A 60,948-nucleotide genomic window follows, 5' to 3' on the forward strand; every position below is an offset into this window, starting at 1 on the left:
ACCAATCATGGTTCCTCTTCAAGGCATTCTCCATCAGATTGGTCTGGAGGCTGGAGCGGCGTCCCGCTAGAGGACTTAGCGCTCCGTGTTCTCTCCTCTGGTCGGTCCTGCTACTGAACTTCACAGGCCTTCACGCAGCGAGCCACTGCCAGGCCGAGCCGCTGAAAACAGCTTTTAGCCATTTTGAAAGCGCACTGTGAGAAATGCTGAAGAACACGATAGCAGCGCGTCTGAGGAGGCGGTATTTGCCCTGCTTGTGAAAGAGGAAGGCCCCCAGCCTCGCGCCAGCCGGCGCTGAAGAGAGGGCCTCCTGCCTCTTTAAATCTAAACCGCCGCCCCCGCCGCCCCCCCCCGTTCTTAGTAACCTCATTACACCAGCGTGTGTGATGTGTGTCTGGGGACGTACTCTGTTAAAGTGTTTCGTATTTATTTTTAAACACGAGCGGCATGTTTCTCAAGAACGCAGCCATCCCCCTCATCAGCTGTATAATCGATTCACACGACAACAGCAGAGTCCGATCGGAGGACCGCTGTTCAAACCCACCGAGGGGCTGGCGAAGGTTAGCTGTGCTGCGGCGCACTGAGCGTCCTGCAGAGGAAGAGCAGCCGCCATGGCGTGACTGCGATGCGCTGCGACAGTTGACCTATTAGGGGGCTGACTCACCCCGCGTTCGCTCCACCACTAAAACGCTCACTTAGCCATCAGCGCGTGGGGGGGGCAGCACCGCTCCTACAGGAGGACACGCACAGCGGTGCGAGATACACACATCCGTACCGCACAATCACACACACACACACACCCGTGCACGCCACGTACATACATACAAGCACGCACACACGCAAACACACACACACACACAGGCGCACACAAAAAACGCGTGAGCATTCACGCACACACACACACACACACACACAAGTGCACACACACACACAAGTTTCACCACAGAGATACAAACACACAGCCTCAACTGCCTTTTGGTTTGCTGCTGATAACAGACAAACTCAATCAGGCTAGCCTGGAGGCCGCAGCTCAGAATAACAGGCTGGCTCCGGCGTTCACATGGCCTCGTGGTGCGGGGGAATTCACGGATTAGTGCAGATTGTACTCAAGTTAGGTTTGAATAATCAAATAATAAGGTCGCTGAGCGTGGTTTCTCTTGGTTGAGCTGCATGGACACACTGTCTGACGTTTTGGGGGGGGGGGGGGGGGGGGGGGGGACATTGGGAGGAAGGAGAGGACTCTCTGGTTGGGAGGAAGGAGAGGACGGAGAGGAAGGAGAGGAAGGAGAGGACTCTCTGGTTGGGAGGAAGGAGAGGAAGGAGAGGAAGGAGAGGAAGGAGAGGACTTTCTGTTGGGAAGGCAGGAGAGGACTCTCTGGGAGGAAGGAGAGCACTCTCTGGTTGGGAAGAAGGAGAGAGGAAGGAGAGGACTCTCTGGTTGGGAGGAAGGAGAGAGGAAGGAGAGGACTCTCTGGCAGGAAGGAGAGCACTCTCTGGTTGGGAGGAAGGAGAGGTCACTCTGGTGGGGAGGAGGAAGGAGAGGACTCTCTGGTGGGGAGGGAGGGGAGAGGAAGGAGAGGACTCTTTGGGAGGAAGGAGATGACTCTCTGGTTAGGAGGGGGCCAGAGAGAAGCTCAGCTCCAGCGAGTATCTCTCCAACGAGGAGTAAGAGAAGAGAACGAGGAGCAAAACATTAGAACAAGAGACGAGGACTCTCAGATCACAGGAACATAAAAAAGATGAAGAAAAGCTCAGAGCAAGCAGGGGGGATAGAAAGAGATGCAAGAGAGAGAGAGACGGGGTGGGGGTTTATCTGCTGCAGATCAGCGCCAGAGATAAGGGCTACAGGCAAGGCGTCCCTGTTTAGCCCCGTTTGAGGCTTCCTGTCATCATCATTAGGGCCGGTCCTTAGATGGCTGCGGCAGAAGCACCGCAGCCCTCTGCTCAGATAACCAGCGAGGGGGAGATAAGCCCGGGCAGGACCGTTGGTAACGAGCAGCGCGGCTGCAGCCGGCCTCACGCGAGGTCGACTGCAGCTCTGTGGTGGAGCCCAGCAGTGGACCACACTTGTCTACGTTAAACCGTTAGAACGTTCTTCTTCTCTTTCAACCAAACCGTTAGAATGTTTAAGCCTGGAGGAAAACCCTTGCTGCAGACAACGTTTAAGATGGAGTCACGCTCGAATGAGAAAAGACCTCCGATCCATATAGTGATAAAGAGAGGAAGCGCGTCGACGTGTTCTCATGTGTTCACCGACGAGGCCCTGCGGCGCCGACCGCTCCGCTCAAACCCTAAACGCTTGCGACAGCGTATAAACATCACTCTGGGACGCTATAGAAATAGCAAACCAGGCCAGGCGATGCCTGCGCATCCCCACTGAGGCTCTAGCAGTGGAGCACCGGGCTAACCAGTCAGGGTGCGTCGCTGTTAGCATCACAGAGTGCTTGGGTGTGTGTTTGCTGTTAGCAACACAAGAGCGATTGGGTGTGTGTGTGTGTGTGTGTGTGTTTGCTGTTAGAATTACAAGGAGCGATTGGGTGAGTGCATATGTGTGTGTTTGCTGTTAGCATTACACAAAGTGCTTGGAGGGGTGTGTGTGTGTATGTGTACATGTGTGTTTGTGTGAGCATCACGGGGAGCAATGGGGTGTGTGTTAGAGGAGAGGGGGGGTGCTTCTGACTCAGGCTGGCCGAGCGGCTGACAGTAAGCGCCTGTGACACTTCTCTGCCGCGGGAGTCCCAGGCGCTAGTGTATTGTGACAGAGTGCAACCTTTAAAGGCCAGCCACTGATGAACAACAGCTCCCAGATCAGACGGCCGGCCTGCTACCGCCCTCCACTTCTCATGCATGGCAACCGCCGCAGAAACAAACACGCTGTCGTCTGATGCTCTTTATCCTCCTACCGGCCGTGTTCGGGCCTGCCTCGGGGCCTGTGAAGCCTAACGTAAAGGCCCCATAAGTTGGAAGTGGCATTTAAAAAAGGCTGCTTTGAATCACTCACTAATGGGTTTTATATACAAACGGCTGATTTGTACACAATCACCATTTATATTGCGTATTATGATCAATTACAAGACCTCTTAATCTACGGCCTTTTGTGGTTTGGCTCCATGAGCCGCTGGCAGTGACTGTAAGACCAGTGTTCCCTGTGCTGAGATATAGAGCTTATGCTGCCATCTACTGACCATGTTTGATTGAAGCAGTTTTGAAGTGATAGAGAGAGTGATGGGCGATGCCATAGAACCAGAATTAAAGCAATAATGCACGCAAATATACAAAAGGATTGGTTTGACTAGAAACGTAAATACTTCCTTGCTTGATGGCAGGAGTATATCACAAGAAAGAATGAAATAATAAAAAAGAAAGAAATATGTGCTTTGGTTGCTTAGTTTGTACATCTCCCTGAAAGGTCACGGTAGGATGAGGAGATACAGAGTGAGTGAGTGAGTGAGTGAGTGAGTGAGTGAGTGGGTGAGTGAGTGAGTGAGTGAGTGAGTGAGTGAGTGAGTGAGTGAGTGAGTGAGTGAGTGAGTGAGTGAGTGAGTGAGTGAGTGAGTGAGTGAGTGTATGTGTACCTCTCGTAGATGCTCTTCAGAGAGACCTGGTCCGAGACGCCGTCGGTCTCCTCCAGGAACAGGATGATCCAGGACGTCCTGTAGGGCCACTCCTCCGTCAAGTTGATCCACGACGCCAGCCGGTCCCAGTTAAAGATGATCTGATTGGCCCTCAGCAGACGACCTACCAGGGACAGAGTAGAGGATTGGCTCTTGTGGGAACAACGATGAGGTAGGCCTCAAGCTGCAGCCCTACACTCTAATGTGTTTGTGTATGGGATGGATGCATGTATTCTACTAGTAGCGTTAAGTAATTTGCTCTAATCACCTCGTATCTTAAATACTTAAGAAGGGTTTGTGGAGTATTGTGTGTACTTTGGTGTAAAAACTTCGTAAACACAAATCAGACAATGTCTTTGAGCGATTACTGCGTCGGTAAGTCAGTGACTTCATGCCTGCTGCTGCCTGTGACAGCAGCACGGCCAGGGGCGTTACCTGATCGCGACCACGCTAGGCAATGGCCCCTAGCTACTGGTGAAGGTACCTTCCATTAACGACAAACTAAGACGTTGTAGAACATATGCTGTTGGAGCGAGTGCAAGTTCTTCTGTAAACTCCTAGACCTCGTCGAAATGAGAAACTTTCACAGAACGTTAAACAGAACGTTAAAGTAAAGAAGATGTACACTTCTTAAACACGCGCGTTGTTGGGAGCAGCGTGCCACATAAATGGCGACTGGTTTACTTCCAGTACGAATCAGGTATAAAAACCCTCAAAGTCCCCCTGGGTGGAGGTGGACCATCAGAGCCCATCTGGGTGGCGGTGGACCCCTCAGAGTCCATCTGGGTGGAGGTGGCCCCCTCAGAGTCCCCCTGAGGGGAAGTGGAACCTCAGTGTACCCCTGGGGGGAGGTGGAACCTCAGTGTATCCCTGGGGGGAGGTGGAAGCTCAGTGTACCCCTGGGGGGAGGTGGAACCTCAGTGTACCCCTGGATGGAGGATGAACCTCAGTGTACCCCTGGGTGGAGGTGGACGGGGAGGAGTGGGTGTAGCAGCGGTGCGTTACCCGTGACGGAGACGATGTTGAGCAGCCTCCTCATGGTCTGGGGGCTGATGTCGCTGAACCAGTCCTCGGTCACCAGCAGCTTGGTGAGGTCGAAGGACATCTGGCGCGTCAGCGTGCGCTGCATCTGACGCCGCCGGTACGTGTCCTGGGGAACCGAGGGCTCAATGTCACACTGCTGATATCAATATGGATTATTGATCATTAATAATCAGCTCATATCTTTTAGAGCCTGAACTCAGGGTTCAGGTCCCAGGAGGCTAGATGATATACAGTACATTTGAACCTATATAAGGAGTCTTTATGTATTCCAGCTCTATATTTTCCATTTCAGTGAGAAATGTCTATATTTTGGCAGTGAGGAGGACCGAGATGTTTCCCCTCCCTCTACGGACTGAGATGTTCCCATCGGGGCCATGAGGCAGAGTCTGGGTGTGAGTCTGGGTCTGGCTCCAGGCTCGTGACTCCGGTCTTGTGACCTCTCTGCTGCAGTGAGTCAGACCTGGAGAGGTGCACCGTGCAGAAGATATAGCAGACCACTAACACACACATGCTCATCACTGCCAGTAATTAGCAGGCTTTGAGTGAGAGGGGGTGAAACGACAGCATGTTGTTCTCTGATTAAAGGGGGTATGGTGGGGCGGGGAGTACACAAACAAACAAGACTGCGAGAGGGGGAGAGCGGGTCGGGGGGGGGGGGGGGGGGGGTGATGGCAGCAGAGACACTTAGGCCCCCGCCAGCAGCCCCTGGTGCCAGTGTTTTGTCACCAGACCCACCGCTGCTAAGCCCAGTCATTAGGCTGGGCCGCCGCAGCAGGGAGATAAACAGCCATTACATCAATTACCCCCGCTCTCAGGCCGCACAGCCAGGAACTCCCCGCCACCTCCCTTTATTACCCTGTCTCTCTCCCTCTCTCTCAACCCATCACTCTCTCAACCCGTCTCTCTCACACCCCGTCTCTCTCCCCCTCGCTCCATCACACCCTGTCTCTCTCGGATCTTGTCTCTCACAACCTGTCTCTCGCACACACTCCGTCTCTCCCACACCCCATCTCTCTCCCTCTCTCTCACACCCTGCCTCTCTTCCGCCACCCCTCCCTCACACCCTGTCTCTCTCTCACACACCCTGTATCTCTCTCACACCCTGTCTCTCTCCCTCTCTCTCCTTCTCTCTCTCTGACACCCCGTCTCTCTTTCCCTCACTCTCTCGCCGTCTCCCTCTCTCTTTTCACACCCTGCATATCTCTCCGTCGCCCTATCTTTCACCCTGTGTCTCTCTCTCCCCCTGTCTGTATATCTTGGGGTGTATGAGAAGGTTATACGGGGTCAGAAGAGTTCTCCTCCCTTGCTTTGTCTGCAGCCCTCCTCACTACAGGGCTGAAGTGATCAACAGGCTGCTGAAATCAGTGTTTTCTATTTAGCTAGCGTGCGACGCGCCGAGATAGCTAGGGTGGGGTTGGAAGAGCTTACCCATTCCATGTCATGTAGCGCTATGTTTTGTCCAGTAATTTATGACCAGCATTGTGTTTGCTGTTGTTCATCGGTAATGCCCCTGAGAGTCTCCCTGGAGGTCATGCTGTGTTTACGAGTGTCTCCTCTGTTCTGCGGGTGAGTGTATATCATAAGGTCTAAATACGGGGAGGAAGAGAAAGGCTTTGTGTGTTTTCATTTACTCTGCGGTTTAAGGCGTTCTTGCTGCCAAACTTGGCCTGGTCTGTGATGCTGCTCTGGGACAGCTTCCGGTCCATGTCCTCCATCAACCCTGGAGACGAGGAAGAGAACGGGTAGAGTCCCAGAAGTAGAGAACGGAGGAAAACACAAGGTCAGCAATAATTCTGTTACTACCAAAGCAAATGGTATATGAAGTCTTGTTGTTACATGTGCTTAAGTGTGTCTGTCTGTCTGTCTGTCTGTCTGTCGGTGTCGATGTGTCTGTGTGTCTGTGTGTCTGTCTGTGTGTCTGTCTGTCTGTGTCGATGTGTGTGTCTGTCTGTGTGTGTGTTTTTCGGTCGGTGTGTGTGTCTGTGTCTGTGCTTAAATATATGTGTGCTTAAGTGTGTGTGTGTGTCCGTGTGTGCATCGGTGTCGGTGTGTTTCTGTTGGCGTGCGTGCGTGTCTGCGTGTTGAAGTGCACGTGTGTGTGTGTGTGTGTGTGTGTGTGTGTGTGTGTGTGTGTGTGTGTGTGTGTGTGTGTGTGTGTGTGTGTGTGTGTGTGTGTGGTCTCCCCCCCGTACCCTCAGCCGGCACCACGTCTCCGTTGGTGGGCGTGGCCATGCAGAGCTTCTTGGCGGAGCTCAGCCCCCGGCTGTTCAGGAAGACGGGCAGGTGGACGATGTTCCTCATGTAGTCGTGGCCGTTGATGTTGGAGTCCCGCAGGACGCTGTTCAGGTTCTGGTTGATGGCCTTGATGATGATGTGGGGGTCGCTGGCGAAGATGGAGATGAAGGGGCCCTTGGAGAACAGGACCCGCACCTGGGGGAGAGAGGGGGAGAAGGAGAGAGAAAGAGAGATGAAGGAGAAAGAGCACTGGTCACCATCTTGGAATCAACTGCGATGGCAATCAGACTGATCATACGTGAACGTTGTGACTGCTGTAGAACAACACCGGTTTCATCAACCATCGTTTTGAAAGTTTGATGTCAAGCAGCCTTACACACCCTTAACTGATCCAACCATGGGTCACTTCAGCCTCTAGCACCCATCCCTCTCATAATGCTAAGTATTATTTTTAAGTGCCAGGACGTACAACACACAACAGTTGCGTACATTAAGTGCCAACGGTTGCACGCTCAGGGAGGGGGGATTTCCACTGCGCTCTGTAAACACAACAACAAGCTCAGACCAAGCGGGATCCATGGCCTCGCTTATGAATGGAGATAACTGAGATGCTACGGTATCTTTGGATTAACACATAAAAACACTCATAATTTCGTTCTAATGATTTGATAGAATTTTACTTTAGAGACAGCCCGAGGGGCTCCCAGCGGCCTGCAGCAACAACTTTAAGAGTACTGATAGCAGCAGCTCACAATGAGAGGGTGGTTTGAGTTGGAGTGGAGGCCCTCAGACAGGGGAGGCTTTCATGAGGAGAAGCGCGAGGTGCTTTCCGGTAAGAGCAGATTCGATTAGTGTGCAGGACGCTGCCCCCACCGCTGGATTTACTCCAGCAAATAACAACATTTGCCAGAGGGAAATTCCATCCCAGCAGCTTTTAGAGGGGATCTGAACTGGTAGGGGGCCGGTTGGGCCCGCTGTGAAGACACTCTAGGGAGGGGGCCCCTCTAGGAGCCTGCCTGACCTGGGGAAGCGGCCCCTGTAGAAGCCTTTCTGAGCTGGGGAGGGGGCCCCTGTTGGACCCTGTCTGAGCTGGGGAGGGGTGCCCGGTAGGACACTGTCTGAGCTTTGGAGGGGTGCACGGTAGGAGCCAGACTGAGTTCGAGATGGGGGCCCTGTAGGAGCCTGTCTTAGGCTCCGGCTCTATTTCAGGCATTGAAATATATTATATAAAAATATTTGTTTGGAAAGCCTAATGATCATTCAAAGCATTCATAGCCAGCTATGAATTGGGGCGAGCACTGCTAAATATTGAACAACAATACAGATCAAAATGCTGGTTGTAGTTAGGATTGGCTTGGCTTCAGACGATCCTCATTCCAGCAGAGCGCAGCCTGGAGACTGGCCAATCAGGGATCAATTTATGCTTTTAAGTCCATGATTTTCTCTCGGATATTGAATGATGTCTTCATTATATTTTAAATGCCGGTTGGTCCAATTTGATCAGGGTTATTTTTTATTTTGATGATTTTGGTTGTGTTTTTTCAGTGTTTGGGCTCTTGGCCAGGCCCTTACTGTAAGAGAGGATATGTTCTCAATTGTCTTCTTTAAGATCGGTTGAACTGAAAAAGAAATGTCCTAAAATAACACACAAGACAAGATGTCCGCTGACCGTGTCCAGCATCTGCAGCACGCGGTCCTGCTCGCAGGCGTCCAGCCCGTCGATGATCACCGCCATGCGCGTCTGGTTCTCCGTGAAGCCGTCGATGGTCTTGGCCATCTTGGACATCAGCTCCACCTCCTGCTTGAGAACCTAGAGGGGGAGAATTTGTTTACGGAAGCAAGTGGTAAACAGCTCCTCCTCATAACCCCTCTCCCGTGCTCCCCCTCTCATGTGTCTCCCCCTCTCCTCTCCCATGTCTCCCCCTCTCATGTGTCTCCCCCTCTCCTCTCCCGTGTCTCCCCCTCTCATGTGTCTCCCCCTCTCCTCTCCCATGTCTCCCCCTCTCATGTGTCTCCCCCTCTCCTCTCCCGTGTCTCCCCCTCTCATGTGTCTCCCCCTCTCCTCTCCCATGTCTCCCCCTCTCATGTGTCTCCCCCTCTCCTCTCCTGTGTCTCCCCCTCTCCTGTGTCTCCCCCTCTCCTCTCCTGTGTCTCCCCCTCTCCTCTCCCGTGTCTCCCCCTCTCCCATGGTTCCCCCTCTCCCGTGTCTCCCCCTCTCCCGTGGTTTCCCCTCTCCCGTGTCTCCCTCTCTCCTGTGTCTCCCTCTCCCGTGTCTCCCCCTCTCGTGTCTCCCCCTCTCCCGTGTCTCCCCCTCCCCCCTGGTTCCCCCTCTCCCGGTCTCCCTCTCCCGTGTCTCCCCCTCTCCCGTGTCTCCCCCTCTCCTGTGTCTCCCTCTCCCGTGTCTCCCCCTCTCATGTCTCCCCCTCTCCCGTGTCTCCCCCTCTCCCCTGGTTCCCCCTCTCCCGGTCTCCCTCTCCCGTGTCTCCCCCTCTCCCGTGTCTCCCCCTCTCCTGTGTCTCCCTCTCCCGTGACTCCCCCTCTCGTGTCTCCCCCTCTCCTGTGTCTCCCCCTCTCCCATGGTTCCCCCTCTCCCATGGTTCCCCCTCTCCCGTGGTTCCCCCTCTCCTGGGTTCCCCCTGGGGCTCCCCCTCTCCCTTGGTACCTTCATGAAGCCTTCGCTCTTGAGCGCATTCAGGTTGTTGGCGGCGCGGTGCAGCCTCTTCCTCTGGGAGTTGAGGACCGAGTCGGCCACCTGCCACCAGGTCCTGACGTTGAGCAGCAGGGCAAGGCCCACCACGCTGGCCATGCCGATCAGCACCGCGTTCACCGTCAGGTTCGGCGGGTCCACCTGAGGGTCAGCAGCCAATCACAGCGGGTCAAGACGCAGTCGTACCGAGAGTCCAGAGCTGGGACATATTCCACTGGGAACCACAGACAGCAGTAAATCTGCTGATCATCGATCCGATAAAAGTCTCAAACTCTGATCTGAGCACATGGAGAGAATGGAGGAGAGGGGATGTGTAGTATGGGGGTCTTAAGAAGTTATAATATGATTAAATTCAACTGGACAAACCACGTCATCTCTTAGGCAATATGAGGCAAGTATTACACATGCAGCTCGAAAACAAAAACACCCCTAATAGGATTTAGGAGTGAGTGATTCAACCTCTCATTGGGAATGCAGCCCAACACTCTTTAAAGATGTATACTACTCTCACTGTGCCGTCTTCCCCTCGCTATAACCCGCTCCTCCTCCTCCTCCACCTCCTCCTCCACCTCCTCTTCCTCTTCCTCCTCCTCTTCCTCAGGGGGACCTACCTTGAAGATGGCAAGCAGGGCGAGGCCGGTGAGCAGACAGCCCAGCGCCACGACGAACAGCACGAAGGACGGCACGCAGCACGTCTTCTTCCACTTCTTACCTGGGGAGGAGAAGAAGGTGACAGGAATACACAGAATAGGTGGCAGCGCCAGAAGCCTTTTCTTAGAGGATTAAGGGCGGCAGGTCCATTTGAGTGTGAGTTGAAGGCATTAGGATAAGCTAAGGATGCAGTGAAAGAGGCGTGATCCTACTCAAGCACACGTCGTGTCAACATTTATGTAGTAAATGTAATGCACACGTTTGGTACTTTTCGGCTAAATGTGGGCGACGCAGCAGCAAACAAGGCGTGTCGTAGCTAGTAACACACACACTGAGTTACACCATAAGTGCATGTGGACTGTGTGTTGGGGTGGAGGGTCAGGATGAGTCTCACCTTGGATGTCATCGTTCTTGAAGACCCTGAAGAGCCTGGTGGCCATGAAGCCAAACTCCCGCTCGCAGGCGTCAGAGAGGGTGGCGACCATCTCCGCCATGGAGGTCTCCCCCCCCACGCTGGACAGCCGGTTGTAGTCGGTGAAGAGGAACCTGTTGGCGTGGCGACACACAGACGATGGGGTCAGAGGCCCGGTTTCAGGGGTGAGAGGTGGGGGCATTATCAGGGTCTAACCCGAAGCCAATCCCCCCAGGGCTGTCGAGTGAACTCGTGACAAAAATGTTCCTATTGATCCTACTCTGGATGATGTATTTAATTAATATAGATAAAAAGAGATATAGATTGGAGAGAGAAGTTTAGTTTATTAATGCAATAAATAATAATAATGTCAATCTTAAATATGGACTTCCTTAAATCAAATCGTTGCGCTAGTGTGTTTTTGCATAGCATAGTGTGTGAGTGCGTGCGTGCGTGAGTGCCAAGTGTGTGTGCGTGCGTGAGTGTGTGTGTGCGTGTGTGTGTGTGTGAGGGTCCTCACCTGACGGGCAGGGCGCGGGTGGTCTGCTCTGGCAGCTCGGGCGGGTTGACGAACATGAGTTTGAGCAACAGCTCCAGGTAACCCACCTGGCGGGCAAGCCGCGTGCTGATCACCCACGCCCAGTTCCAGCTCTCGCCCTCGCGCCGGCCCCCGAAGAATACCAGCACTGCAGGGGGCAGGGGGACGATCAGCACATCACTCACACAGTGACAGATGAGGTCATCGTGACAGATGAGGTCATCACATTACAGATGAGGTCATCATTACAGATACGGCAACCAATTAGAGTCAAGTCAGTCAACTGCAGGTGAGGCGGTCGCCTGTGATTGGCCGCTGCGCTACTTGACGGTGTTCGGGTTCAGCTCTCATGGTCTCATGTTCTATTGTTGCGTTATGCTGCCCTCTAGTGGGCACAGCATGACTGACTAAAATTAAAATTGCCGTCATAGTTATTTTCCATTCCATCATTGTGAACCTGCACATTTTTATGCCCATTTTAAGATTGTATATCAACATTGTTCTACGTTTTACTATTTTAATAAGCATTATTATAGGCATAATCGGAGGAATTTCGTTGTTCCTATCCGGTATCGGAACAACTCTACCAGAGACACCGCCCGCGGAGCCACACCCCTCCGGCTCACCGAAGAAGATGTAGAGCAGGGCAAGGAGGCTGAGGGAGACGGCGATGGCGAGCTTTGGGTCCCCCGTGAATCCCAGGACCAGCGCCACGGAGCCGCACAGCAGGAGGGTGAGGAAGACCACCAGCCAGGAGAACTGGAACAGGGGCTCGATCTGCTGCCCCGCAAACGTCTTCATCTCGTCTGGGGGGCCAGGGACATGGGGAGGGAAGGGGCTTTAGTGCATATGCATTCATCTTCAAGTCATCTTACTACTACGCTTACTACTCTGACATGATATCATACAGGATCTCTCAAATAAATGCTTAACCAATTATTTTATATCGATAGATACACACACACACACACACACACACACACACACACATACTTCTTCTTTTGCTTTTTTATCAATTATCAATTAAATGTGTTTTTATTATTATCTTTTCCCGGTAGTAAGGAGGAACTATGAACACTGCCCATTGGACCACCCTCTCTGGAACAACCCTCCCATCCCCGGCTGGGACCGGCCTGAGTCTCTCTCTCACCCTCCAGCTTCTTGAGCAGGAAGGACTTGCCGCTGCCCCACTGGGCGTACAGCCCCACACAGATGGGCGGCTGCATGGTGGGCTCGCTCAGAATGTCCGCCAGGGCGCTGCTGTACAGGTCGTAGCCCAGCATGTCCCCGTCCGACTCAGATGGGGACAGGTGCTCTGGAAGGGGGGTGGGAGAGGGGGAGGGAGGGAGGAGGGGGAAGAATGGAGGGGGAGGGAAGGAGGGGGAAGGATGGAGGAGGTGAGGGAGAGGGGGAGGGAGAGGGAGGGATGGAAGAGGGATGAAGGAGGGGGGGGAGAGAGGAGGGGGAGGGGGAGGGTCAGGGGGAGAGGAGGACGAATGAGGGGGAGGAAGGAAGGAGGGGTTAAGAAAAAAGAAGTGTAGAAGATAAGAGAGGTAGAGAGAGAGAGCATGGTGGATGGGACGAAATGAAGGAGGAACAGATGCACAGGGAAGGCAAGGACAAGATCAGTTAAGAAACAAGCACCATAACTTCTTCTCATTCCAAATGTTTCAGAGGCCCTCTGCTCTTACTGGCTCCGAAGATCTGCGTGAGGATGCTCTTCTGGTGAGTGCAGTCGATGTTGTAGGGCGTCTCCCCGGCCTTGTTGGGCCGGTACAGCAGGCGGCCATCTTTAGGGTTCCTCAGCAGCAACTCGGCAAGCTTACGGCTACGCCCCCTGATGGCGATGTGAAGGGGCGTGTCTCCTTTCTGTAGAACACACAGAACCAAAGGCAATAGAAGAGACGGTGAACTGATATTGAACATGCAAAGCATCCTTAGGTGTTTTGCACTTATATTCCAACTATTTTCACCTTTAACCTATCACAATTTTGTTCTTTTTTAACATTAAAAAGCCAAGTATAAAAAACAATTTGATACAATGATAGAACAAAATCAGAAATTTGTAGTTCATAATCCAATACGTTACGTAAAAGAAAAATTGAGACCCAGATGGAGGCATGTCATGCTATAGTCAGAACCCACCACACTCATATCTTTACTACAGTAGTCATCAGAAAAGTGAGGGTATTCGGAGGACTACCTTGTCCACCGCGGACACCTTGGCCCCCTTATCCAGCAGCAGCTCCACCACCTCAATGTTCCTCATCTTGGTGGCTTTGATGAGGGGAGTCTCTGCCTCCTGGGACACACACACACACACACACACACACACACACAGTGAGTGTATAGCTGGCTTTAGCTGCTTACATCCAAGTCACTTAATGTGTTTATTTTATTCTTGCCTAAAGGAGGATGAGGAGGAATGAAGAGTGTTGTGTGTTTCCCAGGGGATTACCTTAGTGCAGCTCTCTGTGTCTGGGTTACACTGCAGGATGTCTCTGACCATGGTGGCGTTGCCTTTCTCCACCGCCCAGTAGAGGGCGGTCTTCCCATCCTGGGAGGAGATGGAAGACGGTTCGACATTAAGACCAATGATGACACAGTACAACAAGGGCCCATAGAAAATATCTGGCTACCAATGGGTTCATCTTGTTAGAATACATTTTAAAAAAACAAGGTACATTAAAAAGGTAGAAAAATACTTAATTATAATAATAAAAACTCTATAGATAAAATTGCGTTAGGCTCGTAGCATAATTGCTAAGTCATATTTTGAGGTTTATCTTTTATTTACCGTAAAAGAAGCCTAAGTCAAATAGATGACTTATGCAGATAGAGATTATGGAATGTAAAAAACATTCAAATTGGCTTAGGATATAGCCAATAAGGCAAAGTGAATCAGCAGCATTAGGAGGGTAGAGTTAGGTTAGATAGTTAACGATGGTTAACTATCTAACCTTTTTGCATAACCACCCAGCAGCGGCGCTGAGTGATATCTGAGGTGCACTATGTGACACATGGGAGGGATCAGGACATAGAGCTGGTTGACTGGTAACCGGGAGGTTGCTAGTTTGATCCCCGGCTCCTCCTAGCGTCGAGTGTCCCTGAGCAAGACACGGCGCTGTGTGAATGTGTATGTGTGCATGAATGGTTGTATTTGAGCCAATATTTGAAGCGCTTTGAGTGCCCATTGTTTCGAAAGGTTTATTTTGCAGGGCTGAATGCAGTGGCGCTAGCCGTCCACCGGGGGCGGCACACCACTGGGGCACGCATGCATCCTTATTTTAACATTTGATTTATTGTTTAAAAAGAAGAAAGTGTGAACCCAGGAGGAAAGGTCAGAGACATAGTGACATTGATACTGGGAGCAGTGCTGGTGTGTGATACAACCAAGCTCCCAGTCTCCATCCCAGTGGACTCAGATCTAGCAGGGCGGGGTCAGGACTCACCTGGCCGCGGACGTCGATGTCGGCGTATTTGTTCAGCAGGGCTCGGACGATCTCGACATGGCCTCCTCTGACAGCTCCGATCAGCATGGTCTCCCCACTCTGGAGGCAAGGACAGAGAGGACACGTTACACCCAGTTAGACACCCACATCCCATTTTAAGAGGTCTGATATTAGACTCAGTGATGGATTGTTGCTAGGGGGTCTGATATTAGACTCAGTGTTGTGGTCTCACATCCCATTTAAAGGTTATGGTTAAGAGGTCTGATATTAGACTCAGTGTTGTGCTCTCAAATCCCATTTAAAGGTTAAGGTTAAGGGGTCTGATATTAGACTCAGTGTTGGGTCTCCCACATCCCATTTAAAGCTTGTTAAGGGTTAAGTGTGGGGTCGTTGTTGAGGGGTCTCACCCGGTCTGGGATGTTGACGTAGGTGCCTGCGTCTAGCAGGTCTTGGACGATGCCGGTGTGGCCTTCCTTGGCTGCGATGGCGAGGGCCGTGTTGCCGTCCTTGTCCGTCATGTTGACATTGGGGTTCCTCTTCAGTAGCTCCTTCACCACGTCCGTGAAGCCCCCCTTCACGCCCACGATCAGCGCCGTCATGGAGTTCTGAGGAGACCGCAGGGCGGTTACAGCCTGTAGTAAGCTTCACTAGAAACTATCTGTTCATAACATCTTAGCATTTAACTATGTTTCACTGGTGCAGATGTTTTAGAAGTCAACAGAAAATGAGGGTGAGGCTGGACCCTCTCATAGCAAACAGAAGTTCATGTGTCATTTTTTAATGCATGCCTATGGTTTTTATGGAAGGAAATGGATGCTTAACTAAACAGTAGGTACCAAAAATACAGATCAGTGAGTACGCTCTGAACGAGCAGCAGAGACTGAACAGACCACATGATGGGGAACAACATACCGCCCCCTCCTGGTCCACATCCGCTCCGTTGGCCAGCAGGTGCATGACGCTGTCGTAGTGGCCCTTCCTGGCCGCCCATATCAGGGGGGTGGTGCCGTACTGAGGAGAGGACCAGAGGGAGTCATCCACAGGACACAGGCCTGGCTCATGGTTTCACTTCAACAGGTCTATCCAGATCCTTAATAGAACAATTAAGATAAACCAAAAACAGGCCCTTATGGGTCCTTATAAAGGTGGAGGGTGAGGTACCTTATCTGTCCTCATGAAGGTGGAGTGTGAGGTACCTTATGGGTCCTCATAAAGGTGGAGTGTGAGGTACCTTATGGGGCCTCATAAAGGTGGAGTGTGAGGTACCTTACGGGGCCTCATAAAGGCTGAGTGTGAGGTACCTTACGGGGCCTCATAAAGGCTGAGTGTGAGGTACCTTATGGGACCTCATAAAGGTGGAGTGTGAGGTACCTTATGGGTCCTCATAAAGGTGGAGTGTGAGGTACCTTATGGGACCTCATAAAGGTGGAGTGTGAGGTACCTTATGGGTCCTCATAAAGGTGGGGTGTGAGGTACCTTATGGGACCTCATAAAGGTGGAGTGTGAGGTACCTTATGGGTCCTCATAAAGGTGGGGTGTGAGGTACCTTATGGGACCTCATAAAGGTGGAGTGTGAGGTACCTTATGGGTCCTCATAAAGGTGGGGTGTGAGGTACCTTATGGGACCTCATAAAGGTGGAGTGTGAGGTACCTTACGGGGCCTCATAAAGGCTGAGTGTGAGGTACCTTACGGGGCCTCATAAAGGCTGAGTGTGAGGTACCTTATGGGGCCTCATAAAGGCTGAGTGTGAGGTACCTTATGGGGCCTCATAAAGGTGGAGTGTGAGGTACCTTATGGGGCCTCATAAAGGTGGAGTGTGAGGTACCTTACGGGGCCTCATAAAGGCTGAGTGTGAGGTACCTTATGGGGCCTCATAAAGGTGGAGTGTGAGGTACCTTGTCAGAGCAGTTGACCTTGGCCCCGTGCTGCAGCAGGAGATGGACGATCTCCCCGTGGCCGCGCCCGGCCGCCCAGATGATGGGGTACACACTGTACTGTGGGACAGAAGACAGACTCACTACCTAGCAGTAACCAGGGCCTAGCTGTAAACATCGTAAGTCCTGTCCCGGCTAGAGCCATTTACCATCGAGCAAACACTTTTCCAACAGATTAATGCATGTCCTAAAGGCTGGGGTAAGGTCCAGTACCTGGCCTGTGATGTTGGGGTTGGCTCCTTTATCCAGCAGCATCTGGGCCACGGGGGTGCGGCCCTTATAGGCGGCCCACATCAGAGCGCTCCATCCCCCCTGTGAACACAAAGCAGTCTCATGACGATGATGTGGAACATTTGGTTTAGGGGTTAAAGTACGTGCACTACAGGATCACATTTCCTTTTCTAGGCATTTTTCCATGAACTGCAAGGTAGTTGCAATATTAATTTTAATGAATGACGTATAAATGAATGATGAAATGTGATCTTCAATACAAGCGCTGAATAAGTTCATAAAATCAAACAAGAGAACACTATGACAACAGAGAACGGCGTTTCACACTTATCCAGGGTTCAGGCAGGTGAGTTATCAGCAAATAGGGAGGCAGGAAAAACTGTAGCAAGTGTGTATTTATGGTGGATGTGAAACCTTTTCCAGTGAGCCAGCCGCTGTTGCGGCCCAAAGTGGTTGGGCTGTAATCTGTCATTACAGGGCTGCAGGCTTTGAGTCACGCCCCCTACAGCGCCAGGGATCAAGAGCCTTACTCAGCTCCTCTATCAGGGACTGAGCCGCTGACTCACAATCATGCGAGCTACTCACATGAAAACATGTCCTCCAATGGACAGTAGGGTCAGATATACATGGTTTATTCTTCGCTTGAATGCCATCCGAGCTCAATTGAATGGTCATTAAAGTGATGTGCACTTTAATGGCCCCTCACGTGTGTCTCCAACTCACAACCCTCAACACACATCATACAAATATATTACATGGGTACATATGCTCAACAACACTCATGCTTCATGGATAATAGTCCTTATTGTACTGAAAGCGATATATTGTAGTTTCTCTAACTTCAGACTAATGTAAGAAAGTCGCTTTGGATAAAAGCGTTTGCTAAATGCCCTAAATGTAAATGTAACTGTAATAGTCCAGTGACTAAAGAGACGTGTACATGTATGCCGGAGCTTAGTATTTGGGCTGATCTGTAGTGCTCCGTAGCTCCCTGTGATGCCGGGCCATCCGGAGTTCATTTAATGGGATTACGAGCAGAGAGAGCATCCGCAGGAAGGTAATGTCATCCTGCGGCCGTCTCTAGACTAATGGATATGGCCTCAGCCCAACGAGGACAGAGACCTTTACAGGCAACAGGAACTACCCTCTAGTAATAAGCCAGAAGTATGACAAGCAAGAATAAAGTAGCACAAAGCATGCCCTCCTGTGCTGCTGTTTTGTGAAAATGTTAAAATTATTTTTTGTAAAGCTTAACCTTTCGTAAAACGATTGCGCAAACATGCCGTGTTTCTGTGAAGTTAGCTTTTATAAACTAAAGTTCAAAACAAAACTTTAAAGAGTGTTTGGTCTTTAAACCCCTCAGCGTCTCCCTAGCCTCCGGCAAGCAGCAATCCTCCTGGTACTCTCCCTAGCCTCATCGTCTCCCTAGCACCCAGCCAGCAGCGATCCTCCTGGTACTCTCCCTAGCCTCAGCGTCTCCCTAGCACCCAGCCAGCAGCGATCCTCCTGGTACTCTCCCTAGCCTCAGCGTCTCCCTAGCACCCAGGCAGCAGCAATCCTCCTGGTACTCTCCCTAGCCTCATCGTCTCCCTAGCACCCAGCCAGCAGCAGTATTCCTGGTACTCCCTGGTCCAGGAGGACAGGAGGACTCTTACCATGTCTCTGTGCTCCAGGTTGGCATTGTTCTCCAGTAGCTCATTCACCACTTCCAGGTGGCCTTCTCTGGCCGCCGAGATGAGTGCCGTCCAGCAGTCCTGCACAGAGCCAGCGGTCAGAGGCGAGTACCCCCACACACACACACACACACACACACACACACACACACACACACACACACACACACACACACACACACACACACACACACACACACACACACACACACACACACACTCAATCGCAGCATGGAAGGTGGGGGGGGGGGGGTTAGGGAGCAGGGTCCGGAGGTACGGAGGCGAACCGACTGTACCTACCAGCTGGTCATACCAGAGACTCATGGAAGCGAGAGCTACTACAAGGATCCGGGGAAAACCAAAAGAGAGAAGGCGCTCCGGTCGTCTCTCTCTCAGGAGTCGAGCGTGTGTGCTAGTGTGCCGTGCTGCGAGGGTGAGTGTGTAATAGCAGAGGTAAGGACTGATGACTGGAAGCTGTGGGGTGTTGGCCGGTGAGTGGATGCTGTCATTTACTTGGGGAAGCAAAGGTTAGAGCGCGCAGAGGGCTGTCATTACGGCTCGTAATGGTTGTGTACCGAGCCACAGTGTTGTGAGGTCCAGGGTGAAAGGTCAAGGCCAAAAGGTCACATGTTGTCATGTGGGGGGGGGGGTCAAGTGAATATTAATTAAAAAATTCAAATCCTTGGAAGTATACACAATCCCACAGTGTGTGTGTGTGTGTGTGTGTGTGTGTGTGTGTGTGTGTGTGTGTGTGTGTGTTACCACATCATCCAGGTTAACATTGGCCCCCCTCCTTATGAGCTCCTGCACGATCTCCAGGCTCCCCTGCTCTGCTGCCACCATCAGGGGAGTCTGGCCGTTCTGGAGGGAGGGACAGAGAGACAGAGAGAGAGAGAGAGAGAGAGAGAGACAGAGAGAGAGACAGAGAGAGACAGAGAGAGACAGAGAGACAGAGCGAGAGAGAGAGAGAGAGACAGACAGACAGAGAGACAGAGAGAGACAGAGAGACAGAGAGACAGAGAGAGAGAGAGAGAGAGAGACAGAGAGACAGAGAGAGACAGAGAGACAGAGAGACAGAGCGAGAGAGAGAGAGAGAGACAGACAGACAGAGAGACAGAGAGAGACAGAGAGACAGAGAGACAGAGAGAGAGAGAGAGAGAGAGAGAGAGAGAGAGAGACAGAGAGACAGAGAGAGACAGAGAGACAGAGAGACAGAGAGACAGAGAGAGAGAGAGAGACAGACAGACAGACAGACAGACAGACAGACAGACAGACAGACAGACAGACAGACAGACAGACAGACAGACAGACAGAGAGGAGAAAAGGGGACAGAGATAGTCAATAATAAAAGACAGGCAATAATTAAATGAATACAATAAATAACATCATCATTCTTAATTATGAACTTCCTTAAAATCCACTCATTGCGCTATAGTCAACAATAATAATGATACAATACAAACACTTTTAAAAGTATTATGAGGAATAGACCAAGCCCTTTGTAGGCATGTATAAGATAAGAAAGAAATCCTGTGACAACCTGTAGAAAAACATGGTACAGACTATATGTTCCAATCAATAATGAATATATAGATTGATAACTACTAATACTGCATTATTTATCATTCAGTAGTACATTTACACTTTGAGGAACAATTTACTTAAACAGCTCCAGCCCCCCAACGCTAGTGAGCTAGACGACCACACACAATATGTTCAAATCAATACTGAATATATCCATCAATAACTACTATTACTGCATTATTTATGATTTACACGCCTTGTTCATACTTTGAGGAACATCATGTAACTTGTTACTGACAGCTCCAGCCCCCCTCAGGGGCCCCCCTCTGCAGCCCCCTCCAGCAGCCCCCTGCACTTTGTAAGGTAGAGTGGCTCGACGTGTAACCGCAAGGTTGCTGGTTCGATCCCCGGCTCCTGAGTGTCGAGGTGTCCCTGAGCAAGACACCTCACCCTGACTGCCCCTGACGAGCTGGCTGTCCCCTTGCGTGGTTGACACCGCCGTCGGTGTGTGTGTGTGTAAGTCGCTATAAAAGCGTCTGCTACATGTCGTCAATGTGTACTCACATCGCTGCGGCCGTCCACCTCCTTGAACTTGTCCAGGTGGGCCTTGATGGCGGCCAGGTTCTCCTCCTCCACGTGGCTGAAGAGGCTCTGGATCGCCAGCGTGGTCATCTTGATGGAGGTGGTGGTGTCCATTGCTAACCGCTAACCACGGGCGTGGCACCGCTGGGAGGGGACAGATGATGGGGACTGATAAGCATGCTCCACCCACACGTGTGTGTGTGTGTGTGTGTGCGTGCGTGTGTGTACGCGCGTGCGTGCACACACAGTAAAGACCATGGTAGCATTTGCCACACACACACAGTAGGCCATGGTAGCATGCACCACACACACACACACACACACACACACACACACACACACACACACACACACACACACACACACACACACACACACACAGTCTCTTATGACTGATTGAAGGGTAGGACGGAACGCTCTCTACCTGGCGTTGTCCTGCACAACGACATTATGAGGATTTGGTTTTTAAACCAAATTTTACTGTGTTTAGAAAATGTGCTAGTCTAGTATTTCCATATAGAAGTCTGTATTAATATCGTCTTCAGACTACACATAAAGCTATGACACATTTCTCCCAACCAATATAAGTAAAAATAATGTAGCTAAATACAGCACAACGAGTATGATCTTTTTGAGGAATTTAAGTTTATCTACTTAGAAATTCTTCTTGGTTACTACATTCTTTGTTTTCTACCTTAGCCTACTTTCAGCGGATTAATGATTGTTTAAACACCAGGAATTGAGATCCATCGCAGCAGAATAAGCAAAAGGCAGTGACACGTTTAAACCTTCAGTCTGAAGAATGTAGGCTGATCCTTAAAGCATTATACAACTCTTCCATGTAGCCTATGATGAGCCACGAGCAACTCAGCCTTAATAGAACAAAAGGTTTGGAGCTCTCCTTCTGATGTTAACTCTGATTAGGTGCTTGTTACTGGGATGTGGTGGCCAGTAACGAGGTGCCCAGCTCTCCTAGCTTCTCCCTCTGGCTGCTCAGGCTAAAAATAAGACCTCGACTTCTCAAATGACTTCAAGAAGCGAGGGCAGTCACAATGTTTGGATTTATAAAGGTCAATAAACATCCACATATGATACATAATACGTGTGCTCAGCTGTCTATCAAGAGAAAATAACTAACTTAGTTTGTAATTTAACCTAAAGTAGACTTAAAGTAGACTGCAAACTGGCTCTAGATCAGAAAGATCTAGACGCTGTCTTCTGAGCACTCAGCCAGAACCATATTCTGCCATCTTTGCATTCTGATCCCCTTCCAGGCACAGTTCAGATTTCACACACTGACATTGACCATGAGAGCCCAGGAGATAAACGTCAATCCTCTTAAGCCGAGCTGCATTAATGGCTTAATGGGCCGAATTAACCGGATCGTTTAACCACGACTCCGGGAAGCCATGGGAAGCAGAGAATACACAGGCCTACAGAAGTACTCAGTGTCGCAGCCTTAAGGAATCCAATGGGCCTTCAAGGCTGATGAGGCTCCACAGGTCTGGTTAATAGGTGTGTTGCCAACAAGCTGATGGTTATCATCACATACAGTGACAAAGGAAACTCAGCCCACACAGATGGATTGCCATGTTCTCTTGCCTTAGGTTTTCTTGAACTTCTTAGCAGAGGTATGTTTATTGATCTGAGGAACAGAACCCGACCCTAACTTTGGAGATCAACCGTCAAATCAGTTTGTCGTTTTTGTTAAAAATGTATACTACTTGTACGTATTTGTGCATCTATAAATGTATTGTTTCAGTTTGTAATATTTCAGTATCATTGCAGCTTGCAGTTAATTTGTTTGTGATCTTCACCAGTGTGTCCAGATATCAACAAATGGTCTCCAGTCTTGCCACCCGTGCTTGTGGCTTATCTGTTGAGCTCGCTGACCACAGCAATTATTAGGTTTTAGTACATAATGGAAGCAGGAACAGCAGGCCATCTGATACGGCTTCTGTGCTTTGTCTGAGGTACAGACAATCAATAAAAAGGTCATTAATCTTTCATAAAGCATGTCTTCTCCATCATGTCCTGCCTACAGCCTACTGCCCACATCCTGGATGAAAAAAACTGGCAATTCATGATAGTCATCATGGCGCCATGTAATGCTCAAGCACTTAAATATTCACCATATGAACATATACGAGCGGTAATGCAAAGAGCCAAGTCAATACAAATTTCAAAAGAAGGTGTGGCTGACAGGAGACAGGTCCATCAATTCATTAAAGCTGTTCAATCAACTTAAGTTCCTCTGTGGAACAGAATTAAATATTTAATCAAACATAATGTGCTTCATGTAAATACAAACAGGGCTACAACCACAGATTGGTTTGTGATTGGCAACACTGGGACACACAGAAAGAGAATCCTTTGTTTACAAAAGAGACAGGACACACCCTCCTGAACTCAGCACAGGGATTTCAAGAACCAAACACAAATTAAAACACGAATCTGGGAGAAATCAGTAATACCCCAAAATAAAATATAAATTGCTAAAGTGAGAGCAATGAGACACAAACTTACCACTAATCCACAATATCTGAGACAAATCTATAGAAAAACAACTAAGCCAACAGGAAGCAACGACCAAAATGCTGCGAAAAAATATAAAGAGCTTACCTATATTCTAGCTCAAGTTGCTTTCGCTTTTAAAAACGGTAAACGGTCTCCCCTCTGTATCCCTGCTCGGTCAGTGATGATCAGAAGCACCAGACCAACCTCAGCATCCCCCCTTTGACGAGCCTCTGAATGTTAATGAGGGGATGGGCTTCACTCTACACCCCTTCGCTCTCACACACAATAGACACGCAACACACACACAATAGACAAGCAACACACGCGAACAGAGTAGCGTCTACCGCACTGACCGGGCATAGACGGAGGAAGATGAAACTGCAGATGCGATTTCTATACTTAACTTTTTAGAATCTATTTATACAGTGATTATTTTATATCCAAACGATCAACATGTGATTCATGTCTATCTCCTGTCGTCAGAGAAGCTACCTGGCCCCCTGGCGCTAAGAAGTCGAGATACACCCTCAAAAAGAGTGTCCTCTTTAGCATTCACTACGCAGATCTTCAGTCATCTGCTGCATGGACCAGGAACATTGAGGTGGAAACATCTGATCAGACCAGACAACATTTAGGTGGAAACATCAGACCAGACCTCACTGAGTGTGTAACATCAGAGCAGACCTCATGGATTGTGCAACATCAGACCAGACCTCAATGAGTGTTTAACTTCAAACCAGACCACATTTAGTGCGTAACATATCGGGTCATGTGATTGGAAACATCTAAATGAGAACTTTGGTCACAAGATCCTACTTCTCACTAGCTACAACACGAAATGATATTTTGCATGCCAGGCCTGGTGTTGCGTTACAGATGGGTGGACAGATAAAACCACCTAACTAACACACATTAAAACTGTTTAACTCGTGCGCACTGATGTTACTAACGTTACAGGATGTGTGTGAAAGACAACCCGCTGATAATATATTATAGTATAGTAAATATATTATAGTCTAAAGTGCGGGTATTTATGTGTGAGAGACAAGTGTGACAAGACATGGCTGAAGTTTATCTTGTGCCCACTGTTGATATTAAATCAAATGTTTTAGAGAGAAGAACACGATCAGGCAGAGGGGTCGTGACGTCACCAGGAAGCAACAGCTTGACGCTAGCCCCGTTAGCTCCCTAGCGGAGCTATCATGCTAGTTAGCCCGCCTGCTCTAGCTATTAAAGTTGTTGGTAATAATAAAAAGTGAACTACCTTTCAGAGGAAAAACGACCTGCGCGCCAAGGTTAATCGGCTGAAGTGGTTGGTCGTGTCGCTCTGTGGCGGAATAACCGGGTTAAGGTGGAGATAATGGTGGCTTTTCAGCTCATATTGGAGGCTACTAGTGTGTTTACTTGAACTATTTTTCTCCCCAGCTACTGCAGTCAACCGGTAACTCCGCCCAGCTACTACAGTGAACCGGTAACTCCGCCCAGCTACTACAGTGAATCGGTCACTCTGCCCCTGAGGTCTTTGGGGCTCCCCAGAAGGTCTGCTGGGGCTCCTCAGGGGCCTGCGTCCCAAGCTCAAATACTATTTGGCCCCCCAGATCATTTCAGAAATGTAAATTAGAGTATCTATATATATCAAGGCTAATTTGTCTTTTTGTGGAATACAAAGATGACTTAAAATAACTTCTATTCTATTTCCATTGTAAGCGCTAAGGAGGAAATGTTACTAAACAGTTGTTATCGTATACATTACAACACCAACTGAACTAAAAAACAGAAAGTGCATTAGCCACGAAACGTAACCTGGTTGCCAACCCCGGCTCTGTCTCTTCCGGCTGTTTCTGCCTAAGTGGCTCAATTATATTAGGAACTTATGTTTTATTGCCTAAGGAATGAACAGCCAATATTTTTACGTTTTAATATATTTGAGGTTATTCTTATATTTATATTTACCTCAAATATATTATATCTATATATGTGTAATATATATATTATTATATTAATATATATGCATATATATATGTCCTTCACCAATGAGTGGATGAGATTATGTTTGACTACGTTGTATTCGTAGGTCTACCATACCTGATAACATCTGTAACGTTTGACCAAAATGCACGAGACAGCAGGCAATATCAGTAAATAGAGGGTCCAGAAATACGAGGTATGAAGAGCGGTGAGAACTGTGGGAATCTTCCAGGGCAGACGCCTCCGTTGTTGATCTGAATCCGAGCCTGTGACCTTGACCTGCTCCTGACCGGAGGTAGGATGTGGGTCAGGGTAAGGTTTCCCGTTATCTACCATCTGTTCAGTGCTGAATAGGGGTTGGTCTGCAAGCCTTTGAATCCCATAATTCCACAACTAACAAGGAAAAGTCAAATGGGTATCTAACATTGTAAAATGTATAATATGGATTTGATTTAATATTACCATTGCTTTATTGTTTATAACATTTTTTGATCTAATTTAGTTTTGTTTTTCTTTACATTTATTTATTATTCAACTTTGGTTTTATTTTGTGCAATCATTTCAGCCTGAAAATGTTTAAACTTAGCCTTGTCCACATCTATAAGATCTGTCTATCTTCATAATCTGCTTACAACACACCGGTAACAACCGTTCACAAACCACAAAAGCACTGAGCAACGACATCGCAAACAACCTCACCCTGTCACTTCCAAATGACACCATTTAAGGCTAGTGAGAGGATGAAAGGCGAACACCACAGAGAGGAGAGTTAAAGTAGCAGAGATATGTGGATGAGCATCACAACAGACCCTATGAAGGCCTTAAGAACAACAAAGACACACGCAGACAAAAGTTTTTATATTAGTGTTGAAAAATAATTTCTCTTTAGTCACATAAATTCGATTTGTTTTTATACGAGCTGCAATACAAATCTTTCCACAATCTTCTTTTGACACAAAAATACAATTGGGTTACCCAACATACGTGTACATGGAAACACAGGCACACGCCCACCCACGCAGAACACGCGCGCCACGCAGGATTTGGCACTAGAGACATATGGAACGGTGTGCAGTGATCTGCTGGTTGGTCGCCATGCAGTGCAGTACTTGCTATGTTGGAAGAAGACGTCCCTTTTCCTTTAGTTGGGTCACACATTACCTACCGAGGCTCTGGCTACAAATATAGTGTACTGTAAACCACATTAACATTTACAAATCACACAGGCACACACACGCACAAACACACTTATGGCAGGACTATGCAAGGTTATTGAGGGTGCGAGGGGATAAAGAGGCCCCCCCACACCAAATCAAATGATAGCCAAGCAGTCTGTTTTTTATAGAAATTGCACACATTTAAAACGCAGGGGATTTTGTGCTTGAAAACTCAACATGTGCATTAACACATAAAACGCGGGAAATTAAATATTGGTAAAATTACAGAACATAAGCACACAAATTATTTTTTAACTGATTGACTTGTTAGAGAATATCACAAGATTAGGAACCAATGAAAAAATTGCTGAAAGAAGCCTTACTTGAACATTAAAGACACACTTGGAGACCAAAGTAGTGAACACAACTACCAAATCATATTCTCCCAATATTGAATAATATTATCCCTGTTACATTAATCAATTGAAATTTTCTTGAAATAAACAGAGCATTAATATTTATATTGGTTTTGTCGTCAATCCAATTCACTAATGACAATTATTGCTACTGGACATATCATATTATTGTGAAGTATGCAATGGTAAATACCCAATGACCTTTGAACTCTAGACCTTTTGTTTATGATAGAGTAGACAAACCAACTTAAACCAACTATTAGACTATTATATAGTCATTTAACATAGGGAATGGTTTTGATACTGATTATCCTTTTCATTGGCAAAGATTTAACATAGTCAATAGGAATCATCAGAAGAATCATATATATATATATCTTTTTTTTGTAAATTACAGAAAACCCTGTGTCATAAATCTATAAAGCAAATACATTAACATTACATTTATGGATGATTTAATAAATATACTTTGTCCAACAAATCTGTAATTAATCAAATTATCTCTGTGTTTTCATTTAGACGGGCCAAAACTCTGGGGCGTTATTGGCCGTGTTGAAAAGGCATTTGATCCCAGAAACGTGTTTCAATCCATATCTCTAGTATAAAAAGGTTCATATACAGTGTAAAGTGTGCCCACTGGACACAGAAAGACAAAACAGAAGGAAAGAAATATAAGGCCGGTTACAAATTGGCAGCTGACCATAAAATTGTATTTTTTTTTCTATTTGTTGGAGGCTTCTTGCATCAGACCAAACCCATCACACACACACACACACACACACACACACACACACACACACACCAAGGCCTCTATTCTCTAGACGCGCCCCGCAGGGTGAATGCAGCTCAGTGCGTGCAGGGTGAGGTTTTCAGTATCCTACCACTTCACCAGTTGAGTTCACCGAGGGTTTAAGGCCACTTGGAAGTCAGGTCAACATTCCCTGCATCATTTCCACTAAGTGTATGCAACCATTAATTATGACTTATAATTATGAACCGCTAGAATCACTCACACATTGTCTCTCTCCATCCCCACGCCTTGCATACATTCTTCCACTGCCCCCAATACTCAAAATAAAAAAAATACAACTAAATATTCCAGTCATTCTTTGCTACTTTGGGAACCTAAGGTGGCTGTCCGTCTGTTCTGTTCCAAGAGTCTGAAGTCTGTTCACTTGTATTTGGTTCTTTGTCCCGGGTGTTGGGACTGGGCCACTCTGCCAGTGAGCTCACTGATCCTTCCTTAAGTCCAGCTCCGCTCTCCTTCTGGCTCTGCAGGAGGAGGGTCGGGGCGGTCGGCCCTCCAGCTCCCCCCCCCCCGTAGAGCTCATGTGTCCTTCTTGTTGCAGTTGTTGTCCGTGGCGGCGTGGGGGTTGTTCTGGTGCACCTCCTCCCCCTCGGCGCCTCCTTCCAGCACAGCCTGCTGCCCCTGCTGCTGCGTGTCTCTGGGCCGCCTGGCCCGCACTGGGAGGACCAGCACCAGCGCCAGACACAGCAGGTGGATGCAGTAGCTCCAGGAGCTGGGGAAACACAACCAGACGGGGCCGTTGGGAGTTGTAGTTCATGGGCTGAAAGCGAAGGGTGGTACTTTGATAGCCTTGTCCGTTGTTACAACTGACGTAAAGATGCATTTAGGTTTAAAATAGTAGAAGAGGAGATAGCCATCCAATTAACATACATCACGTTCAGAATATCTTTTTGTAACTACTGTTGTAATCAAACTGCTGTTATTCACACATCAGGAATAAGGGATACTGGCCAACATTGGGAGGCTAACTTCTGGTACGACGCCTCTTTGATGAGACCGCTTTATGTCCTCTCTCCAGAAGCTGATTCCAACGCCACCCACTCCTCCAGATGTTCCGGACAGCTGATGGCTCTTTTACATCTCCCTGGCTAAGCGCCCGCCCCCCCACCCGGTTAAGCTCCTGTCAAGGTGGCTCACCGTCTGATCCGAGGAACAGCAGGGTAAGAGAAACACTTCTCACTCCTAACTCCCTCCGGCTCTGTTCCTATGAGGGGGGGTTGCTAGGCCTACTTCATGTTAGTAAAGTGCTTTAAGCATCATTCCCTGAAGTACGAGTGCCTCTTCTAGGGGGGCAGGATGTCAGGAGGGAGAGCGGGTTGTCTGAGGAACGAGAGGTTGATGGTGCGATCCCTAGCTCCTTTTAGCAAGAATAGCCAACAATGATCTTCACAGCATGAGAGCCCCGGTCTGTACTGAGGTTGAGACACACACACACACAACCCGCCTGTACCTGTAGAACTGCAGCGAGGGTCCCACGGCCAGCAGGACGAAGGGCACCACCGTGTAGCTGATGGCCACCTGAGTCCCCGCCCACGTGATGACGTCATAGACACGCCTCCGCAGGTCAGAGGTCTGGAAGTGAGGTCGGACGTTGTGCCTCAGCTGGGAAGGGAAGAGGAAGAGAGGCATCGTTATTACATCTTAATCATTGTGTGAATATATTACACATAATAGATCATAAATATGATCACATGATGCTTTTAATGCCTTCAAAGAGGTTTTCCCAGTTTTTTTTTGGGCTGACCCACGCCAACTTCTTGATACTTTGTGAGTACTGTCACCATGTAACTATGAGTGTTAAAATAAGTAATGTTGTCTATAAAATGCACCACACACCGTAGCGTTATAATATAGGTGTTCGTAGGGCTGGGCGATTAATCAAATTTCGAACTCGATTTCGATTTTAGCGTTAAACGATCAAAAAACTAATATAATCGATTTTTTGATTTCTCTTTTTTTTTTTATGTTTTATAGAAAGTGTAAAAAAGCTGGATACATATCTTTACATTATTTTAGATTAGAACATTTTGTGTATTTTTTTAAGGCGAAAATTCAAAGTTCTCAGTTACAAAGTGTTTTTGAGAGAGACATTCTGAATAAATACATCATGTTTTCCAACTCAAAAATAATCGTTTGAATAATCCTGATTTCAATTGACCAAAATAATCGTGATTATGATGTTTTCCACAATCAAGCAGCCCTAGGTGTTTGAATAGTTTGAAAGTTCGAAAAGAAAATGTGGTTTTGGGTTTAATGGCTCTTTAAGAATGACTTCAGAGGCAGACGGGCTGTATATCTGTGTCTTTCCACGGTAACACGGCACATTGAGCCTTCCTCCCCCCGCTGTGATATAATTAAAGACTCACTGCACGCGCCGCCATCGTCATGGCGATGCCGCTGAGGAAGGTCAGGTAGTACCCGGGGTACACCCCATGCCAGATGGCCGACAGCAGGAAGGTGGCGGCCGTGGGATTGAGGGGACAACGCTCGTAGCACACCCTGTAGACGGGACGGTATGGGTGACGGGAGAGGAGAGGAGAGGAGAGGAGGGGAGGGGAGGGGAGGGGAGGAGGGGAGGGGAGGGGAGGGGAGGGGAGGGGAGGAGAGAGGAAGGGAGAGGGGAGGAGAGAAGGGGAGGGGAGGGGAGGGGAGGGGAGGAGAGGAGAGGAGGGGAGGAGAGAGGAAGGGAGAGGGGAGGAGAGAAGGGGAGGGGAGAGGAGGGGAAAGGAGAGGAGAGGAGAGGAGAGGAGAGGAAGGGAGAGGAGAGGAGGGGATGGGAGAGGAGAGGAGGGTAGAGGAGAGGAGGGGAGAGGGGAGGAAGGGAGAGGGGAGTAGAGGAGAGGAGAGGAGAGGAGAGGAGAGGAAGGGACGGGAGGAGAGAGGAGAGGATGGGAGAAGGGACAGGGACGGAACAGATCACAATCTATTATAAGTATTGCTCAATAATCACCACAGCAGTCGGTGCTACAAACCAATGTATACCCAATAAGTTCTTTACGCCCATAACCCTTAACCCTTAACCCTTAAACCTTAAACCTTACCTCTTCAGCCAAAGGGCCGTCTGGATGTTCCAATTGTCGATGAACATCTTGAAGCTGGTGGCGAACTGAAAGGACAAGCATCAGGATGATGTTAGACTCAGAGTCAGACTGAGAACGAGGGCTCAATCATCAGAGCATGGCGTCAGGGCGCAGCACAGTGCCCCCTACCTCGATCTCCAGGATGTTGAGGTTGGAGACGCGGTCCCAGCGCGAGGACCCGTCCTTTCGGTATCCGTTGAAGCCGAACCCTGCGGCGTTGTTGATAGCGTCCGCTGAAAATAACATTACATTTACATTTAGGGGATGTAGCAGACGCTTTTATCCAAAGCAACTTACAATATGTACATTTGTAAGAAGAAAGAGAAACAATATATGGCTGTCGGTACAGTTAGGATGTTAATAGAACCATGTGTCAAGTACTAACAATAGTTAGGTCAACCCATTCCCCGTATATAACAAAGAGATCTAGGGTAAGATGCTACATAATGCTACGTACTATTTTTAAGTGCCAGGATTTACAACATACAATAAGTGTGTCAGAGGGGTGTGGGGCGGAGGCTCTAGGTGACCTCTAAACATAACATAACATTCATCTCATCTTATTGGGGTGAACCTGAGAAAGATATCTGTGAAATGTATGAAGAATGGCCACCTGACCGCACATGTGTTTGGCACGTGAATGGCAGAAGTGTACCGCTAATAGCCACTAGATGGCACCGTATCACACATCAGTTTACTGGTCATAAACACAATTCATCTTTCCTCACAAAAAAGAACGGACGAAATCAATGAATCAATAATAAAAACTTAGAATGAATAGCACAACATCACTTAGTGGATAATGATGTATCATTATTTCATCACTAAATACTATTTGATGAAGAGACTCTGGTAGGACCCCCAGTGTTGGTGGTGTGACGTGTTGCAGCAGCCCCACCTAGAGTCCAGACGAAGTAGTACTTGGGCCGGAGCGCCAGCATGGCCAGGTACAGGTAGAGGACCTGCTGGTAGAAGGGGGTGCTGGCGACGAAGGAGGGCTCCACCGACCGCTCCACCGGCATCACCTTGCACAGAGCCAGGTACACGCCCAGCGAGACGCCGCAGGTGACCAGCTTGGAGAGCACGTCGTTCTGCGGGGAGACGGGGAGGAGAGGAGGAGAGGAGAAGACGGGGAGACAGGGGGAGAGAGGGGGAGGAGACCAGGAGATGAAGAGATGAGGAGACCAGCAGAGGAGGACACAAGGAGACCAGGAGACCAGTAGAAGAGGAGACGAGGAGCAGAGATAGTGGGGCTTTAATACAGTTTCAGTACAGTTCAAATGACTGTGATTGATTATGATGATTATTAATGATTTAGTTGGTCAGAGTAGTCGGTAAAAAGCCACTAGCTGATCCACCAGGTTGATCCTCCATATCCTTGGAGGTTTCTGTGCGTTCAATCATTCACACGCTCGTTTGTATCAGTGTTATTTGTAGAAATCAGAAACACGTGACACTGTGGTTTTGTGATGTTGCCTCAATGAAATTCTATTATTTTGTATGTTTATTATCGTTTCTTAAAACCGTCTGAATGAGACCTTTGATAGAAAGATGGATCATTTAACTTGTCTTAGAGTTCAATCATCGTGTGTATTAGCTCATCAATTAACTCGTCTTAATGCTGATTCATCGTCAATTAACTTGTCTTAATGCTGACTCATCGTGTGTATTAGCTCATCAATTAACTTGTCTTATTGCTGACTCATCGTGTGTATTACCTCATCATGTAACTCGTTTTAATGCTGACTCGTCGTGTGTATTAGCTCATCAATTAACTTTTCTTAATGCTGACTTATCGTGTTTATAAGCTCATCAATTAACTAGTCTTAAGGCTGACTCATCGTGTGTAGTAGCTCATTAGTTAACTTCTCTTAATGCTGACTCATTGTGTGTACCTCAAAATACAATGACAACTTTCTCTTTGTCCCTGCCCAACTTAAGTCCTGCCATGATTTTAATTGGACAGAAGTGAGGTGGATTAACCCCTTCACCCCTCTCCTCTCTCCTCTCTCAGGGTTGGAATACAAGCTAATTACATAGCAACCACTGTAGACATTGTTCCAGGATTAAATATCTTATCACCACGTTTGTCCCCCAAGCAGAACTCAACACGGCTCTACCTATTTACTATTATTATTTATCTGTTGTTGTAAAAGTACTACAGGACTCCCAGCCACCAGTCATCGCTTTAAACTAGCAGTCGTGGTAGTGCTTTAACATAGAGCTTTTAATATCATATATCGTACCTCCCTTCTAAATATGTCTTTACGATATGAGAGGGAAAAGTGACTAGTTTGCAGCTACGAGTATTAGTGAAACTTGATATTTTGATGAGTGATTGTTCATATAATTGCTGCAACCCTTCAAATGACCTCGGTAATGACATGTTTAAACACGATTCACATTGTCCCACTTTGCATGTGTGTAGATGCGTCCGTGCGTGCGTGCGTGCGTCCGTCCGTGTGTTTGCATGCATGTGCTTGCATTTATTTATAGGTTTAACTCTCACCTCCAACTGCAAATTTACTCAAAAAGACCTGTATAACAAAGAGTTTCTTCCTTCAACATCATGTACCATGGGGTGAGAAAGAGTCTGCTATAGAGTAGGGACGTATGGATCCTAGATTAGATGCTACAATAGGGTGTGGATAGTCTGCTAGATCAGAGACGTATGGATTCTAGATTAGACGCTACAATGGGGGTGGATAGTCTGCTAGAGTAGAGACATATGGATCCCAGATTAGACGCTAGCCGCTACAGTGGGGTGAGGAAGCTATTGAGCAGAGATGAGATGGTCCTTCAGCAGACGTACCTTGGGCGAGGGCTCGCTGAGCTTGACCTTCCCGTTCTCCTTGCCGTTGGCCAGCTCCCCGTGGCAGTGGTACCCGCCGCCCTCGATGAAGGCCATGTAGTCGTTGTAGGAGCAGGCGGGGCCCGCCAGGATGCTCATGAAGTTACAGTTGTAGCTCAGGTACTCCAACAGGCTGGGCATCCGCCTGAGAGCACAGCGGAGCACAGACACAGGAGGCTGATACATGACACACACACACACAGTGGAGCACAGACACAGGAGGCTGATACATGACACACACACACACAGTGGAGCACAGACACAGGAGGCTGATAAATGACACACACACACAGTGGAGCACAGACACAGGAGGCTGATACATGACACACACACACACACACAGTGGAGCACAGACACAGGAGGCTGATACATGACACACACACACACACAGTGGAGCACAGACACAGGAGGCTGATACATGACACACACACACACACAGTGGAGCACAGACACAGGAGGCTGATACATGGCACACAGCGGAGCACAGTTTTTACACTGCCAAATATGCCCGTCTGATGCACGCCTTTCCCGGCATGGCATAGCCGCGTGTTTACACTGCCCGAGGTAAATTGCCGGCTTGAGTTCGCACCCCAATTTAACCTCCAGGATCCTACAACCATTGGCGATATTTTTTTATGTAAATGCGATTAGACGGCTCCGTGGTTCCAGGGGCGGGACTTGGGTAGAGGTGTTGATGCGTTGTCTAGACAGAGACAACGCAGCAATATCAACGTCAGCAGTTCTAACTGGACAGACAGTGAAATATGGGAGCTGCTGATCATGGGAGAGAAGATGATGCAGTCACATTAAAAGGAGACGGGGAAAGACTGTGCGAAGTACGAGAAAGACCCAGAGGAGCTTTCCTTACAAGGCTTTTGTCGGGATAAAAAAAAAGTGGTCAGCAAAATAAGGAATATGTTATTATCTTTTGCACTTATGAATAGTTAATCGCAGTGTTAGACTACACTGAGATGTAAACTACACTCAGATGTATACTCAGTCTTGCATTCAAGTGTCTTGAATCATAAAAAAATAAATAAACATTCTTAAGAGGTCTACTCTCCGTGCGCAGCCCCGCCTTCTCCAGTGAACCAAAAAGACGGCTCTGTGAAGACGGGGGATATTACCCCCTTGGTTTTACACAGGCAAGGCAGTGAAATTGCCGGGCATGCCAAGCCGAACCGAACCGAACCGGCTTGGCATTGTAAAAATGCCTACAGGAGGCTGATACATGACACACACACTGATACCATGGCAACACACGGACCACCACACAGGAAAATCTCTTGTTTATCATCATAACATATAATTCCATTCAATTAAATGCATTTGTATTGCCCTTAATCACAGGTACAGTCTCAAAGGGCTTGTATTAATAAAACGCACCATGTGGAATAATTTGCAAGTCCAAAGGAACGCATTTTGACAATCCTAATTTCTTGCAACATGCCCTGATCAGTTATATGCAGCTGTATTCTCCTTTATCGTGTTGATGAGGACGTAGCAGTGTTAAGCTAGTTAGCTTGAGTGCCTTTACGGAGGCTGTGGCGTACACACTGGGGCTCATCACGCCTGCTGGACCCTGTGACCCTGGAGACCAGCAGCCTCCCTCGTTTCCTGCCGCGCTGTGCTACTGAACCCTCACACAGTGCCAGGACTCTCATGGGGATGGCTTCTCTTTCTCTAACTGCTGTGACCCTTTCCAGTGGATCGCGCCCAGGGTCCTAGTGCCCCACATCTATGTGCTCAACCGGGGTAATAAGCGGACACTCGCAGCGGTTGTCAGGTGATGGTCAGCCGTGCTCACCTGACAACCATTCGGCTTTTGGCTTTCCCCCTTCATTAGTGAGAGCAGCTGTTGACATGCACCGCTGCCATGGTAACGGAGCAAACACAGCTGGACTACAACCGTCTCTCCTTCAGTCTCTAATCCTTAATGTGTATTTTACTTTTTGTATATTTTTACGAGGAGCAGCCTTTGGTTTCTTCCCATTGGCGGTTGCCACCGTTATCGCCCAGTTAGGTCTCAGGGCCCCCCGTACACTGCGCGAGCGGTGCCTCCACCGAGGGCAAACCGGGTCCCAAACCGAGGGCAAACCGGGGCCAAACCGGAGCCTGGACTAAGGCTCGAACCGCAGCCGGAACCGGGACTACACCGGGGCCACACACCGGACTCTATGGTGGGCAGCAGAAACGCGTGTCTTGAGACCCCCAGAACCACGCAAGAATCAGAGCCGACCTCAGTCCTAATCACCCCCCCCCCCCACCACGGCCGGTCTGTTGCATTATGGGTAGGAGACAGGGTGCAGATTTCGATACATTTTGTTTTAGAGCTACAACAGTCTGCTGGTGTAGTTAAAAACACATACCTGAGTCACATACCTGACAGCTAGGTATTTCTGACTGGGTTTCAGTTGGTCCTCTCGCTTGGCCAGACCTAGACAGAGAGAAAGGGAGAAAGACAGGCAGAGAGAGACAGAGTGCTTAGTAATAAAACATCAGGGGTTCCTGCGAGTGTCCTACTCTAAAGGATTCTCTGTTTGCATAGGGCCTGAGTATTAGGATGACAATGATCAGCTCATCTGAACATCAACGACTCCCTCAAACATACACACTCAAACACATGTGAGAAAAGCCTCTTCGTTTGGAGAAGACTTGAAAAGCTCTAAAGCTTTAACACGCCGTTTTCACACCCTACTCCGATGACTCAGTGATGGTTACAGCTACGTTCCAGTATATGAGCTACAACTCAGGGCTGGTATTCACCATTTAGAACTAAGCAGTAGACACTCATCAGTGAAACCAATGTCAGAGAGACTCGCACCTTTTAGTATAATAATTGCATGCACAATTTAATTTCAAACTCCTAATGCAGCGTTTTGTACAAGTGAATGGTTGGCTCAGGGGTAAACGGTCATTACTGAGCGTCAGGTCTCTGTATGAATGGGCACTTGGTTCCAGGAGCACATCGCTCGCTGCTTATTCTTTCTGAGCAGAGAATGTGATTTAGAGCAAGTGGCTAAATCTCCTTCTGGCCCAGGAGCGGGCCTCATTGGTCACTATTAAGTGTGTGTGTGTGTGTGTGTGTGTGTGTGTGTGTGTGTGTGTGTGTGTGTGTGTGTGTGTGTGTGTGTGTGTGTGTGTGTGTGTGTGTGTGTGTGTGTGTGTGTGTGTGTGTGTGTGTGTGTGTGTGTGTGTGTGTGTGTGTGTGTGTGTGTGTGTGTGTATTTGTGCGTGTTCCTGTTTGTGTCTCTCTAATCCTTCTGTAATGTGATAGTGCATACATTAAGTACATACACATCAGACGGTGCATTGTTGGGCATCAATGGGTGATTGTGATTCAGAGAACGTGTCCCACCAGCCTCCCCCCTCCCCTCTCGGGGAGCGCTGCCCCTTTAAGAGGAGTGGCAGCATAAAATAAAGTAATGGCAACAATGGGACACGACTGGGTCACGTGTCCACGTCATTCGATTGGGCAGATCCTCGTCACAACACCAGTAGCCCTTCTCAAAGTATTCACCAAAGTGGACGGTGTTGGCGTCTTTGCAGGGACATGGTCAACAAGTGTTTAAACAAGCAGACCTAGAGGGGCAACATAGGGCTGGCAACTGCCCTACCCTAATTACACTAGGGGTAGATACACTACGGTACATTAGGGGCAGATACACTAGGGGTAGATACACTAGGGGTAGATACAATACGGTACATTAGGGGTAGTTACACTAGGGTAGATACCAGGGGCGTAGGAATGAGTTTAACATTGGGGGGGACACATATCGGTAACCTGACAGATCCGTTAATGGTTTGAACAGAAATATGTGATAAATTAACTACACTGAAAAAATTCACAAATATATTTTATTCTACTAAAAAGATACATTTGTAAATGTAAAGGAAAACACATTTTGAATGGCAGTAATGAACAATTGAATATCAAATCAATTCTTTAATTGCACGCTCAATCATCAAGTTTTTTAGAATAAGAAGCGGTGACAAGACGCTGTGTTGCGCTTTCAAAATAAAATAAAATATTTTTCTCCCCCCGGTATCATTTTTAGGTGGGACAGATTCGCCTGACTCCAATATTGGAGGGGACACGTCCCCTCCGTCCCCCCCGGTTCCTACGCCCTTGGTAGATACACTACGGTAGTTACACTGACTAGGGGTAGTTACAGTAGGGGTAGATACACTACGGTGCATTAGGGGCAGTTACACTAGGGGTAGTTACACTAGGGGTAGTAACACTAGGGTTAGATACACTAGGGGTAGATACACTACAGTACATTAGGGGTAGTTACACTAGGGGTAGATACACTAGGGGTAGATACACTACAGTACATTAGGGGTAGTTACTCTAGGGAAAGATACACTGCGGTACATTAAGGGTAGTTACACTAGGGGTAGATACACTAGGGGTAGATACACTACAGTACATTAGGGGTAGTTACTCTAGGGAAAGATACACTACCGTACATTAGGGGTAGTTACACTGCAGTACACTAGGGGTAGTTACACTAGGGGTAGATACACTACAGTACATTAGGGGTAGTTAAACTAGGGGTAGATACAGTACAGTACACTAGGGGTAGTTAAACTAGGGGTAGTTAGAATAGGGGGCAGGGATGTTTTAGGCCAGGTCTTCGTCTCAACCTTTCTGTCGTCTTCTTAACTGAACCAACTTGCGCACTAACCACAGAAGCAGGTTAGTAGGTCAAACGTAAAACCACATGAGTGCCAGACACTTGAAGGACTTAAGACGCGTGAGGGAGGCTCACCATCGTGGATTTCAAACGCAAGGCTGGTAATCTTCTGAGTGATGACCATCATGGGCCTAGGACAGAAACACAGAGCATGTCAATTAATTATTATAACTTATGAACACCCCAACCATCAAATGAACATCATAAACGGTTCTCTGAAGTCTGATCCAGCTCATTATATAAACTAGTATCCTAAACCCAGATCCTCACTCAAGTGATGACTAGGAGGAAACAGAATGGTTGGACCTTTACAGTACGATAGTTGTGTTTTCTATGATCCAATCTATTCTGCGGTGGAAGGACCTGGGGTCTCGCTCCACACAGTTCTAATTTGGCTCAGAAGGAGTTTGCTGCTGCATCTGGTTGCTAGGCAACGGCTGGCCATGAACCCCTAACCCCGGGATGGGGGCTCCATCTTACTCAGTCTACCAGGAGAAAACTGGTCAGTATGAATGTGCCTTTAGACTATGTGATGTGTTTACTCAGCTTAAATAGTATCACAGTACTACGTGGAACTACAAGAACACGAGACCGGCAGGACCTGCTCACCCCGTGAAGTCTGCAGAGTACATGCCGTAGTCGAAAACGTAGACCCGCGTTATCTGACAGAAGCTGAGGTAGCCCAGTGCCGCCACGAAGCAGTACCTGCGGAGAGGGAAGAGGACGGAGCGGGGGGATGAGTACGGCCCCCTCAAGAGGCCATCCTTTATCTGCAGCATAAAGCTTAGGCCTGGGGGGATGTTTGTTAGTGTGTGATCGTCTGGACGTAGGAGCTGTTGGGAGCGACCAAGGGAGCGTCACGATGCGACAGTGAGCAAAGTCCTGAACCCGGATCCGAGTTTGTCTGATGGAACGTCTGCCATGTCGTTGTTGTGTGTCTCTTCATTCCTCCCCCCGGGCCCCCCGGCCCCCCTCATCTCTCGGAGAACAGGCCGGGGCCTCTTCTGCTGTCGAACAAAAGGGCCCCTGGTGTCGGCAGCTGGCCGGTGCTGGCAGCCCCTGAGGAGCGAGAGGCAAGAAGGGGGCCGGTCGTCTGCCGGACCAGAAGGAGGGCCAAAGGACGCCAGAGTGTCTCTGTCAGGAGACGAGGGGGAGATGAGGGGGAGAGGACGGGGGAGGAGAGAGGGAGACTGAGGGGGAGAGGATTGGAAGAGGATGGGGAGACGGTGGGGAGACGGTGGGGAGACGATGGGGAGATCGGACTGTTGGGTTCTGATGCTAGCACTCACTGCTAGCATCCCTCCGAGGGCAGGCAGCCACAGGAGGGGCTTGTGGGGGCCGAAGCACAGCAGAGAGCTGGGCTGTCTCCGGGACTGGAGAAAGACTGAATGAATGAATGGATTTTACATTCTCACAGGCATTCTCAACGCATGGGTTTGACTTTCAATGGTTTTATAGAACCCACAGAATAGTCCAGTCAGGCCAACGTCAATTTGCTGAATTGAGTGTGTGTTTGTGTGTGTGTATATCTGTGTGCATATCTGTGTGTATATCTGAATGTCAAGCCCCTGTTACTCTCTCAAGACAACAATAAATAAGAATTTCTGTAATAGCATAAAAGGTTGTGTGCTCCTTAACGAAAAATCCAAGAGGTTTCAGACGCCAGAGGCCGCTCTTGCTGAGCTCCGAGCGAGTAGGGAACATCTGGTAACAGCTGCATGCCACTTCGACAGCAGTGGAATTCTGCTCCAGCGCCCTGTTGGCTCAATGCTGTGAGCTGTGAGCTGAATGTGGGCTGTAAGGGGAGTGTGCTGCACAGTCTCCTCATGCCCAGCGTCCATGAGGCTTCTGCTTACTTTCATATACTGAGGGGTGTCTCTCTGTCTGTCTGTCTGTCTGTCTGTTTGTGTTTGTGTGTGATCTTCCTGTAGTATTATTATTGCATTTGAAGATACCGCCTGCTAAAGTCTGTCTGTACACGTACATACGTATGTATGTACTTACTTGGGTCGTAACTGTCATCTTCAATTCAAGCAGGGATGTGGTGGTCTCACATGGAGCCTGCCGCTAAATTAGGCCAGAGGTCAGGCTGTGGGAGAGTTTTTTGCTGACAGGAGGCCACGGGGGAATCACACAGTTGTTAATAGCTAACAAACAACACAAGGTAAATATTGGTTTGTGTAGATAGCAAATATCTCCTTGCAAATATTATTCCCAAAGAAACACCATAACCTCTGTGAGAAGTATTACTTCTGTGCAAGTGATAATAAAGTCTTTATCGTTCAAACATCAGCTTTCTCGAGCTCTCCTAGTTTGTTAAAGTGTTGTGTTTTATCCACTACTCTAGCGGGATAGGGTTAGGGTTCCGAATAGTCAAGCAGAAATTAAAAGTATGTATGCATGTATTTACAGTGTGTGTGTGTGTGTGTGTGTATATATATATATATATATATATATATATATATATATATATATATATATATATATATATTTATATACAATACACACCCTTGTATGTAAATAGCTTGTTAATGGAGTAATGTTTTTCATTGAAGTACATTGCTCTGAGAAGAACAGTGTTGCCTGTAGGCAGCGCTCTCCCATTCATACTAACGCCAACCTTTCTAGAATAGCCTGTTCCCTGTCCATGTTCCCACCCACGGGCACCCCCCCCCCCTTCACAGGGGCCTTTCCCCCAACCACAAGGGCCCTCCCCGATCCAAACCCCCCCCACCCCCACCCCCGCCCACCACTCAGCCACAGGGAGGCACGGCAGAGGAACAAGGACAACGAGATAAAAGTGTGAGAACGAGTGAGAAAGGGGGAGCTGGCCGTATGAAAGACACGAAACCTGACCTGGGCCGCGGAACAAAGACCTCACGTTTATCTCCAGCCCCACAGGCCCATACCAAATCACTCACCACGCTGGTACTGTGGAAAGGTAAAGGTAAAGCACGCACACCTGGACTAGTGTGTGTGTGCGTGCGTCTCTCTCTCTCTCTGTGCGTGCGCACGTGTGTGTGTGTGTGTGTGTGTACGGGGGTGTGCGCACGTTCTATGGTACTGAATTGCAACAAGTAAGTCGCATCAACAGCATTAGGATTGAAATGTATATAGCCTGGGCTCTCCATGCTGTAGAGAAGAGGTAACAGTAAAGGCACACTGAAACATGTGGAGCCCTTATTGAGCAGCACATTGTCGTTCCAAGTCAAAGGTCAGCTGTACGCTGGAACTTATGCCCTCGCAACGCCCACAAGTTACACCGCCCACAAACTACTGATACAACGCCTACAAGGTACACCACCCAAAAACACAGCTCGCAAGGTACACCACCCACAAGTTAAACTGCCTACAAGTTACATCACTACAAGGTACACCGCCCACAAGTTAAACTGCCTACAAGTTACATCACTACAAGGTACACCGCCCACAAGTTACACTCCTTACAAGTTACATCACTACAAGGTACACCGCCCACAAGTTACACTCCTTACAAGTTACATCACTACAAGGTACACCGCCCACAAGTTACACTCCTTACAAGTTACATCACTACAAAGTACACCGCCCACAAGTTACACTCCTTACAAGTTACATCAGTACAAGGTACATCGCCCACAAGTTGCACTCCTTACAAGTTACAAGTTACAACGCCTACAAGGTACACCGCCCAAGAACATAGCTCACAAGGTACACCGCTCACAAGTTACACTGCCTACTAGTTACATTGCCCACAAGGTACACCGCCCACAAGGTACACCGGACAGAATGCCCGGGACCATTTTCAGTGTAAAGCTGTCGAGGTCACTGCGGCCCCAGCCCTGACCTCTGACCCTGACGTGGTTGTAAGGTCAAGCTTTCCAGGACACCATGACCCCTTCCCTGACCTCTGCCTGACCCTAACGTTGTTAGGGGGGGTCAAGCCCTCGCCATCAGGTAATGGCGGTCCTTTAGGGACGCTCCTCCTAACGACTCTACTCTTTAATCAGGGTGAAGCCTTGGATCCCTGAATAGACTGTGGGGGTTGGCATTGTGCTAATGCCCTACAAGGCCACACAGAGGTCAGAAACATGCTACCTGGCTGTGTATGACGTGGGCTGCTGAACACTTTGAATGTTTACTTTATTTCTGAGCCCAGTAGAATTGCTTCTGAATAATGAGCTGCTTTCCATGTTTACACCTGCTCATCTAATGAACACAGCAGATACAGCCTGTGTGGGTGGGTGTGCATGTGGGTGTGTGTTTGCATACGCATGTGCGTGCACAGGTCCGTGCTGCCCGTGTGTGCGTGAGGGCGGTCAAGAGCCGTGGTCACAGATAGATGTCTGGGGGGGGGGGGGGGGGGGGGGCTGGACTTCGGCAGTGAATCGTTGGCTCTGTGACTCAGATTCACGGCTGTCCTCAGACCGCCACAACACTCATTGTGTTGTGTGGTTCAAGGACAGGAAGACAGCCCCGCGGCTCCCTGGGTCGCCACGGAGACGGCCTGTCTGCACCGCATCTCCAGCCGGTGCTGATCCCTCAACGGTGGGGGGGGGGGGGGGGGGGGTGCGTGCCCTGGGTGCTGTTGGCTACGTGCGCTGGATGTAAAGCAGGAACCCCAGGCTCGGCCCCTCTTTCCAGAGCGGTCCTGTGACCTATAAATCACCTCTCTCCCTCGTTCTATTTTGGGCCTTTGGAGCGTCCCGTGCTAACAACTCTTAACAATGATTGGTGGAAATAAATAAGCATCACAGACACGTTAAGGCCACGATTCTTCTATGCCTCACAGAACGCCGCCCTGGTTCTGCCATTAAAAGTATAGCGTGATCATCTCTTGTAATGCTAACCCTCTGCTACACGACTACTGGGTATTTACCTCCTTGTGACGGTTTAGTCTGAGAGCCGCAGGCACTAACTGCTTTGCATGGCATTTACATGCCCTCTTGCATGTATTCCAGGCCCTCTTACATGTGCATGTGTTCCAGGCCCTCTTACATGTGCATGTGTTCCAGGCCCTCTTACTTGTGCATGTATTCCAGGCCCTCTTACTTGTGCATGTATTCCAGGCCCTCTTACTTGTGCATGTATTCCAGGCCCTCTTACTTGTGCATGTGTTCCAGGCCCTCTTACTTGTGCATGTATTCCAGGCCCTCTTACTTGTGCATGTATTCCAGGCCCTCTTACTTGTGCATGTGTTCCAGGCCCTCTTACTTGTGCATGTGTCCAGGCCCTCTTACTTGTGCATGTGTTCCAGGCTGGCGAAGACCATGATGCTGTAGGACAAACCGGTCTGCACCAGGAAGTGGAGGGCGTACCTGGGAGGGAAGAAGACAAGAGATATTTGAATAACAGCCACATGATTGGTTGTCTGGTGGTCAGGGTGTGCACCAGGGTGACCTCCATCCAAAAGGTTCTGGGTTTGACCACCAACATTTAGGCACCCTTGAGCAACACACCTAATCGCCAACATCGCTGTAAGTCAAATTGAATAAAAGCATTTGCTTAGAGTCTAAATAGCAATAAAATAAGTTGTTGAGTCAATGAGAATTCTGTCGCTTGATTGGCTGAGAGACCCTCAGCTCTATGAGGTCATAACTGTGGTATCCTATGAGCAGCCTAGCAAGGTCCGGCCAGTCAGAGCACAGATTCCAGCAGCCTGATGTGTGTGCTTCGTCTCTTTAGTCAGTTACACCGCATCTAGGAGGCATGCGGTCATCTGGGTCCGTGCAAGCCTTCCAACTCTGCTCTCTACGCCTCTCTCTCCCTCTCGCTCTCTCTGCGTGTTTGTCTCTTTCTCTCCCTCTCTCTCTCCATGTTTGTCTCTTCCCCCCCTCTCTCGCTCTCTCTACATACTTGGGCCTAGGGTGTGTGGTGTGGTCTTATACCAATCCCCAGACAGAGGGGAGGGAAGGGGAGGGAAGGGGAGGGGAGGGGAGCTGAGGGAAAGGGAGGGAAGGGGCCGCAGTGTGTTAGCAGGATCTAGGTTCAGGGTGCAGACTGTGGGGCAAGGCAGGCTGGGGTGGAGGGATAGAGGGGTGAAGGGCAGAGGGGTTGTCATGATGAGGAGCAGGAATGAGGGGAAAGAGGGCCGGCTAGTTCAGACATGAACAGTAGAGCGAATGGAAGAGATTGGAATAATGTTAATAGAATGAGAGAGACGAGGGGACCAATGAAGAGAGTAGATGTATGACTCATCCCATAGCATAACCTCAAAACTTTTATTTTGAAAGTTTGAAAAGGATTTCCTTGAAACAAGCCCAGTTTGTGTCAGGCTACTGATGGGAGATGAGGAGAACAGTGATGGTTCTCTCTGGGGGGGATTGGTGTGATGTGTGTTCACATGGGATGTCAACATAAACACCTGGCTAAGGGCCCCTTCAGGCCCCTGGAGTCACAGAGATAGAGAGAGTGTGATCAGCTGGTCTCATCCCAGTCAGTGTAGCAAATAACACGATGATAGGACAACAGACGAAGTGGGGATAAGTGATCCGGCGACTCGAGTTACAGACAGTGGCAAATCTGCTCTGTACTAATAAAGCATTCCCATCGATCTGTGGGCAGGAGATGATATCACACACAAACACTTTGAGCAGCCCTTTATCAGTGTACGGTAGCTTGCACCATTACAGGGCAATGCCTCTTCAACTGGATATCAATTACCTTCCCGTTATACTTTGGAAGGGTTATCACAGGATAAGTGATTAGGGGTGAGGTGAACACGGGGGAGGAGGAGGAGCCTGGCAGAGTACACAGCACACCTGTGTCCCAGTGCACAGGTGTGCATCAGTGAACTAGGAGAGTGTTTTGAATGAACAGGACATGACCTCCCTCCTAATGGTTCTTCATGCTGAAACCATCACATGACCGGCGCGGGACAGTGACAACACACATCTACACCATTATGTTTGTAGAGCTGCTGGAGCGACCACTTCTGCTCCGCTGGGCAGTAGTTTATCGGATGTGGAAGTGTTGGCAGTTTGATGTGTCCCAAATAAACAAGTCAAATACATCATGGGCTGGTATGCAAAACATCAGCCTATTCAAATTCCAATTCTGGGTTCTCCTGACTACAGGTGTGACTGTCTGTGTGTCTGTCTTTTTGTCTGTGTGTCTGTGTGTCCACGTGCGTGCGTGCGTTTCTCCTGACTGTGGGTGAGTTTGGGTCAGGATGAGGGCACAGCGTCAATTCTTTCTGAACATTCATGGATCCAACGGGGGTAAACGTGTAAAAGGTCAACCATTAGTTAACTAAAACCAGGGGGACGTCCTGCGGCTGGGGTGGACTCACCAGCCGAAGCAGAAGAGGGCCAGGTAGAAGCCCAGTAAGGTGGCCACCACATGGCGGATGAAGGGGCTGGTCTTGCTGGGGTGGAGGTAGAGACGGAACCACACGGCGGTCAGCAGGGCGAACAGCTGGCTCACCACGAAGTTTACCTGCAGCACAGAGGGGGGAGGAGTGTTACTGGAGGACGGGACGGGCCTATCAGACGGTGAACCGCTGGCTCAACACCAAGTCCACCTGCAGCAGGTACAGAGGGAGGGGAGGAGGATTACTGGCAGACGTATCGGCCTATCAGGAGCTGATAGGCGAGTAGGCGACACAATGCAGGATGTGGGGCGGGTCAAATTAGAGCTGATTCATATCAGGAGAAAGTAGGTCAAGGGTGAGCGATAGAGAGAAGGTGAGAGAGAGGGAGAGCCCACCTATTGGCTACGGCAAGGCCAATCTGAGGGAGTGTCCCTGAATAAAAAGACTATCCCTTAATTATTATTGTTTTGCGATAAACTATCGCAGAGAATTATCGCAGAGATTAGCTCTGACTAATGGATAAGTGTTGGACCGCTATCTTAATAATGATAGCCTTACAACATCAGTAAAAAACAACGACACGCAGTGAGACTAAAGGAATTCACTCCAGCTCTTTCTATTGTGAGTTGGTAGGTTAACCACGATCCCCTACTAAGCTTAAACATCTGGTCTTCCATGAGACAATTAGAAGCAGCCAACGTGAACAAAACTCCTCTTCCATGTTCTCCTCTCTCTCAGGTTGGTATGGGTGGGTGGGGGTGGGTGAGGGTGGGTGGGGGGGGTTGAGGGTGGGAGGACGGGCAGGGGACACATGGGAGTGAACAGGACTCACCCGTCATCACTCAGCCGTGCCCCGAGGGTGACGGTACCCCGGCGGAGGAAGCGGTTATGTGAAGCCACATTATCCGGCATCCTCATCCCAACCCTAGTGAGCCAAAAGGTTTCCACGCTGCTTCCCCTCATGAACCAGTGGTGGGGCAGCACCACACTGGATAGCTGGCTCCGCTGCATCAGCCACTAACATAGATTCTCTTTTTTCAGCTTTGATTAGAAGTCGGGCACCCCAAATGCTATTGGTTTTATTTCAATATATATATGATAAGGTGCTGCACCCCCTCAGTGTTTACATTGACAGAGAATATTGATGGAAAATACTGACTGCAAAGAACGCTGATGATCCAGTAGGAGGCCCTGCCTTATGAAGGTCTCTCCAACGTAGTTCAATGGAGAGTTTAGGAACACAACAAGGGACTGAATGATAAACCCTACCTGGTAGACCGTGCAGAACGGTGAGTTAGGCAGCAGCCTAATGAAACCCAGACGCTGGGACGGCTACAAATTCCAGAGTGAAAACAGTGTTTGTGCAAACGTTAACGACCCAGAGAACTCTGGCTGCTGCACACGGTTCTCTTCTTGATATCGCTCGTTATGCGGTGTCGTTATATCGTCGTATGAGGACATGTGACGCACCAGAACCCAACTGGAACCAGTGACCTCTGTGCACACACACATCAGCACTGTGCATATCAGCACTGTGCACATCAGCACCATGCACATCAGGGCCGTGCACAGCAGCACCGTGCACACCAGCACTGTGTACATCAACACCGTTCACATGCACACGAGCACCGAGCACGTGCACATCAGCACCGTGCACGCGCGCATCAGCATCGTGCACGGCAGCACCATGCACATCAGCAGCGGGCACATTAGCACCGTGCACATTAGCACTGTGCACATCAGCACGATGCACACGTACATCAGCACCCTGCACGTCAGCGCTGTGCACACCAGCGCCATGCACACGCACATCAGCACTGTGCACACACACACACACATCGGCACAGTGCACACACACATCAGCATCGTGCACACACACATCAGCACCGTGCACACACACATCAGCATCGTGCACAGTCTGCTTGGGAAACATTGTGGGAGAAACATGAAACAGGAAGTATTTTCCACAAGGGTGACGGGTCACATGGATAGGAGGGGGCCGGAGTCACATGCAGGAGATACTTTCTGCTCATGGGCCAGCAGCACATTCATGACTCTGCTTCACACTGATTCTACTGTTTCTACGGTTCCTTTCCATTGCTGTCATCGCTCTCAATGTTAGGTGATTCATATTGTTGCAGGGCGTTTCCTGAAATATAGTATTAATATTCATGTTTTAATTAGTGTATTATCCCATGAAAATAGGAATTGTTGTGTTTTTGTGGTCTGATTTTTAACATGTCTATCCTACTTGTCAGCTAAATAACCAAGAAAACGATGAATCTATCAAGGAACCTCACTGCACACTTGGCTCCTCAATTCTGTCGTAGACGATCATCTCTTTGGAGAACCTCCTGCCACCTTACAGGCCACCGTAGCTTCTCCTTCGTCACATAAAAGGAAGTGAGGGGGGGTATGCAGTTGGTTTGCAATCTGCAACCTCACCACTAGAGGCCAGTTAATCCTACATACTGCAACTTTAAATTAAAAGGAGCACCAACTTCACGTCGTAATCCAACCTACACGTTAAAGTGGCATTGCTGGGCATTCAAATGCTTCCCATGATTATTTGATGGCATGCTTAGCAAGGCATGGGGGCAGAAGCCACAAGCAGGAGTTTGCTAACTCAGGACGAGCTTGGGAACTGATCCACAGCCAGCTGAATGCAGATTGCTAAACACTACTTTATCGACTAGCATGTTCTGACATGAGTCATCACTACAGTTAAAGGGAATACAGCATTCCTTACAGATCGCATTTCTGCTGTAACTATCCTCATACTAAATCGTCCTGGCTCGCTGTTTGCTTAGCATCTTTCTGGCGGGTGTGCGGTTCCTCAAAGGGGAATCTGGGCTTCATTCGACAGTAATGGCTGAGAGGCAGGCGTGCCTGGGCAGCACCCTGCCAGTGAGGGTACAAAAGAAAACTGCCGGGTCTTTCATACTTAAAGTAAAAAAAATGGTAAGTACATGGATATTATTTGTCTATCTAAACTATTTCATTTTCATACATGATAAACCTTTCATTAAACATCGCTTCATGTGTGTAGCCTCGAGCTGTTGAAAACGCTAACTAGCATTGTTTCCATGAAATTGAATAGCTGGTAAGCTTAGCGCCTGCCCTGCGGTGAGGTGGGTTGTGTCCTATTATGTGGGTGGCAGGGCTTCCTGAAGGAAGGACTTTCAGAAGCCCTGCTTCAAGGGCGTGTCCGCTAGACGCTGCATTGTTTGAGGGACAAGAGGTCAAGTGCAATATCTGGAGAGAGATTGTGTGTGCTTATGTGTGCTACCACAGCCACTCACTTTGGGTACAGACGGGAAGAAAAGTTAAGCGGCACCGCCATAACCATTATGAAGGCACATTATTATGTATATAGAGAGAAACTCTTGCCACCTTCGCTGTGTATCGTGTAACATGAGCTGAGATAACCATTATGAAAACACACACACATACACACACACACACACACACACACACACATATACATACATACACTAAACTTCTGGCTGCCTTCCCTCGCTGTGTACTGTGTAAGATGAGCTGAGAGAAATATTATGAAGCACATTAATTGCTTCAGAAGTGGTGAGAAACTCCACCTCACCATGCAGCCCATCTGCACAAGAGGATGGAGACGAGTATCTCTCTACAAAGTACTGGCACTCGAGAAAACGGTATGAAAGACACAAGACCAAAGACAGATGGTCTCCTTTTATTTCTTATAAATATGATCCGATATAAAGTATGGAGACCAAAACAGAACGTGAAAATTGTTTGAAAGCTAGAAATTGGACAAATGAATTCATCAGACAAACTACGATCAATCTATATATACACACACACACACACACATCATATAAAACTGTAAGCAGGGGAGGTTAACGATTATACCCTGCAGGGCGGCTAAGTTAGATGCCTTGTGCCAGCCAGTTATGGCACCGCCTTTAAGAAGCAAGACCAACAAACAGACAGGTAGGACAGACAGACAGGCAGACAGACAGGCCGGTGAGGAGAAGCTTGGAGGAGGTCATTATCCAGTGGTTGCAGTGGAAGTCAGAGATTAGCTTTTCTTCCTTCCTCTTCATTTATGGATCCCTGTAGCGGAGGAGGAAGCAGGGGTGTGTGTGTGTGTGTGTGTGTGTGTGTGTGTGTATGTGTGTGTGTGTGTGTGTGTGTGTGTGTGTGTGTGTGTGTGTGTGTGTGTGTGTGTGTGTGTGTGTGTGTGTGTGTGTGTGTGTGTGTGTGTGTGTGTGTGTGTGTGTGTGTGTGTGTGTGATCCTGACAAACCTATCCTCTGTGGAAGGTGCAACTCTCTCTTTACATATGTGCAAGTGGGACACATGCTGAACATAGAGCAGTAAAACACAGACCTTCTGCACCTGTTGTTTTGATGTAACAATATTGACCATTTCCAGATTCAATATGCATTGTGTGCATAGGGACTGATATCTGGGCTAACTGGTTCCTGGAGCAGCATCAGAGCACTCAGACAGCCCACTTGTTGATGAAGGTGAGGTGGAATGAAGGTGCAGCGATGGATCAGAGATAAGTCTGAGGGGAAGGAATGAAACCCAGTTTTGTTTTCTATCTCCACCACATCCTCACGGCTGTGCCAGCAGCGAGCATTGTTTCACTCAGCTGCTTTGTTCCGCATCGCTTCAAGTTAAATTTAACTGCAGCTTGCGCATGGTTGTACACACTAACACACACACACACAAACAAACAAACACACACATGCAAAAACAAAAAAGAAAGACAAAGAGGAAGCGAGAAAAAAATAAATAAATAATAAAGCGCTTCACAATAATAATTTAACGCTCAGTCTCTTCCAGAGTTGTCCGGTAATTACCGGTCATTGGAAGGAAGAGTCACGAGGCTTATGCACATTGCAAGCAGCAGAGACACTCTCGATACATTTGTCTTTAAGTCAGCAGCGGCACGCTTCACACCTGCCAAATACCGAAAGAAGCAAAAAAAAAAAGAAAAACAAACGTTAAAATGAAATCTTCCAGGTCACGTGACCGGCACCAATTTTTTCTAGCGGAAACACTGGTCTCTTCTTCTTTCACAAGATCTGAACACAAAAATATTCACCCATGAATATCTGAAATATTCCGAATGTTTTGCCGCTTGACATCGATGATAGTGTGGATATCTCTAATAATATTGGGGAAAATGTAGACTGTGAGCACGGGAACAGCCTGCAAGCACACCGGTTTGACCAGATCTAAACACTCCTGACAGGAGTCAGCATGTTGGGAGACATTTGTTCCCAAGCACGGAGGATGAGCTCACAGTGTCTAGAGAGGAACCAGAGAGGGGGAGAAGGGAGTGAGAGAGAGCGCGGGAGGGATACAAATGGAGGATGAATATAGAGAATGTAAATCTGCAAGGAAGTTTAATCATTTGATGGATCGGTTAAATAGAGTGTATGTTGTCGCTCTGCGCTCTTTGACTTCAGCCTAGAAACACAAAGTACAGCGTTGAACTTAATGATCAGGGGGCGCAATGTGGCTCAGGGGATAGAGCGGGTTGGCCGGTTCGATCCCCGGCACCTCCTAGCTGAGCAGGACACCTCGACCTAACTGCTCCCGACGAGTTAGAGAGCGCTATATATATATACAGTCCATTTATTCATTTTATCTGTTAAATAGAGAGTATGGTGTCGTACTGTGGTCTTTGACTTCCAGCCTGGTTACATAATGTACAGCAATAATCTTAATGATTAGAGACTTAGAGACAGAACAGCTAAAGGAACAACAGCTAAAGGAACAAAATCCGAGGTCTCACTTCTTTACATATTTACAATTTGTTGCTTGGTTTGGGATGACCTTTTGACCCCCGTTGACACATGAACATCGAAGGAGCCCCATGCCTCCGCTGTATAAAACTTAGGTTTCACAAAATGACAAAAGCACAAGTACACACACATGTAAAGTGTTCAAATGGAAACGGCCTAGTGGCTCTCCTCTCTCCTCTCTCCTCTCTCTCTCCGCCGCATCTCAGATCCCCGCAAGGCCCCGAGGCAGACCAGCTATAAATAGCCCCCCAATCAACGAGGCCCGGAAGGCTGGCGACCTTGCCGGGACAGACCCGGGTTCACCTCCTCCACACCACGTGCCCCCGTCCCCAGCTAAAGAGAACCTTCTAACCTACAGCACTTCTTCACCTCTGACAGAAGTGCAGACGTGCTCTAGGTTAAACGATTCCCTCGGTGAGAGAGAGATCCAGGCCACATCGTCAAGGTGGTCCGGTACAGACCCTCACACATCTCAGCACCCGCTGGCCTCAGGCCAGGAGGGCGGCGCTGTTTCAACTATGTGTTGCCATAGCGATGGCTGTTTGGTCCGGTCCGAAATGGCAGAGGGGTGAGAATAAGTGCCTTGTTTACATATTACACTATGTTGTTTCAAACATTCAACCAAACGACACACACGCACACACACACACACACACACACACACACACACACACACACACACACACACACACACACACACACACACACACACACACACACACACACACACACACACACACACACACACACACACATGACCCAACCAACCCCCACAATCCCTTCCTTAGTCATGACTTGCTGGTCCAGTCGTGGTCAGTTCACCAGTGCTTGGAGAGACAAAAGACACACAGTGTGTGATAACCCTTATACTACCAAACACACACACACACTGTGATTACCCGTCTTCCAAAGAAAATACAGTATGTCAAATTGAATATTGATGGACATTTCCATGGTGCTGCAGCTAGCAGGGGAATTCTCGGCCTCTCAGAGCTGCTATGCAGACAGCAGAGAGAGACAGAGAGGAGACACAGGCAGAGATTATTCTCCCCACATTCTTGGCAGGCAGACTGTTTGCCTCACCCTATTCCACAGAGTCGTTGGAGAACCTCTCACCCAGCATGGGCCCTGCATGGGTCCAAACATGCATTACATTACAATAATTCATATATAAAAAAATGCTCTGTGACCCACGAGCACCAGTACACTATATCCAGAATGCCCCAAAAAGGCTCAACAGTGAGCTATCAGGGAAGCGTTTTGTTCAGCTCCAGAAGGTGGATTTGACATGTAAATAATTAACTAATAAACCCTTTTTCAGCTTTGTTCATTTGTCGAATAGATGCATAATGGAGGACATGAGCTAGCAATCACAGGGTTGGATGGATGCCTTATTGATTTTACCATGACCAGGATGAATCGCCCATTTTCTGAATTGCTCCTCAGAAGAAACCAATTACGCTTGAGCTGAGCCAACCAAAGGCAAGTCAGAAATTAAATGCTAACAGCAGATCAGCTTTGCCAAAAGAAAACTTTCCAGAAAAAAAACTCAACATGAAAAAATAGGCCTTCCCAATTCACATCAGCACGTCCCATCTGATGTTATTCAGCTCAGTCAACCAAACCGCTGAAACCGGTCAGGGCCAGCCAGCTTGAGGAAGGCCGTGTCGAACTATGCATGGTTTAAGTAAGCATGGTTTAAGTTAATATGGTTTAAGTATGCATGGTTTAAGTTAATATGGTTTAAGTATGCATGGTTTAAGTGTGCAAGGTTTAAGTAGAGCAGTAGTGGTAGTGTGGACATCCCCACCGCCAGGTGAGCTGCATGGCAAAAGGGCTGCTGTACAACTAAAAAGAATGAGGTGCCCGCATACTGCTGTATCTCCCCTATGTTTAAGTACATGGTTTAACCATGGTTTAAGTATGCCTGGTTTAAGAATACATGTTTTTAGTATGCATGGTTTAAGTATGCATGGTTTAAGTATACATGGTTAAGTATGCATGGTTTAAGTTAACATGGTTTAAGTATACATGGTTAAGTATGCATGGTTTAAGTTAACATGGTTTAAGTATACATGGTTAAGTATGCATGGTTTAAGTTAACATGGTTTAAGTATACATGGTTTAAATACGCATAGTTTAAGTATGCATGGTTTTATTCACAGCCAACACTTCACAGCCGACACTGTCAACTTCTGTCATATGATTTTGAATGTTTCCCCAATTTTATTATTCAGTCCTCAAGCAATCCAAAACAAACACCCCTGTTATAATGTAACAGGGGTGTCACATTATAACAGGGGTTATAACCCCCCCCCCCGGTTCTACAGGGCAGGGAGAAGGCCGGCCGGGGTTACATAACCCCATCCACTCACTGACATTTGTGGGCTGAGGGGAAATGTTCTGCATTTGTTTTGATGGTCCCTCATGCTGGAGATATGTATCCAACGGCAACGGCCATGCTCCCAGAGGGGGTTGTATTTAAGGCCGACCGCTCTGCAGACCTCCTGCTGGGACACAGCAGGAAGAGCTTGTTTATCAAGCTTTTAATATGATTTGTATTTTGAAAAGAGATGAGAAGGTTTGAAGTGTCTATACATTCAATGGTTCAGTTTCAGCAAAAGCAGATAAATGGATTTATTGAACAAGGTGACAACTGATTACTTTGGAAAGGAGGTCATGCTCAAATACATTTCAAGAAACATATAGAAAAATATAAAGAACTATTAATATTGCCTAAAAGTGAATACTCAAATTCAAAACTAAAATCATAATCAAAGGCTTGCCTCTCAGTCTAAATGTGATTCGGCTCAATTTCTTCATGAGATACAGAGTTCCTGAAACATTTGTCTCTAAAACGATAAAGAGGATGTCCCCTCAATCTCAAAATCAACCCAATTTGACTGGGAGCGACTCAGTTGTTCCTCGCTTGGCGTCCGGGCGGAGCTCGCTCCCCGAAGCACACACTGGTTATCAGACGCCTTGGTTAATGATAAGATGATTCATGATTCAGCACTGACATTAAAGCAATGTATTCTTAGGGCAATATATTTGCAGAATGACCTTATGAGGGGCAGGTTATGCTTAATGGTAATCCAAAGTACTTTGAGTGATGTTTTGATGCTATTAAGCTGTAGTGGGGGGTAATATGTTTTTCTGAGTGGTGTTTTCCTTTTGATACAGATTTGCTTTTAATATGATACATTCATGTGTCAATCTATGTTCTACTCCTAAAACCGCTGCTGAGTATTAAGCTGTAAAATACATCAGCTTAATACTCATTAATAGTATTCTCACACTAAAAGGGGTTCACGATCCAGACCTGGGCGTCGTCATGTGAGGCACCATAACTGTGCAAACACCCACTTTTATAAACATCCTGTGTGTCCTACATGCGTATTGAATGCATCCCCATGATCACTGAGTTGAATTACAAATGGAGTTCCTCCTAGGTAGCAGGTCGTAGCCTCAAACCTGTTTCAAAGCTGTTTTTAACACCTGCTGGTTAAGAACTTCATGGAAAGTAAAACCAATGTATGATCTTCAACAATGGATTTTGTATGGTGAATTGATAATGCTAAAAAACTGAAAGCGTTAATTTTTACAAGCTATACACCAAATGCTCCCATAGAAAGATGGCAGGATTAGGGAGCATTTTTAAGTGCTTATTATAAAGAGTTCAGGGAGTCTCACAAATCAGATTAAGATCTAAAGATGTCTGATGTCTGAAAAAATACATTTTAATGTGAATATCCACCATCTTCTTTCTATCAGTATAACATTATGCATCGAGGGGAAATAAAGTGAACAAGTTCCTTATTACAGTAGGAGCCTCGTTTAGGTCAACACTTTAGCAACGTTCACATTGACCGGCGAATAGAGATCAAATAACCATTGGCTTTGAGCAAACAAAGACCGGGCCAACCTTTGAGCTACATCATTATTTACTCTTGCTCAATTCATTTTACATACACACACACGCACACACGCACACACACACACACACACACACACACACACACACACACACACACACACACACACACACACACACAGACACAGTTACGCCTCGTGCCCACTTCACCGTCCGTCAAAGGACGTCGGAAGGCGTGGCTGACGGATGGGGGAGCTTTCCAGGGTCGTCAGAGCCCGAGTAGTGTCACAGTTCTTAAATTTGCATATGTGATCTGATTGGATGACGGATCAACTTTTTTTTTTTTCAACTTTTTGACGGCGCCGACGGATCCAACGGAACGGACGGATCCACAATGCATTGCGCGTCCGTCCCCATTCAAAGTCAATGGGGATCCGTCAACGGACGGTGCAGTGGGCACGAGGCATTAACGTTGAGCGGTCCGTGAGTCACCCAGTGACTTCCCGGGAGAAATCACACACGCCTCGTGTTGCCTTTGCGCTGTGGTGCAGGCGACAGCCTGCGACACTTCATTAGAGGAGAGGCAGCAGGAAGAGGAATCAATTGCATGGAAGAAGACCCCCAGAGAGCAGCCAATTAAACCAGGCACGGAGGGAAGGAGGGCTCCACGCAGAGCCGAGAGGCCCAAAACCAGAGACCCCAGGGCCCCAGAATCAGAGACCCCGGGGCCCAAGCTCCAGGGACTCGAACAGGGAACCAACAAAGACGCCTGACACAAATCAAAACCCGGCAACATGGACATGACAGCAGCAGCGTCCACCAAATCACCATCACAAGTTGTGGAAGTCATTCCAACCACAGCACAGCAAGACATGGCCCAATCGTTCCACTCACGAGGGCAGTGGAATGATTTCAGGGTTTTCAACTCCCTAATCCTGATATTCAGCATCAAGTTTCCGATTTCACAGTCACTTTTGATAAAAGCTTTCCGTAACATTAAGTAAATAACAGTAATAGCGCTCTTAGGGCGTCGAAGACATGTGGACAGAGGCCTTCAAAGAGCCCCTCATGTCCCCTAACCCTGGCCCAATGGCCCACAATGGGAACCACCTTAGCACGAAACGAAACGTGTGCATAGAAAACGCTGGGCCGGAGCTTTCACACTTCTGGTCAGTGTTAGCGAGCGCTCTGGGTGGATGTGCTGGGGAACATTTCACTGGAAGCAGAAGAGAGTGGGCGCCCTCGCCCCCTCCCGACAGCGTACTGAGGGTTCAGCATCACTGCAGGACAATAGGGCTGGGAGGGGGGTGGGGATACAACAAGAGCTTGGTTGTTGTCACCATAAAAGACGTGGAGGAAAATTGAGATCCAATATGTCACACACACAGTGGAGTGATTGTTGGAGTGAGCCGGACCCTGCATATTTTGTGACCACAGGATGCGACGCAGCAATCTAAAGTGCGTGTGCGTATGCGTGTGCACGTGTGTGTGCGTGCGCGTGCATGTGCCTAATGTCCCCAGAACACCATTCTTTGAAGCTCTGAACAAAAGCTCAGCTTACACAAGCCGGGATTACGGCCACTACTTCTTGAGGACATTGTCAAACACGTTAGAAAGTGGGTAAGAAAGGGCATCTGGTCGAAATAAAAACAGGAAAACGGACAAAGGAAGAAAAATCCTCTTTGGGTTTGGTTCGAGCCAACACGAAGACTATTTGGTTTCAACAAACGACTCTTTCCTTTTCAATTAGCAGGGCCCTCCCCGTCGTCACACTTGGATATCGTGCAATAACACAACGGTTGTTTGCACAGCCAGTGTGAAAACATTGGTTGAACAAAACACTCAGCTTTGCATTTCTTGAAGAACTCTAATGGCAGGGCACATCACCGCAGCCTCTGCTTGCTGAACTGCACTAACAAATCAGAAGGGCAGATAGACATCGTTACAAAAAAAACTGGATGATCCTGCCACTTACTTCATGTAAACACCAACAGTGAGTGCCAGTCTCCCCAGCAGAGACCAGTATGCAGAGAGCAAACCCTGAAGCAGAGCTTTCTGAAAACAGTTGCTCTGCTGAGGAGACGAGAGGAGATGAGGGGAGATGAGAGGAGACGAGAGGAGACTGGACGTCTATTGTACAGCAGGACAGGAGGAGGCACAATGACAGGAATGTGCCCCAAGAATGAAAGGCGTCCCCGCTTCCCTTGGGGATAGAGAGACACAGAGAGACAGAGAGAGACATAGAGGGACACAGAGAGACACAGAGACATAGAGAGAGACTGAGAGAGGGACAGAGAGACACACAGAGAGACATAGAGAGAGACACAGAGACATCGAGAGAGACAGAAAGACATATAGAGAGACACAAAGAGACACAGAGACAGAGAGACATAAAGAGAGACATAGAGAGAGCTAGAGAGACAAACCGAGAGACAGGGAGACATAAATAAAGAAAGAGACATATAGAGAGCTATAGAGACATAGGGAGAGACATAAAGAGAGACATAGAGAGAGCTAGAGAGACAAACAGAGAGACATAAAGAGACATACAGAGCGCTAGAGAGACATAGATAGAGACAAAGAGAGAGACATAGAGACAGGTAGACCTACAGAGAGGCATAAATAAAGAAAAGGACATAGAGAGAGCTATAGAGACATAGAGAGACATAGAGAGAGACGGAAAGAGAAGACAGTTTGAGCTCAGATTTCACCCCCCAGCCCCTCCAACACAGCAGGCCAGCGTGATGAACACCTGTGTGACAACACCTACGTTGTCAACATTACACAGAGGAGATCAAGTATGCTAAGAATGAAGCCTAACAAGATGAAGTTCATTATAACAATGTTATAAATAAATTGGATATCTCAATCAAATTCAATGCTCAATCCATTTGCATTGAAGGATAAATTTGTCACAGAGGTTATCAAGAGGGAGAAAGGGTTAGAGGGGGAGAGGGTGAGAGGGGGAGAGGGGGAGAGGGGGAGAGGGGGAGAGGGGGTTGAATGAGGAAGCCAAATACTGCAGGCTGCAGGAGACATCCGGCCCAGAGTGGAGAACACACTAGTCAAACAACATGGTGTCATGCGATCATTCAAGTGTTCCAGTCTTCTAGTCAACGGAGGCTGGGCAGGAGAACGGTGTGAACGGTTCCCAACATGTTTAGGAGTTAAAGACCTCACTGGAACAAACGTTGATGGTGACGTCACCACATCTGAAGAACATACACGTCACACAAGGAAGCTCACACAAGACTTTGTGCGCGCACACACACACACACACACACACACACACACACACACACACAGTCACTCACTGCAGGGGAGGGGGAGGGGGAGTACAGCTGCCAGGGGACAGGTGAACCTGGCTCCTCCCAGTTAACCACAGACCACGTGATTATGGGCGAGGCAGAGAGACCAGATCTCATTCATGGTCTCTGTTGTTATCTCAACAGGGAGGTTTGAGATAACGATTGCCAGCCACTGCATGCAGAAAGTGTGTGTGTGTGTGTGTGTGTGTGTGTGTGTGTGTGTGTGTGTGTGTGTGTGTGCGTGTGTGTGCGTGTGTGTGTGTGTGTGTGCTTCCTTCCAGGGGAAAGGTGTAAGGGTGAGTCAGAACTCATCTCCATCGTTTCACGGTACAAGGCGCCAGCAGCAGAGATCAGAAACCCGCTGGTCAGAAGGGAAGTGTTGGTTGGGCTTCGAGGGTGTGTAGGGGTTGAGCGTAGACAGAGAGTGTGTGTGAGGTTTCCCCGAAACAGGTGAAACTCAGCAGCCAGTTGGGTGGATGACATCCCCACATAACATAGTGCTTACATACGTTGTTCGGTGTTCCTCATTCGAGACGGTTTGATTAGGGACTGCTGGTGCGTGTCTGCACACTACACGTCCCAAGGCCTGAAGAAACTGTGGTCACTATTTGGCAAAAGAGGAACGACTTTGGATGAATGTTAGCCAGATAGTTGGCCAGGAAAAAAACAGTTGACTGAATCCTACTTTTTTGTGCGTGTATGTGTACGTGTCTGTGTGTGTGTGAGAGAGTGAGAGAGTAAGAGAGAAGCATCAGCCGTTTTAACTTAAACGCATGCTATAACCCGTCATACGCTGTACAAAAAAATCCCGTTTCGGGAAATCAACGTGTGTTTACATAAAGAAACGTCCGCTGAACCACACCTTGTTGTTACACAATTCAGCACGGCTACGTCACTGCTCGGGTTGAGAAGTTGCGGTTCCTCCTGTGATTATCCAACACGGGGATGTGCAGACAGACAGCCCTTTCGCCTCCCCGGTTCATCGTTAACTCTCCGTATGTGCGCACACACTCTCACAAACACACATACACACTGGTATAGCCTACGTTGCTTTGATCAAATCTTCGATAAAGGATAACATCGTCCGCAAAACGATCAAAATGAGTCATCATCCATTAGGCCTACAGTTTGTTATTCGTTCAGAGAGGCGGTAAACTTCCAGCAGAACCCCGCTCTCTACAAGTTATCTAACGTGGGCACTGCGGCTGGGAAACAAACTGGATTCTACGGTCTCCTCCGAGCTTAAGATGTCTTGTGGACATGAAGGTTATAAAGGGATGGCCATAAAACGACCCAGAAGAGGCCGAACCGATGAAGCGATGCGCACTTCAGTTCAGGAGAACCCGAAAAGGAAAGCAATATGACGGCTGCAGCTCGCTGCTCGCTTCGTCTCACCAGCGGTCAGTTCTGTTCTGCGCATCTTCACGTCCACCCGATCGGAAACCATCAAAACACTAAAGATGGACCTCCAAAGGGTCTGACCCCAGACCTCCTCCCGGGCCGAGAGGAGCCACCCTGGTCCTGAGCTGGGGGCTTACCTGGTCCAGCGGGAGGTTGATGATGTCGCTGATGGGCTGCAGCATCGTGGACCCGGTGCAGGATGAGAGGGTCTGCGTCGCCATGGCTGCCCGGCCCCCCTGGATGTCCCTAGACTGGTCTCTCCCCTCCCGGACTGGTCTCGGACGGACTGGTTTCAGACGGACTGGTCTCCTCCCGGACTGGTCTCAGCAGCTCTCCTCCCGGACTGGTCACAGGAGGATTGGTCTCAACGGCTCTCAACCCGGACTGGTCGCAGGGTCTCTCCTCCCGGGATGGTCTCAGACGGACTTGTCACAGGCGGACTGGTCTCTGACTGACTGGTTTCAGACGGACTGGTGTTCTGGCTGTGTGAGCTCAGCTTGGTTCGTGCGCCAGAGAGCCGTGTGGGCGGGAAAACAACAGGTCCGGCCTTGGTGTTTTCGTCCAATCAGAGAGGAGAAAGTGAAATCCCGCAACCAATTGTGTCCATGGTGGGTTTTGATTTGTGGTTTTCAAAAGCCAATTACAGCTGATGGACGGGAGCTCTTCGTACCATTTAGCCAAGTGTCACCAAAAGAATGCGTTTGAGACACGTAGGGCCGGTTAACCAGGATGCATTTTGGGATTTGGTGTTGGCGATGCTCCATGGCGAGAGGAGGGTTGAAGTACTTCAACCCTATACCGGATTTATCCTGTTGATGAAACTTACTTTTGCACATAACGTAACCGGTTCTTTTGATGTCGTTTGGACACTTTATATAGGTTTTCTCTCCAGGAGGTTTTTTGCATGTATTGTCCGAGGCAAGCGCAGATCTGTAATATATTGTATAATGTTTACGTATTTTTACAGAAAATAACGTTTTTATTTTGTAAATTGTTATTTTGTTTTTATATAATATATAATACACTATATTAAAGACCAGCGCTTGGTCTTTAGTGCGTGAGCGCCCTCTAGAGGTTGCATTTGCTTTCCATCACCGCTGGTCTAAAGCAGTTGTTCTCAAATGGGGCTACCCTTAAGGGTACTTTGGAGTACTGTAGGGGGGTACACATGTAGAAGAAGTT

The 60,948-nt window shown here is 48.3% G+C and overlaps 2 protein-coding genes across 3 annotated transcripts in view; both read right to left on the reverse strand.

Moving 5' to 3' along the window:
• Positions 1-24,529, reverse strand: part of kidins220a (kinase D-interacting substrate 220a) — a 48,540-nt gene extending 24,011 nt beyond the window's left edge. Inside the window, 23 exon segments of the mRNA XM_079752423.1 lie at positions 3,576-3,738; positions 4,620-4,764; positions 6,290-6,378; positions 6,851-7,088; positions 8,563-8,703; positions 9,556-9,741; positions 10,212-10,312; positions 10,646-10,797; positions 11,184-11,349; positions 11,828-12,007; positions 12,352-12,516; positions 12,893-13,070; positions 13,405-13,503; positions 13,660-13,758; positions 14,654-14,752; positions 15,061-15,258; positions 15,566-15,664; positions 16,550-16,648; positions 16,802-16,900; positions 18,475-18,573; positions 19,255-19,353; positions 20,581-20,742; positions 24,380-24,529. Coding sequence (XP_079608549.1) covers positions 3,576-3,738; positions 4,620-4,764; positions 6,290-6,378; positions 6,851-7,088; positions 8,563-8,703; positions 9,556-9,741; positions 10,212-10,312; positions 10,646-10,797; positions 11,184-11,349; positions 11,828-12,007; positions 12,352-12,516; positions 12,893-13,070; positions 13,405-13,503; positions 13,660-13,758; positions 14,654-14,752; positions 15,061-15,258; positions 15,566-15,664; positions 16,550-16,648; positions 16,802-16,900; positions 18,475-18,573; positions 19,255-19,353; positions 20,581-20,712 — 3,026 coding nt within the window. The 5' untranslated portion in view covers positions 20,713-20,742; positions 24,380-24,529.
• Positions 24,530-26,209: 1,680 nt separating this feature from the next.
• mboat2a (membrane bound O-acyltransferase domain containing 2a) lies at positions 26,210-60,595 on the reverse strand. Of its 2 annotated transcripts, XM_079751788.1 has the most exons (13): positions 59,904-60,595; positions 45,366-45,511; positions 43,315-43,392; positions 38,705-38,800; positions 38,171-38,226; positions 35,778-35,832; positions 33,357-33,540; positions 31,443-31,635; positions 30,674-30,777; positions 30,506-30,570; positions 29,831-29,963; positions 28,915-29,066; positions 26,210-28,176 (listed from the first exon to the last, which is right to left on the reverse strand). In XM_079751788.1, exons 1-13 carry the CDS (start codon positions 59,985-59,987, stop codon positions 27,984-27,986), a joined length of 1,539 nt encoding a protein of 512 aa, XP_079607914.1. In that variant the 5' UTR covers positions 59,988-60,595; the 3' UTR covers positions 26,210-27,983. The 2 variants fall into 2 exon arrangements, with proteins under 2 accessions (XP_079607914.1, XP_079607915.1); XM_079751789.1 differs by lacking the exons at positions 43,315-43,392; positions 45,366-45,511; positions 59,904-60,595 and adding an exon at positions 43,181-43,190.
• Positions 60,596-60,948: the final 353 nt, after the last annotated feature.

Source organism: Pollachius pollachius (genome assembly GCF_949987615.1).
Source record: "Pollachius pollachius genome assembly, chromosome: 15".
In the NCBI taxonomy this organism is placed as follows: Eukaryota; Metazoa; Chordata; class Actinopteri; order Gadiformes; family Gadidae; genus Pollachius; species Pollachius pollachius.

Excerpts from the sequence above, each read along its gene's own strand:
- mboat2a (XM_079751788.1), bottom strand. The coding sequence starts at position 59,987 with ATGGCGACGCAGACCCTCTCATCCTGCACCGGGTCCACGATGCTGCAG. Across the intron at positions 31,636-33,356 it reads TCAGCGAGCCCTCGCCCAAG|AACGACGTGCTCTCCAAGCT; the intron begins GTACGTCTGCTG and ends GTCTCCCCGCAG. Across the intron at positions 28,177-28,914 it reads CCCTCGCTGCAGTTCTACAG|CTCCTGGAGCTACTGCATCC; the intron begins GTACAGGCGGGT and ends GTGTTTCCCCAG.